At 45.5% G+C, this 68,259-nt stretch overlaps 1 protein-coding gene and 1 pseudogene across 1 annotated transcript; one reads left to right on the plus strand and one right to left on the minus strand.

The window, feature by feature from the left end:
• Positions 1 to 24,631: 24,631 nt before the first annotated feature.
• Positions 24,632 to 26,089, minus strand: LOC146209776 (uncharacterized; annotated as a pseudogene).
• Positions 26,090 to 33,400: 7,311 nt separating this feature from the next.
• On the plus strand, positions 33,401 to 42,684 carry LOC146209777 (uncharacterized). Its single transcript, XM_084581109.1, has 6 exons — positions 33,401 to 33,419; positions 34,016 to 34,066; positions 35,367 to 35,477; positions 38,727 to 38,971; positions 41,643 to 41,802; positions 42,434 to 42,684. The coding sequence occupies exons 1-6, from the start codon at positions 33,401 to 33,403 to the stop codon at positions 42,682 to 42,684; spliced, it is 837 nt and encodes a 278-aa protein (XP_084437235.1).
• Positions 42,685 to 68,259: the final 25,575 nt, after the last annotated feature.

Genomic DNA, 68,259 nt, shown 5'->3' on the forward strand with positions numbered 1-68,259 from the left:
GTTACTTCCTAATGCGAAATTTGAGCGCAGCAAATAAGCCCTTTCACCTTTTCGATAGATTGAGGCAAAGAAATCGAGCTACACATGTATGCGCTATCACAGAATTTTTTTCTCCAGCAGCAGCAGCAGCAGCAGCAGCAGCAGCAGCAGCAGCAGCAGCAGCAGCAGCAGCAGCAGCAGCAGCAGCAGCAGCAGCAGCAGCAGCAGCAGCAGCAGCAGCAGCAGCAGCAGCAGCAGCAGCAGCAGCAGCAGCAGCAGCAGCAGCAGCAGCAGCAGCAGCAGCAGCAGCAGCAGCAGCAGCAGCAGCAGCAGCAGCAGCAGCAGCAGCAGCAGCAGCAGCAGCAGCAGCAGCAGCAGCAGCAGCAGCAGCAGCAGCAGCAGCAGCAGCAGCAGCAGCAGCAGCAGCAGCAGCAGCAGCAGCAGCAGCAGCAGCAGCAGCAGCAGCAGCAGCAGCAGCAGCAGCAGCAGCAGCAGCAGCAGCAGCAGCAGCAGCAGCAGCAGCAGCAGCAGCAGCAGCAGCAGCAGCAGCAGCAGCAGCAGCAGCAGCAGCAGCAGCAGCAGCAGCAGCAGCAGCAGCAGCAGCAGCAGCAGCAGCAGCAGCAGCAGCAGCAGCAGCAGCAGCAGCAGCAGCAGCAGCAGCAGCAGCAGCAGCAGCAGCAGCAGCAGCAGCAGCAGCAGCAGCAGCAGCAGCAGCAGCAGCAGCAGCAGCAGCAGCAGCAGCAGCAGCAGCAGCAGCAGCAGCAGCAGCAGCAGCAGCAGCAGCAGCAGCAGCAGCAGCAGCAGCAGCAGCAGCAGCAGCAGCAGCAGCAGCAGCAGCAGCAGCAGCAGCAGCAGCAGCAGCAGCAGCAGCAGCAGCAGCAGCAGCAGCAGCAGCAGCAGCAGCAGCAGCAGCAGCAGCAGCAGCAGCAGCAGCAGCAGCAGCAGCAGCAGCAGCAGCAGCAGCAGCAGCAGCAGCAGCAGCAGCAGCAGCAGCAGCAGCAGCAGCAGCAGCAGCAGCAGCAGCAGCAGCAGCAGCAGCAGCAGCAGCAGCAGCAGCAGCAGCAGCAGCAGCAGCAGCAGCAGCAGCAGCAGCAGCAGCAGCAGCAGCAGCAGCAGCAGCAGCAGCAGCAGCAGCAGCAGCAGCAGCAGCAGCAGCAGCAGCAGCAGCAGCAGCAGCAGCAGCAGCAGCAGCAGCAGCAGCAGACGGGGGACTTCCATCTCGCTCATGGCTCAGAAAGAACTGGCAGATAATTTCGCAGTGGCGAAAGGCAGCGGCAATTTCGGCTCGGGCGGTGCACATATACAGATCCGCCGCCACCGATCTGGCTCTCTGATTGCCACCGCACAGGGGTTGCATTGGAGGAGGAGCAAAGAAAGGAACTAAGTTCGAGCCGGCGCTTTGACAACCGGAGACTCGCAGGAACAGGGGGGAGGGGGGCGGCTTGTACACCCAGTGGCAAACGATGGGGCTGAAGCGCGCGCAGCAAGCGGACAAAGCGATAAAGGGAGGAATGAAGAGATAGCAGCGACTGACTGATGCTGCTGACGCCGATAGTGAGTCAACCCCAGCTGCGGAGTTGGTTTCAGGGACAACGCCGCCGATGCCGACGCAAACAATATGATACCCTCGCTTCCGCAGCGCCAAGAACCAGGTCTAGCCGTGGGAAGGTGGTCACGTATTCGTCGACGTGCCGGGGCCTACGTGCAATAACCGGCGGGTGGGCAACTGAAGAGCACCCTATGCGCCACACAGGAACAGGGGGGGGGGACCCTCCCCTCCTCTTTCTGCATGGCGGCGACGGTGTTCTATGCAGTCACGTTATCTTGACTCTCTAGCGGCGTCAGCGGCATTCAGCGGTATCAGTCGGTCGCTGCTAGCGCTGGGGGGATGAAAGGGGGGCGGAGCTGGTTACGAGGCCGACGACGACGCCGACGCGAAACCCAGGAACGGACGCCAAAGAGCTGCGCTCTAAAAAACTCACTACCTACGCGACGCAAGTAACAGGAATATTTAGGAGGATTTCATTCAAAGGCAGAGGCCTCAAAGAAAGAAACCTCTTGAGACTGATGCAGGCGTACATAATAAGTCGAATATGCTATGCCACACCGTTCCTCAACATCAGGACCAATGAAAAAGATAAGATAGAGGCACTCATCAGGCGTTGCGTCAAGAGGGCGCTGGGTCTACCCATCTCCTTTTCTACGGAACGCCTGATAGAAATGGGAGTGCATAATAGCTGGACGGAACTTGCTGAAGCGGTGAGAATCACCCAACATGAAAGATTAAGTAGGTCGAGCATGGGTCGAACCATCTTAGAATAGGTGGGTCGAAAAATAGATAGGGGCACAGCCGAAAAGGTTGCCCTACCACCACTATGTCGCGAGAATATCATTGTCCGTCCTCTCCCCCGCAACATGCACCCAGAATACCACAAGGAGAGACGGGAGAAGAGAGCAGAAGCACTGGTTAAAAGTGCAAAAGAATTCAGAGTAAAAGAAGTTGCCTACGTAGACGCTGCAAGCGGCCTATCAGGGGCGGCAGTCGCCGCGGTAGTCGATGGTAGCGGCGCACCAGTCGTCACCGCCACCATCCGAAGTAGAAACATAGACACGGCTGAAGAGGTCGCAATAGCGCTCGCTTGCGTCGGAACGAAGGCTAGATTGATCTTTGGCGACAGTAAAACTGCTCTTTGGAATATCGGAAAAGGCAGGGTCTCACAAGAAGCCGCCCGAATTCTAAAAGCTGCAACTAAAATCGATCGCAAAATCACCCTAATTTGGGTCCCAGCACACACGTCCGTCGCCGGCAACGAGGCGGCCCATGATTTAGCCCGAGATCTCTACTTCCGGGCAAACGCGGAGCCGCCCGACTGCTAGGCGATGAACGAACGTTTGCAAACCTATAAAGAAATAATCGAAAATTATAGATTAGGAAGGCGTCTGATGCCGCCACCGGATCCTAGCTTAAATAATAAAGAGGCCATAGCCTGGCGGCGATTACAAGCCGGAAATTTCCCGAACCCTGCCTGGTTGTTTCACACCCAGATAGAGGAGAGAAAAAACGATAAATGTAAAGCCTGCGAAGCGAGGGGGACCCTCGACCATATAATTTGGGAATGCCCGAAGTCTCCGCGCGCTAGGGACAACATTAAAATTAGAGAAGCCTGGGTAACCCTGCTGCGAAGCGACGTCCCCGCTGACCAGCAGAAAGCCGTCCGCCTGGCGGCTGAGGCCGCGAATAACCAATGTATATTCGCCAGTCCTTAGTCGCGGAGGTTCCAGCCCCCGTTCCTCAGGCCTGCGTGCCAGGAGCGGGGAGTAGGGGGCCTCCTAAATCGGTGGAAATTAAAGCTTTAATCAATCAATCAATCTCGTCATTACACGTACTCCACACCCGGTGTTGACTAGCCTAGTGAAGCTTTTCGCTTCAAAAAAGTTTGTGCAATATGTTAAGGATTAGGGTTTATGCAAATGGTCCACAAAATGTGATGTGTAAGAGGGACGCTGAAGGAAACGGCCGTGAAGTGCACTGTGATAGTATTTATTTTGTGTAGCAGTCACACCAGGAGTATCTGACATCTCAGTGATGAAAAAGGGAGTTGTAGGGTGTTTTTTGTGTTGGTTGTGCTGGCGGTACAGCTGTAGTTACAGGAGACTGATTCTGAATAGTTTGGAGGGACGGCGTTTTAAAATCAAGGCTGTGATCCCGTACAGATCCTGCATATTCCAGTTTGGGATGAATAAATATGTTGTACCGTTGAAGTTTACGGGACGGACGAATATATAAACTATAACGTTTCAAATAGCCGATTGAGCTCTAAAAATGTTCAAAATATGCTCGTGCATTTATTCTCTTCAACTAGAACAGTACCAATAATCATGCAGGCAAGTGGCACACAAACGATATCACAGGGCATAAACATTTCTAGGGGGCACTTTGGACCACTAAACTGCGATGTGAAAGCCTCTATAGCGCGGTGGTCCAAAGACCTCCAATACAGCACCTCTTTCTCTTTTTTTCCACCCATATTCCTCTTTTTCTTAGGGAACGGTTAAGGTCTACATGAATAATTATTGGCAGATACTGCGCCTTTTCTTTCCTGTAAACCAATTTGAAACGCCGCTGATGCCTGCTGTACGGCGTCTGCTACTGTGTGTTGTGCGGTGCGGCGTTCGAGGAAGCGCCATATGAAAGGCGCCGCACGAACGCCTGAATCGGACGCACGGCGGGGTCAGTGTATATATGCGTGAATCGCCTAGTGTGGTGATGACCAATCGTGATGTCATGGTCGTATGAGACGCTATCGTGACGCTAGTTTCAGTTATTAGACATGGCCGCAGACAATTTCCAGTGGACGTGACGGTACACCGTTACCGTGGATATATCGTCGTCCAAGCTATTTCGACGCAATTTGATATTTTTACGATATTTATTTCACTAATTACTCCCTTATTCCTCCTCTATCAAGCGCAACATTTTTCTTCTTCTTTTATTAATTCCCACTTAACAAAAGCGTTACCGACGGGCGGAAGGACGGACGGACGGATGGACACGGCCGTGGCGGCGAGCAAGCGCCAATCAAGGCTGTCTCCTTGGAAATATCTTTGTGGAACGAAGACTGCTCTAGCATCATTAAGTTGCATATATATATATATATATATATATATATATATATTATCGTTTATTTACAAAGTGGTTCTGTCCCGTAGCCTGATGTGCTAACCAAGATATAGTGAGCTTCCTCTTCTTCCACTTCTATTCCGGAGAGCCTCTTTTTGCACTTCCCTGTTCTCTTCTCGCAGGCAGTTACGGGGTGCTATTGCCGAGCTTGAGCAGCTCTAGTTCATGCTGTTTTCGTCCACAAAAAAAATAATAATAATTCTGTGATTTGGTAACAGAGGTTGTTGCTGCTGCCGGACGGCGCCCTACAAGCCCAATTGCGGCTTTGGCGCGTCCGCGTCCTGTATTGTTTTTTTGAAGTGAATAAAGTATTATTATTATTATTATTATTAATTTGTTCGCATGCCTGACATTTCCCCCTTCGCAGACGAAGCCCCTGGGCTGTCAGTCAGAGTCCCGAGCGAGAGTGGCAGCGCTTCATTCTTGCGACATGAACTACCTGCGTTTTCTGAGAGGGGCGACCTTGGGAACATTGGCGAGACACGACGTAGTTCAACTCATTGATGCGTTTGAGCACAATAAATGGGCCTGTGTAGTGCGACAACAGCTTCTGGGACAAACCATGCTTGCGGAGAGGTGTCCAGAGCCACACTAAGTCGCCGGGAAGGTAGGAGACATCCTGATGCCGACGATTGTAGCGCTGCTTAGAACGGTCTTGCGAGGCCAGAGTGCGTAATCTAGCGACCCGACGAGCCTCTTCAGCGTGGCAGAGGGTGCTCGAAACAGACGGCTCGGTGTCCAGAGAGAACGGGAAAATGGTGTCAAGAGAACGTCGAGGCGGACGGGCGTAGAGGAGGAAATATGGACTATAGGAAGTTGTCTCATGCTTCGAGGTGTTATAGGCGTAAGTAATGAATGGAAGCACGTCATCCCAGTTCTTGTGCCGCGAGTCAACATACATCGCAAGCATGTTCGTCAGTGTCCGGTTTGTACGTTCGACGAGGCCATTTGTCTGGGGGTGGTACGGCGTAGAGTGACGCAACTGGCAAGTACAATAGCGCAGAAGCTGCTCCACAACATCTGCCGTAAACTGGCGGCCTCGGTCACTGATAATTACACGAGGAGGCCCATGACGGAGGACGACCGCGTGGAGAAGAAAGAACGGGACGTCGGCGGCGGTGGCGGAAGGGATGGCGGCAGTTTCACAGTAACGCGTGAGATGATCAACGCACACGATGACCCAGCGATTGCCTTTGGGCGAGCGGGGAAACGGGCCTATGAGATCAACACCCACTTGCTCATATGGTGTGGTCGGTGGTGTCACCGGATGTAAGGGGCCCGGCGGAGAAGTTGTGGGGAGCTTGAACCGCTGGCACTCCACGCAGGAGTTCACGTAACGCTGAGTCGTTCGAAGCATATTTGGCTAGTAGAAACGTTCCTTAATGCCCGTAAGAGTCCTGGCAAACCCCAAGTGCCCAGCTGTAACGTCATCGTGCATAGATTGTAGAACAGAGGAGTAGAAGCCAGCCGGAACGACTAGCAGAACGCGTGCACTGCCAGACGAGTAATTTTTTCGATAGAGCAAGCCATCGCGAATGCAGAAAGTGTTCGCAGATGCCGGATTACGAGCTTTTTCAAAAAGTGATACAAAGTCTTGATCTTTTCGTTGTTCTCGCTGGAAAGTGGCAAGATCCGGAAATTGTACGGAAACGGCGGCAAGATAGTCGTCAAAGTTGTCATCGCAGAGGGTAGTTGCGAGAGGCAGCCGCGAGAGGCAGTCAGCGTCAGCGTGTTGGCGGCCACTTTTGTACGACACTGTGAAGTTGAACTCCTGAAGGCGTAATGCCCAGCGGGCCAACCGACCGCAGGGGTCGCGTAGATTCACCAGCCAGCAAAGTGAATGATGATCGGTGATGACTGTAAAGGAACGTCCACCAAGGTACGAGCGAAACCGCTGTACGCCAAAAACGATGGCAAGGCACTCTTGCTCCGTCACGGTATAGTTGCGTTCAGACTTGCTAAGGGTGCGACTTGCATAAGCGACAACGTGTTGGTTTCGTCATGCCGTTGTATGAGCACAGCACCCACGCCGATGCCACTTGCGTCAGTGTGGAGTTCAGTGGGAGCTGTCGGGCTGAAATGACGCAGTATGGGCCGCGAGGTAAGAAGAAACTTGAGCTGGCGAAACGCAGAATCACATTCAGGAGTCCATTTGAAAGGAATATCTTTCTGCAAGAGGCATGTGAGGGGGTAGGCTACGTCAACAAACTTAGGGATGAAGTGTCGAAAGTCAGAGCAAAGTCCCAGGAAGCTCCTGAGTTCTTTCACAGACTGGGGCTCTTTTGACGCAGCTGACAGCTTCAACCTTCTGTCGGTAAGGCCTAACACCGTTTTGTCAACCAAATACCCAAGCACAACGATCTGGCGTCCACCGAAGCGGCACTTCTTAGAGTTCAGCACGAGACCCGCTTTCTCCATGCAGTTAAGGACCACAGCTAAGAGGCTGTTATGCTCGGCGAAGGTCCTCCCGAAAATCACTACGTCATCTAGGTAACACATGCAAATTTGCCACTTCAGTCTATGAAAAATAGTGTCCATAAATCTTTCAAAGGTAGCCGGAGCGTTGCATAGGCTGGAAGGCATCACGTTAAATTCATATAACCCATCGGGAGTCACGAATGCCGTCTTCTCCTTGTCTTTCGGATGCATCGGTATCTGCCAGTATCCGGACCGTAAATCAACCGATGAAAAGTTGGAAGCTGAATAGAGGCAGTCAATGGCATCATCAACACCCGGGAGCGGGTAAACGCCCTTCTTTGTGACAGTATTGAGGCGGCGATAGTCGACACAAAATCGCCAGGTGCCATCTTTCTTTTTCTCGAGAATCACAGGGGCGGCCCATGGGCCAGATGATTCCTGAATGATTCCTCTTTGCATCATATCACGCACCTGTTCGTCAATTATCTTATGTTCTGAAGGTGAAACACGGTATGGTGTCTGTCTAATCGGGTGTGCAGATCCAGTGTCGATCATGTGATGGGTGCGGGAGGGCGGAATCGGTGGTGGCTGATCTCGAGCAAAGTCGAACACGTCCGCATGTTTCACAAGAACCTCCATCAACATTCGGCAGTCGTTGGTGGGTAGCGATTCATTTATCATAGGCTGAAACTGGGAATCAGCATGATCAAGACGTCTAGTTGAACGAGCAACGCCGTCACTGAACGCGGTGATGTGCATAGAAAGGCGTTCTTCAAAGTCGGCGAATTTCAAACCACGCGGCAATACGGCAGGTTTATTTGTATGGTTGACAGTCCAAAGCGTGGCACCGGAAAGGGAAGCGGGTTCCACCAGAGCGTCGAAGGCATTGGGAACCGCACCCGAAGACAACTGGGACGAAGATTGCGGACATCGCCGGAACGACAGTATCCTCGAAGACAGAAAACACTTGGACCGCCCGCGGCGATTCTTCGATGAGGGCCGATTGAAGGCTGGGGCTTATTGATACCTCGCCACTGTTGAAGTCGAGAGTTGCGCCAGACTGCTGTAAAAAGTCAACTCCTAGAATTACGTCGTGCGTAGAGCGAGGGAGCACCGTAAATTCAGTTCTAAACTCGTGTCCAGCCATCGCTACATTTACATTACAAATACCAAGCGGAAGCAACGATTCTCCCCTACACCTCAAAATATGACAGTTCTATCCGAGCCAAACATAATTTTGCGGCCGAGACGGTTCTTAAAATCTAAGCTCATCACGGAAACTGTAGCACCCGTATCCACTGAGGCCATAACACAAACACCATCCACTAACACTTCCAAGCGGTTCTTCAGCATAACGACCGGTAGAGGAATTGGCAATATCGATGACCTGGCAACACCACCTCCATTGGTTGCACACGCTAGTTTCCCGGTGGCTAAGAAGAACGGCGGGGAGAAGGCGATTGTCGGGAGCGGCGGGCAGGAGGAGTCAGGCTGCTATCAGAAACTGGTGAGTCGTTGCGTGGTGGTACGTAGCGGCAGGAGCCCGAAGGAGGGGGATAGGTCGGGTCACGGACTTCTGGACTCACGGTAAAATAGCGATTCCACCATTGGCGCTGGCAGCGTGATGGCGGGTTCCGGCGGCGGCAGAATCTGGATATGTGGCCAAGCAACCACAGCGGTAACAGACGGGTGGTTCACGAGCACGGTCCAAATAATAGTCCTCGGTGACAGGATCGAAGCGATCAGCAAAGTCCAGCCGCTGGGGTTGTTGCGGAGGAGGTGGCGCCCTGTAGTGGGTACGAGCTGGGGGAGCAGGGCCATATGAGTCGTTTCGGTGGTCACGGACGGGAGGAGGAGCGGTAGAACGCCAAGAAGAGCGCTGGATGGGAGCTGCCTGCAGGGAGCAGCTATCGCAGGGGATTATACAGCGGTTCACATCTTGATGGCGGGAGAGCTCATCACGGACAATTTGGCGAATCATGTCGGCCAAATGCGGAGGCTCATGAGAATGCTCGTGAAAATCCACGCTTCCAACAGTGGTCACGTTAGGCAGACGGCCGAATTTCGGGGTTATGCGACGCAGCTTTAAAGTTTCGAACGTACGACAGTGCTTGACCACGGCGGTGGGAGAATCTAAGTTTTCTTTTGCAATTAAAAAGTTATATACGTCCACCGCGATGCCCTTTAAGAGGTGGCCAACTCTGTCTTCATCAGACATGCTCGGATTCACCGCTTTGCAGAGTTTTAGGACCTCTTCTATGTACATTGTGCATGTTTCACCGGGCCCTTGGGCTCGCTGGAATAAAGCCTGCTCAGCGCATTTCCGTTTTGCCGTGGTATCCCCGAAACATTTTCGAATCTCCTCTTCAAAACGCTCCCAGCTCGTTAAGGACGCTTCATGCTTCTCAAACCATGTCAGGGCTGTGGAGTCTGGTGGAGGGCTGGTAATTGGTGAGCCAGTCGTCCACGTCTTCGCCAGCCTTGCCAGAAAAGGTCCGCGGCTCACAGTAATGCTGCCATGCGGGTGCCGCTGGACCTGGCTGCCGTGCATCGCCGTCTTGAATCATTGTGGTTCTCAAAGGGGGGAGCCCAGCGAGTCGTCGGCTCGAACGAGGTAGAGAGGAATCTGTGGTGATCTTTCAGCACCTTCCACCACACTGCTAAGGTTTATTCACAAAGTGGTTCTGCCCCTTAGCCTGATGTGCTAACCAAGATATAGTGAGCTTCCTCTTCTTCCACTTCCATTCCGGAGAGCATCTTTTTGAACTTCCTTCTTCTCTTCTGTTCGCATGCCTGACAACCTATATATATATATATATATTGAGGGGAAACGTCCTTCGTTACCGCCAGCGTCACGTAGAACGTGATCAAGAGCGAGGGCGAAAGCTGTGCTAGAACCCTCTTACGCTACCTATGGCTTCAAGACTGCCAGAACCGAGACCCCCGTAAGCTACAAGGAGATCAATTAAGGGGAAATGAGGGTGCTCGTTATAATACTTGAAGGAAAGAAGCCAGCAGTCGGCGAGGCCAAGGAAAGTGTTGGGGATGGTACTTTGTCTTTTTTTTAATGTTTACTTGGATAATCACAGAAATTAGTAATGTAATCTGTTTGGAGGAAAGATAATTAAACACAGAGTAGAAAAAAAGCAACATGCCGATGGTGGGAACCGAACCCACGACCTCCGAATATCGCGTCCGGTGCTCTTCCAACTGAGCTACATCGGCCGCTGTCCCCCCTGCTACTTGCTTGGGTATTTATGTTGGCTGTATACGAACCTTGGGAGTGTTCAGACAGCATAAATACCCAAGCAACATACAGACAACATAAATACCCAAGCAAGTAGCAGCGGCGGACAGCGGCCGATGTAGCTCAGTTGGAAGAGCACCGGACGCGATATTCGGAGGTCGTGGGTTCGGTTCCCACCATCGGCACGTTGTTTTTTCATTCACTTTGTGTTTAATTATCTTTCCCCCAAACAGATTACATTACTAATTACTGTGATTATCCAAGTAAACATTAAAAAAAGACAAAGTACCATCCCCAACGCTTTCCTTGGCCTCGCCGACTGTTGGCTTCTTTCCTTCAAGTATTTAACGAGCACCCTCATATTCCCTTAATTGATCTCCTTGTAGCTTACGGGGGTCTCGTTTTCTGGCAGTCTTAAAGCCATAGGTAGCGTAAGAGGGTTCTAGCACAGCTTTTGCCCTCGCTCTTGAACACGTTCTACATGACGCTGGCGGTAACGAAGGACGTTCCACGTCCGCCGCTATGGCTTAGGGTGGCGCTGGTGAACACTCTCAAGGTTCGTATACAGACAACATAAATTCCCAAGCAAGTAGCAGCGGGGGACAGCGGCCGATGTAGCTCAGTTGGAATAGCACCGGACGCGATATTCGGAGGTCGTGGGTTCGGTTCCCACCATCGGCATGTTGTTTTTTCATCTACTTTGTGTTTATTATCTTTCCCCTAAAAAGATTACATTACTAATTACTGTGATTATCCAAGTAAACATTAAAAAAAGACAAAGTACCATCCCCAACACTTTCCTTGGCCTCGGCGACTGTTGGCTTCTTTCCTTCAAGTATTATAACGAGCACCCTCATATTCCCTTAATTGATCTCCTTGTAGCTTACGGGGGTCTCGGTTCTGGCAGTCTTGAAGCCATAGGTAGTGTAAAAGGGTTCTAGCACAGCTTTTGCCCTCGCTCTTGAACACGTTCTACGTGACGCTGGCGGTAACGAAGGACGTTCCACGTCCCCCGCTATGGCTGAGGGTGGCGCTGGTGAACACTCTCAAGGCTCGTATACAGACAACATAAATACCCCAGCAAGTAGCAGCGGGGGACAGCGGCCGATGTAGCTCAGTTGGAAGAACACCGGACGCGATATTCGGAGGTTGTGGGTTCGGTTCCCACCGTCGGCACGTTGTTCTTTCTTCTACTTTGTGTTTATTTATCTTTCCCCCAAACAGATTACATTACTAATTTCTGTGATACTCCAAGTAAACATTAAAAAAAAGACAAAGTCCCATCCACAACACTTTCCTTGGCCTCGCCGACTGTTGGCTTCTTTCCTTTATATATATATATATATATATATATATATATATATATATATATATATATATATATATATATATATATATATATATATATCCTCTGAGCCTCTGTTAAGCATACTTTAGATTCAACATGGCCTATTCGCTCCTGCTTTTCTGCTTCGTTGGAATGCGGAAAAGTCGCTAATTCTTCCAGAATACATCCGCTTTCATTACAGAAAATGTGAAGAACGCATTGGGCGAAACAAAGATGCAGCACTGTGCTCCAGGTTTGGTGCAACAAAGTACAACCTACCTTAGCGATGTTTGAACAGTCCAATTAAATGTGTCTTCATTACTACCCTCTGCTAAGTGTTCCTACAAGTAAAGTTTGTTTTCGACGAAGAAAACCGTTCTGGTTGTCTTTTAATGGCGTCATGATACGCGCAAATAAATGATAGCATATTTTCTCAAAAATACTCGTAGTCGCAGATCGTGGCTGCAGTCTGGAGAACATTATTTCCTTCGGCCTACGCGCATCATGTGCTGATACAGGAAAACAGAGAAACACGCGTATGAATCGGTTTTATCATAGCTCATACTCTGTGAATTATGGGTGGAAACGTTTATGGCTCCAATAAAAATGTGCATTTTGATCCGGCTTACATTTCTCCGCACGACTTTCATCGGTGCACCCGACAGCGTTGCATGGCCACCTGCTATCAATATCTGCTAGGAAGACACTTTTCACTGGATCAATCACCACCCTGCGGTTCTGCAGATTACTTCCCTACTTGTGGCTTGCAAATTCTTGGTGACTTGGCTGACAAATAAGATCCGACGACGCAGTAACGTGAAAATTATCGATAATAGAATACATTTACACCTGCAGTCAATTTACACTAAACTTATCAGGCATCCCAAGCAGCACATGACGGCCGTCCAATGTTGGACCTGAGCTGGCAAACGTCGGTCCTGTGAAGGCCCCGCGTTGCCTCTGTGCTCCCAGCCTCGGCTAATCCATCTTTAGATGTTGGCGTCATTGGACCAATGTCTCGGATGTTTTCCCAGCCTTGGCTCAGCCACTTTTAGAGGATGGCATTATTGGACCAGTTTCTCGAATGTGTTCCCAGCCTTGGTTTAGCCACTTTTAGAAGATGGTATTATTGGACCAATTTATCCGATGTATCCCCTATCTTAGCACTGCCATTTTTAGAAGATGGCATTAATGGACCAGTTTCTCGGACATTCTCCCTGCCTTAAATCTGCCATTCTTTGAAGTTAGCAATAACGGACAAGTTTTTAAAAATTTTTCCCTGCACTGACTGTGCCATTTTTTGGACGACGGCAGTACTAGACAATTAATTTTCTACAATCGCTTTCCGAAGTAGGCCGCGCCACGTTAAAACGTTTGCTACAGAGGAACATCGCTTGCTGCGTCGTTCGACTTTTTCTTACTCTGCGAGATCGACGCGATAATATTTTGCATGGCGTACATGAGCTCGCAGCTTGTGGTATATATACATGTATATCTCATGCGTTAACTGCAGTAATTATCCATAAAAAAAGGATACCTCGATCCGTATACCCATTCGATTCTCGGCAAAAGCAGGCGGACGTCAACACAAGGTAATGCAGCTGAAGTAACGTATGTCCATTTGTTACCTACCTAATCGCTTGCTATAGCGCGTACACCTTACGCCCAGTCTTCGAGACTCTCGTGGAGCTGGTGAAAAGAGTTGTGTACGGCGAGCATTGCTGTCACTTATACGCGCGCGCTGGCTGTAGGCGAAGCTACGTATGTGTACCAGCAGACACACGCATCACATTCGCGAGCCGTTCAAAATAAAGTGTCATCTCGATCTGCTGCACCGATCACCGAAGACTGAGCGCCGGCACAACACAAAAAGTTGTGATCTGTGTATGAAACTTCTTTGCTACTTCTTTACGTGCACGCCAAATCTCCTACAGGCGTTTGGCGATGACCAGCAGGTGGTGGTGGAAAACATTTATATCTGATACAAATACAAGAGCTGACTATGAGCAGGCCGTCGAGGAATGTCGAGGCGAAGACGCGCTGCATCGCAATGCATGCGATTGTATACAGCAGGTAGCTCGAATGATCGATCTGTTTTCATACGAAGCAGTTTTTCTGGCGAAATTTTCGCGTACAGGAAGCAGCTTAAACCCCAGTAGGTTCAACGTAGCGCGAGTCGATCGAGCGGCGCCCCTCAGCCGTCGTCACACTTCGGTAAATCCCCATATAAATAGCCAGAAATAAATACAGTTCAACGCTGCTGTCCAGCGACTTGTGTGAAGCAGTGTATACAAACGGAAGACACGCTGGTTTTCACGCACGCGCGCAGCACAAAGTGACAATTTATTGGTGGCACACTCGAAGTTCGAATCGGACACCAATCGCCGCATTTCGGGCAGTGTGTAGACACAAGAAAAACAGTCGCTAAAGTTACCCACCACGCGGCTCACATTTGAGCAGTTCTGTCAACTTGGTTTGTCCTATAGTTACTACCAATAGTAGATCGAAGCACATATGTGCAGCATCGTATCTGTCGTACCAAACCTATGCGAAAACCTCAGTTGGTATGTCAGATATGCCGAACCTAAAATACTGACGTACCCGGGGTAAATCTTTAGGCTGGTGCGACGCATTTTTAGTTACAGCACCTAAATACAGCCGTATCTGAAAAAAAAACGCACCAGGTCCTTGCGATGTACCTGTATCCATAGCCCCTTTAACAGTTTTTTTTTTTTAAGTGAAAACGTGCAAAGTTTCTTCGGAGGCATGCGAGTGCCCCCTTTTGATTGTCTCCTATTCGTCCTTTAAAGCAATGTGCAGTCATGCAATTATTGAAGTGACTGTGACATGAGACTGCTCAGCAGTAACAGAAGCATATTTAGCGTGCAGGTTTGGTAGAACTTCGCCTTACTGGCTATATTTCATTTTCAACAAATTCAGTCAGATATATGTCTGCAAATTAATTGCCTCCACAACTGACCTTTTGGTTCAAATTTAAATAACTAGGTACAGAAACAAGTTATAGAAGCAACTCGATTATACTGTTAGATTTTCTGTTTGGTCATGCACTTGGATATCACCAACGCTTTTGTCAGTACTTCTATGACATTAGAAAAATTGCACAAGAACACATATACATGGCAGAACTTCGGTGCCAAGACGACATAAGGCAGATCGAATTTAGGAAGCAGTAAACGATACAGCATTACGTAATGTGCACTAATTGCTCCTTTATACAACAGCTGAACATGTACTTATACAAGAAAAGAGACATTGGCTTATGACAAAAGGGCCATTTGTTCAACCTAAACCAGCTACACCAGTGTAGGAAATGTCAGATACCTATAATGTATTTTTGCTGCACTGGTGCAGCAGGTGTAGATTTAAAAAATGGCCCTAAAATGACACCAAATGAAGTGTCCATTCCGCCACACTTTAGTAGCACTTACAAGAGCTAATTTTTCTCTTCATTCTCCAGAATGTGCTACATCTTCCTTGCTATCATCTAATGCTTACATCTGCTCTTGAAGACGAGTAAGGATGGAAGTTCTATATTATTTAGAGTAGCTAACTTCCCACTGCATAATCAAAACGGAAAAGTGTCTATAGATGTGTCATTTATTGCTGACACGTTGCAATGCTCATAACACGATTGAGATTCGTGATGGCACAGTTACACAAAATGAAACATCCGCAAGTAATTAAGCATTTCCATTGTTTTCTGCTAGCATTAAAGTTACATAAATGCATGTACTTAAACAACATCATTTCAAAAATGGCAGGATGAACTTGAACACAAATTTGAATGCCAGGCGACTTCCACCAACATGTACAGCTGAGGAAAGAAAAATATAAACCTTGCTTTGGCATTCACATGCTTGTTCCTTTCATGTGCAAGGAGAAAAGCAAACCAGAACCTGTAATATGCACCTAACAAATAATGTTTTCAGAGTAATAGATCACAATATTTTAACCGCTGAAAAGTTCACGCCATCTGAAACTGATGAAAGCCATAGCTCTAGTGTTCTTGAACTTGTAGTGTATTCGTTGTACAGCAAGAAATTGTATTAGGTGCACAATCAATTTGCCTTCTTCGTACGGCACGGACAGATACATCAAGGCAGCCAATAAAGTGCATTATAAAATCATGGTGTATATGCTTCCAATAAAATGCTTGATCGCACGTTCTATGCCGAGATACGCGCAGATTACTTTGCTCGATATTCGTCAGCATTATGCACGTAGAACCCGTTGTTGCTATTAAAAAGGATGGATACTAATTTGAGATGTGTACGGTCACTGCACGCTATCTAGCAGTTTAATTGTATTCACTTCATCCATCAGATCTGATGGAACAGGGCATTACATAAAGCTCACAACACGCCTGTGCCAATGAATGTTTACCAAGCTGTATTCTAATAGAAGGCACGTTTTCATATATCTTATGTGACTCCAGTAGGTTAGGTATAGAATAACTTGGATAAACTGTATAAGGGCATACACTTGTCAGTTTTGTGATGAGTGTGAGTTGACACTTCAAATGATAAATGTCTCGCTGCAATTAGCTCATGAACACCTATCAAGTTTTTCGTTTTCATTGTTACACTGTCGTCTTGATAAGAAAATTTGCCCCACTGAAGAAACTGAATGTATTTTCTTTCATTGAAATAAGTTCATGAACTTTGAATGTCTCTGACTGAGAGAGTAATGAGACGTACTGCACACTTTTATGAAAATTCACTTTTCCCACAGTACAGATTTCAGATTGAATTGAGTACAGATCCAAATTAAAGGCAGCATTTATGGCTGCTTCTGAAGATATACCATCACAGACGAGAGAAGTGAATAAGTTTTGCACAATATAGTTAAGATTCCAGGTCCACACCGATATGAAGACAAAAAATATTTCCACGTTCTTTTATAAATTTGCCTTCATGTGCAACATTTTGTACTGTACACTGCATTTAGACTCATATGCACCAGGTTTGAGCCACCATGAAATTCTGACCTCTAAAGCTGCACACTTGTGAAGAACTAATAAATCATTACCTTTCATTTGACATGTAGCTTTCCACAGCATGCCATTGATACAAGCCTAGTAATAATATAAAATAACAGCAATCCAGTTTAACCTACAACAAAAATTATATAGTATGACAGTTCCATATGGCTGGTTGAAATAACTAGCCTGCCTTTTTCAGAATTAGTTGTTACCAGTACAATAACTGCTCAGGACTACATTTCTAACTGATGCCTCCACCTGCAGCACTGAAGCCCTCTTTAATTTAACATTCTCATAATTTCATCCACATGGTAGGAACAGCTCTTCTGCTAATTATGATAACCTGATCCAAATGTTAGTAGTGCAATATTATCAGCACCACTGGTTCATGACGAGTATTGCATTTGTGACCATTCAATTCTGCAAAAAAGGCAATATGGTGATTGCATGCATTAACAGCCTCACAAGGAAAATAAAAGGAAGTTATTCTTTGGATACATCTGTGCCAAGTGACACGCAGAGGCTTGCATGTTATCATTGAAACATCTGTTGCATTCAGCAGGTCCTCACTGACATTCACTGACCAATAGTGCTGGATTAAGGAAAACGGGGGCCCTAGGCTAAAGTGCATGTAACTCCCCCACCCCCCACCCCCGTGTCGTTCCTTCCTCAATCCCATACTACACTTCTGACGTATACTCCGTTTCATTCTAACTGCACAAACATAAAAAAAATCAAGATGTGATCCCTGTGATTAGTGCAAGAGTGGTGCGTTAGCAGCACACAGAATACAAGCGCAGTAATTAACATTCAGACATAGAAGTAACAAATACTATTCTATCCTATTCTTGGACTCATTCAGACTTTGCCTATTTTCCTCCCCTAAAGTGGCAGAAAAGAACTGAAGGAACTTCGTGAGAGATATGTAGGGTAATAGAAATGCTGGCAGTGGAAATTTTCCTTCTTATTTCATCTATTACTCGCACTGCATATTTTTTTATGTTATGCACCACCACAGGATAGAGGGACCAACAGGAAACACTCTCCAATCCTATAAGCCATTGGTGCAGATAACCTCATGTGAAAGGGACTAGCTCCGAGAGTGGTGGGGAATTCCTACTTTTGCAGCTCAACAAGGTCTCACCAACTGCTAAACAATTAAGTCCAATTAGGTGGAGGCCCTATCTCTTCATTCTGGGTTTTTCTCTCCAAAACCTGTTTCTCATAAGTTTCATTGCTTATGAGTCCATATATGGAGCAGGTAAGAATGGGCCCCCTCCCCCTACCCTTGGAGATGAGGCCTGGGCTGCAGCCTTCACTTTGATCGAGTGCAGCTGACCAACACAGTCGTGAAGCATCTTTTCTTGCAATTATGGCTGTTCTATTCGAATAACTTTATCACATGGCAAGGTAATGAGAAGAACAAGTGGGCAAGTTGGTCAGACGTAGTTTCAACTGAGGCTGCTTAACAGCACAAGGCCTAGAAGAGATTTTCAGTACTGTGTTCGTCCTCTAATATCCTCTAGGCCTTGTGATACTTCACTATGTCACTTGAAACTAGTCAGGTAATTAAATGAAATCTGGAATGATGCAAGCATACAGTAGCAATGGATATCACAAGACTAGGCCAGCTGCACAACACCAAGAGTCTATATGCCCTTGCAGTTTGCATAACCGTGCCAGGAATGGTGCCAATAATAAATTTCATTATATAAACTATACAGTTTTCCACTTAGATCATCATGTTCAAGCGCATGTCTTGAGCTTTATTTAATGTGTACTAATGTTCGCACCTCTGCACTCATACATACTATCATTTGCATAAGTCATGAATTGGTGGCATATATTCACCATATATTTATTTGCACTTGGTCTTATTTGCAGTTGCTCACTTCAGGGTATTGCACTAAAACGCAACCGTTATTTTAATATTTTTCACATTGAGTAAATATTCGCTGGAGCATCCTTCATGAAATCAATAACCTTTAAGGTGCTGTAACTGGTATTGTGGTTTCCTTACCGAAATGCTAAAAAGTTCCTAAAGAGCACTGAGCTGGAAAGCACGTTTTACATGCAAGACCAGTGCACTTTCTCGCGTAGGCTAGAAATTTCAGCAAGCTAAAGACTGGCAGGTCACCTTTTGGCTTGTATTATTCATCATTGATTGCCTTTGTGTAACTCCTCTTGATCGCATTCTTGTTTATGGCATAGTACAGCAGTTACAAGCTTATTTCACTCTAGTTATAGCAGGATGCTGGTTTACGGGGCACTGCTTTAGTTCCTTTAACCTAATATTTCCGCGAAACCTTCAAAACTGTATTTGTTGTTTTTGTAACAGCCGCCGGCATACAGGCTTATCACTCTGATTCTGGACCGCGTATCAGTTCCATAATCTTTGTTCGTTAATGCTCGATGTCGCGAGTCACACCTTTATCAGTTTTGTTGTAGCAGAAGATGCACCGAGATCTGTCTCGAAGGTTCCGGCCACTCGGGTGTCTTTCCACAATGTTCCAGCCCGTGCTGGTAGCTGTTTGCGACGTTATCTAGATTGTTCTGTGCAGCCTTTAAATTGAGCGTTGCCGAGTGTGACGAGCATTCTTTGTTCGACGATCGACGAGCACGTTTGTTTCTATCGCCGCCGCCGAGTTGCTTAGTTCTTTTGCGGGCGCAAGTCAGCCCAAATAAACAGTTTCTTTAGTGCAATCATCGACCCTTCAATTGTGTCGTCGACCTCGTCACCACTACGTGACAATATATTCTGTAAATTGTTTCCATGGAGCCTCAGGGTTCCTTGGAGTGTTTATAGGGCTCCCCAAGAACCTCTATTTATGTATTACTTGAATTACTATAAAACCCCGGCCCTCAGTCACCAGCGGCTAGAAATAATTGACCACGGCGGCGGTCAGACCTGTGACGCAGCAGGGGGTGCTAAGCATTTCTGGCTCCGCTGGACAGGCCGCCATTAGAAACTGACCCTGGAAACGTTTAACGTTAGAACCCCAGCTAGTGAAGCAAGTCTAGCAGTGCTGTTAGAGGAACTAGAGAGTATGCAGCAATAGGATGTCATAGGGCTTAGTGAGGTTAGGAGGCCGAATGAGTCATATACTGTACTGAAGGATGGGCATGTACTGTGTTATCAAGGTTTACCGGAGGGGCGAGAACTAGGAGTAGGTTTCCTTGTCAATAAGTGCATAGCGGGCAATATAGATGAATTCTATAGTATTAATGAGAGGGTGGCAGGCATAGTAGCTTAATAAGCGGTATAAACTGAAGGTTGTACAGGCCTATGCACCCACATGTAGTTATGATGACCAGGCAGTTGAAAGCTTTTGTGAAGATGTAGAATCGGCAATGCAAAAAGTAAAGACGCAGTATACTGTACTAATGGGCGACTTCAATGCCAAAGTAGGGAAAAAGCAGGCAGAAGACCAGGTAGTAGGTGACTATGGCATTGGCTCTAGGAATAGCAGGGGGGAGTTACTAGTTGAGTTTCCAGAGCACAATAACTTAAGAATCATGAATACCTTCTTCAGCAAACGGAAGAACCAGAAATGGACATGGAAAAGTCCAAATGGGGAGACTAAAAATGAAATTCACTTCATACTATGTTCAACCCCCACCATTATGCAAGATGTAGAGGCAATTGAGAAAGTGAGATGCAGTGACCACAGGATGGTGAGGCCCCGAATTAGCCTAAATGTGAATAAGGAACGCAGCAGATTAGTAAGAAAGAAACCCACCAACGAATTAGCGGTGAGGGCAGAAGAGTTCAGGATCTCGCTACAGAATAGATATTCGGCTCTAACCGAGGATGGCGATATTACCCTAGAAGCAATGAACAATGACTTCAGAGATATCATTACTGAGTGCGCTGTAGAAGTAGGCGGCAGGATAGTTAGAGAGGATACCGTTAAGCTGTCTAAGGAGACGAAAGATTTGATTAAGAAATGCCAGAATATGAAAGCTTCAAATCCAACAAACCAGATAGAATTGGCCGATATATCAAAGCTAATCAATAAGCGCAAGGTGGCCGATATAAGGAAGTATAACATAAAGAAAATTGTGCAAGCTGTGAAAAATGGGGGGAGCCTTAAAGCGGTAAAAAAGAAATCGGGCATAGGAAAAAGCCAGATGCATTCGATAAGGGACAAGGTGGGCAACGTCATCACGAATAGGACAAGATAGTCAAAGTAGCCGAGGAGTTCTATATAGATCTTTACAGTAGCCAAAGTAGTCAGGACCGTAATGAGTTTGGCGGTAGGGAAAAATAGTCAGACATTCCTCCAGTGATGAAGGACGAGGTCAAGAAAGCATTAGAAACTATGAAAAGGGGGTAATCAGCTGGAGAGGATCAGATAACTACAGATTTGTTAAAGGGCGTGGGGATATCGTGCTTGAAAAACTGGTCACCCTGTATAAGCAGTGCCTGGTGTCATCGACGGTACCGGAACCATGGAAGAATGCAAACATTATCCTCATTCATAAGAAAGGGGACTCTAAGGACCTTAAACATTACAGACCAATCAGCTTAGTGTCTGTTACGTATAAGGTATTTACTAAGATAACCGCTAATAGAATCAGACAACCTCAGACTGCAATCAAGCAAAGGATCAAGCAGGTTTTCGGAAACGGTACTCTACTATTCTTCATATCGATACCATCAACCAGGTGATAGAAAAATGCTCGGAATATAGCCAGACCTCATACATAGCATTCATTGATTATGAAAAAGCATTTGACTCAGTTGAAACCTCGGCGGTGATGCAGGCATTGCGAAATCAGGAAGTAGACGAGCCGTACGTGAAAGTGCTGGAAGATATATATATAGTGGCTGCACAGCAACCATAGTTCTGCACAAAGAAAGGTGTTAGGCAAGGAGACACGATCTCCACAGTACTATTGACAGCTTGCTTAGAGGAAGTGTTCAGAGATTTGTAATGGGAGCAGTTAGGGATAAGGGTAGATGGAGAATATCTCAGTATTTTGCGATTTGCTGATGACATTGCCTTGCTAAAGTAACTTGGGGGATGAACTGCAAATAAAGATTGATGACCTAGGCAAGTAGAAAGGTAAGCTTAAAAATCAATATGCAGAACACTAAGGTAATGTTCGACAGCCTCGGGAAGGAACAGCAGTTTACGTTAGGTAGCGAAGCACTGGAAGTGGTAGGCGATTATGTCTACTTAGGACAGGTAGTAACTGCAGATCCAGACCATGAAAAGGAAATAACAAGAAGAATAAGATTGGGATGGAGCGCATTTGGTAAGCACTCGCAGATTATGACTAGCAGCTTACCGGTATTGCTCAAGAGGAAAGTACACAACAGTTGCATCTTACCTGTACTCACCTATGGGGCTGAAATGTGGAGGCTAACCAAGAGGGTTCAACTTAAGTTGAGGACAACTCACAGGGCTATGGGACGAAAAATGGTAGGGGTAACATTAAGAGATAGGAAGCTGCAGAGTGGGTCCGAGAAATAACTCAAGTTACTGACATTCTAGTGGAAATTACGAAGAAGAAATGGGCATGGGCAGGACACGTAGTGCTATGTGAGGATAACCGGTGGTCGCTTAGGGTAACAAACTAGATTCCAAGGGAAGGAAAGCGTAGCAGAGGGTGGCAGAAAGTTAGGTGGGCGGATGAGGTTAAGAAGTTCGCAGGGGTCAAGTGGATGTAGCTAGCACAGAACCGGGTTAATTGGAGAAATATGGGACAGGCCTTCGCCCTGCAGTGGGTATAGTCAGGCTGATGACGATGAGGACGATGACGACGATGAATCTTTTTGTACTAAACTTTATTTTCTGCAAAGCGGCTTGTTGAGAGAGTTGGTTGGGCATTATATTAAACAGTGCTAGGAACATGGACATTTTTTATTTTCTGACTCATCACGTTATTTATTTGAGACTTTCATTATGCAGCTGGCCCACATAACTGAATGTGAGCATTTTTTAAGTACTGTGAATCTGCAGACTTTCTTTTTCAGGTAGATGGGCCTGACAGTAAGAAAGACAAATGGAGTTTCTCAGCCGTAATTGAAAGCTATTTGTTTTCTTCACAGTTGAAATGATTGACTCCTGATTAACCGATCATTAGGTTCTGAGGTTGTTATTCATAATTTTTAGCATTGCATCTGAGGCAATCAGACAGTACCCTTGAATGACCTAAATTTAAAAAAAAAAAAGCCGAAATAAATATTTGATTAAATGGTGAGTACTATTGCAAACTGAAGTGTTGCATGACCCACATGTGTGTCATCACAGCAGTTCAGATCTGCTTTCCTGGACACTGCAAACACATCTATTATACTGGGCACGGGGGTTTATGACCCTTTCAGGACCAAAAACTTACGACCAAAGAAACTTGCATGACTACGATAACTTCATAAACACGTCATTTCCTGCCACAGCAATGTGTATGGTACAAAAGGAAATATGAGCCCTCTCAACTTTTTAAAGCGTGCAAATGAGACTGACAAAAATACACACTTGAAAAGAGTTCCCTCACGAGTGTTTCCTGTAGCAAAAAAGCAGTGGAAAAAAAAGCCTTAAGTATCCTGGGATACTGTCCAGCCAGGAACTTCATTAACCATGGTTGATGATGGGGCTGTAGTCAAAAATGAATGCTGGTTTGGGAGTGTTACGACTATTCACAGCTTAGAAGAAGGAAGCTGACATTTCCACTTGACCATCATCAATGACCAGTTAACTTCACTTATCCTTTTGTTCACAATATGCTTTGTACGTGGAGCACGGAGCCAAACTGGTTGATGTCAGAGCACAGGACTTATTTGGCATGTGGTAATGTGATAAATGCCAAACCCCTCTATTTTTGAATCAATGTTATATTCTTATGATCAGTCGATTTTCCCTTTATTTGCAGAAGCCAGTGTTATTTTAATGTTATTCTTGCAGTTTTTAGGAATGAAATGCAATGTATCACCCTATACATCTGCACTGCACTTTAGCTGTGAGAGCACATGCTGCCAGAAATGCCTGTAAATATCTGTATGTAATCTTGCATATAAAAGCCCTATCTTCAGTCAAAGTAACCTGTCATGAAAATGAAGTAATATATCAAACAGGTGAACAAATTTGTGATTTGTGAAGTTTAACATTTCAAAGGGACACTAGAGCTATGAGGTCTATTAAGTTACATCCTCCTATTACATTAATTTTTTTGTAATAATGTCCATTGTGCACCACTTCATGCAGTTATGCCGCACATACCAATTTCTCTCACCCAAAACTTATCAATCCACATTAATATAGCCTTGTGTGCTCAATACTTCATTGTTTTATTCTGTATGTCTATTTTATTAAATAGAATGAGAGATTTTGGTGGAAATGGGGAGCAGTCGAAGGCCCAACTGCAGCCCTGCTAGCACGTTTGGGTGGCTCTGAAAAGAGCCGTTATCTTTGAAGTCCAAGCTCCAATGTGAGGCTGTAAGAAATGATGATCTACAAGTTGCTGTCCTTGGCACCAATAACTGTGGCCTGCATCTGAATATGAGGCTACAAGTCCGATTCTCACCAGCATTTCGATGAAGGCAAAAGACACGGAGGCATACCATGCTGTTCCCTCTTGATAGAGGTACATATTTTTTCATGCTGAAATAGCCATCTGACCCGTCGCAGTGACTTAATGGTTAGGGCGCTTGGCTGCTGAACCCAAAGAAGTGAGTTTTATCTTGCGGCCTTTTTTCAATGGACGCAAAAAGCAAGAAGCCCATGTAGTGTGTGATGTCAGTGCATATCAAAGAACCCCAAAGTGGAAGAGCTTCCCAGACAATTCCTGTATGGTACCCGCCGGGATGGCGCAGTGGTTACGGTGCTTGACTACTGTTCCCAAGGATGCAGGATCGAATCTCGGTATCGGCGGCCGCTTTTCGATGGAGCCGAAAAGCAAGGCGTCCGTGTGCTGTGCGATGTCAGTGCACGTTAAAGAACCCCGGGTGGTCGAAATTTCCGGAGTTCTCCACTGTGGCGTCTCTCATAGCCTGAGTCGCTTTGGGACGTTAAACCCACAAACCAAAACAAACTTCCTCTATTGTGGTTCTCATAGCCTAAGTTGCTTTTGGGCATGAAAGCAAACCAACAGCAATAAGAGATTTCACTGCAAGTGGAGAAGAGGAAAAATAATGTGCCCTCGCTTGTATTTAAGCTTCAAGCATTGAACTTGGTTCCTGATATACGAGAGAGGCCACATCTTAGCCTCTTGACTGAGAGCGCTGTAACGCCTTATGTGTAGCCGAGAGCTCTCAATTGGTGTTTTGAAGAAATCTCTGCCATTTGGCAAGATGCCAGCCTTGACATTATCTTCATGCACTTCAACAATGAGAACAGCACAGTTGTCTATTAAGAAGCAGTCGCCCACTTTCACATGTCGGTCAACTTTTGTACAAGTCTGTGTGCACTCCCTTGCTTCTGACATTCTGCGGCTGAGCTGTGCCAGTGGCTTGTTCGTAGCTCTCAGCTTCTTCTTAACCTTTCCTAAGTAACTTTCGAAAGGAAAAGCGCTGAAATCATCCACAGGCCCATGCTGAAGACACTGCTCTGCCAAGTGCACCAAACTGTGTACGTTGTACACCAGCTGCTTCACCCCATATAGTACACCGAACTGCTGAACAAAATACCTCAGCAAGTCCCGGGCAAAGCTGTTCAGAACTACATGGTATTCAGGTGCAGCGAGTATTTGCAAAGCCACATGTAACTGTAGGAAGTGTTCATACTTTTATTTGGGCAGGAGAGATTTCAGAACAACAGGTCCTAGGTAGAGCAGAAATGTTCTGAATTCAGTCGCTTTCCAACGATCCAACTCCTCTGTTCCTCTGGGTTTTCGCTGGAAGAAACTTGGAAAGGCTTTAGCTGTTTCTCGCAACCTGTTGTTGAGTTCACTTCGCTCATCTCTGCTCAGTCGGGCAGCATGCCCTTGCGAGACCCAATTTCTTAACAGCCGCCGCATTACACCCAGACAGACAAGGTGCATGTATTCCGTAGGAAAGCATGCCACCATATCAATATCCAACTTGGTGAAAGGGGAAACACCAGTGTGGTGCCGCTTATCTTCTTGTGCACGAAATGATACATCACTTCGCTGCGGTGCATGAAGGTCAGGAAATGTCAGCCTGTTTTCCACATAGCGACCCTTTTGGCTGCATCTTTCACAAGCATGGTAGCCTCCGTGTCCTATAATTGCCTTTACAAAGCTCCTTGCTGGGGCATCGCAGATCACAGCTGTCAGTGTCAGAGTGGCACTAGTCCCTTTCAGAAGTAAACCGCTGCTGCTCAGACTGTAGACTTCATCTAGGAATGGAGCGAGAAATTGCTCCAGACAAGGTGGCTTCCCTGCACCACAGTACACACTGACCATAAATGGTGCAGAGTTCTTGAAGTTCGTTATGCGGCAAAGTATAGGCCACAAACCAGTCTGGCTGCTTTTGTACAACGGCGGGCCATCTATGTTAGCATGCAGCCTGATGTTCTCGGGCACAGGTCCTTGTCCAATCGCTTGCTGGATGCTTTTGGCAAGGCCGAAATGAGCAAATGTGTCATTCTGCTCCAGCTGTGATCTCCTTTGCGTCCGCAGCACGGTCCTTGCATCTTTTGGGAGCTCCGGAATCCCGCGACGACGGCAAAAGTCGAGCATATCATTAAGCAAAGCATGTGTGATGTTGTGCTTGTTAGCTATGACAGCCAACTCCTCAGTCGCCGAGAGACTATGAAGAAAATTTTCATCAGGCTGACCCACATTCTCAGCCGCTGGACTGCTAGATGTCTCATCACTTGACTCTTCCGAGCTTGTGGCATGATCATTTCTTGAATGTTCTGCAGCATATGAGTCATCCATAGAAAGGTCTGAGCTTGAAGCATCATCACTTCGCCTGCTGGCTGTGCTCATGTGCTGCTCCCTGATGCATTTTCACACTCGCGCACAAATGGTGCTGGTGGATCTGCAGGTGGCCCGCTTCTACTGGTGCAAGCGTCGTCGGCGCAGACTCCGATTCTCCGACGCGTGGTTGCTTCGGACGGTGGCAGGGTGCGAACGTCGAGTAACGATGCTTCACTCTGCGATTGTTTTCTGTCCCCGCGTTCTAAGCGTGACGACGCAGAATCGACCGGCCGCCCCGGAATACCGAGCTCTTGCAAGATCTCCCGGTATTCTTTCTCGACGATGCGGTACTTACGCCTTTTTACGCTCATGACGAAACGCAACGCTCAGCGGTGAGAGACGAGGACCGAAACAGGTGCACAAAAAGACAACAGATGGATACGGGCCGCACCTCTACGCCACAAAAACACAGCGATAACAAGCGAGTGCGCGCTCGGAACCACGTTGGAAGAAAGAGGTGCTCCGAAGGCGCCGTGCGGAGCCGAAGCAGCCACTTAGTGTGGGCGCCAGTGCACTGAACTATGGTCACCATAACTGTACTGTTCCGCACGGAGCGGCCGCCAAGGGCAGTGCCGGTGCTGGGGGTCGGGCTACGAAACTGTCTCAGAATAAATGAACAACCGTGACCATACCACTTTGTTACAATAAAAAGAAAGGGGAAGCCTGGTGACCCGCCACACCACTGCATTTGAAAGACGCACGCTTGCTGCGAATGCGAACAACGAGCACATCCCAGGTATTGGCGCATCTAGTGTCCACCTACCATAGGACAGGTTACAAGGTCTGTCGGTACACGTGTACCCTGGATGTAAAAGCAAACCGTGTAACTTAATGTAAAAGCAAATGAGTGGCAATCACGTAAAAGGACCAGTCAAAAACCACGATCTCCGATTTGAGTTATGAATAATAGTCGAGGTATGCGTGCTCGCCCACCAAGACCGGCGTGTGTGTCATTGACAGAGTCGAATCTTGAGCTTCTGCACTGCTGCCACGTAGAGGCGGGACACAAGAAAACAGATGTGTAGTATGTCCTGTGCACACATGCACTGTAGTAGCTTGGGCACTGCTATCTTGTGGAGAATCGAAGAGTTGGGGGGCAAACTACGAAATGGCATAAGCGCCTCATTAGCTATCGCTATTCCGCGTTCATCAAGCAGCTGGTCCGCAGACTGTTTCGGGCAGGAGCATATGATCACGCTGCAAAGCTTAGAAGGCAGCTTGATAGTGTCCGATTTGAATAAACACATGTCCAAAAACGACTCTTGGAAAAAAACGACTGCCACTTTTGTAGAAGTTTGCATTCTTTTGGCTGAAATAAGGGGAGTCCACTTCACAAGAACTTTGGATACAACGAACAACATCCGTGCGATTGTTATAAGTGGGCTTGACTGTATAATCACATAGCCTTTAATGAAAATTTTTCATGAATGGTGCTCCACCAGAACTTGAGAAAGGGTGAAGGTGGGTCACACATTGTGTGCACTAGTGCATATTGAACATAAACCCACACATACCAACTGTGTTCATTCAACACTGAGAACACCATTTCTAGGAGCAGTGTAAGTACATGGCCTTAGCATGAGGCCGTAAGTGCTGGTGCTACCAGTGAGGTTACAGGTATACACACCGTTAGCCAGACCTGGCTGCTCAGTGCTGAATGCTTTTGTCTTGTATGGAATGCCACACAAGACACACCTATACGCTGCAGTAGCTATAGTAGTATCAAGACATCCAAAAACGAATTATCATTGAAAGCTAGCCTACTTGGGCTTCGATTAGCATTACTGTAAACAGTGCAGTCAATAACCAAGTGATGAAGTGGGCACTTGTGTGACACTGCAGCAAGTGTCGCAAGGATTATACTACCTAATTGCTTCTGAGAACAGCCCACATAGTATCGCAGTGTATGCAGCAGATCGAGCATCCAAATGCTGCTACACAGTGTATGCCATTAAAATTATTGTGGTACACATTACCGGAAAGCTAGCAAGAGTTCATGGTCACCAGTACTCTGCAAGCAAGTCTGTAATAACCTTTCTGTACATTGGATTCAGGTGGCATCACAGACACCATGACCAAGTCCAAGACATAGCTTCCACAGTGCATGTCGAAACAGGCACCAATAAGCAGATTAGGGAAACATTCAGATTTCCACCAAGCTTCTAGTTTCAAACGCAGTGCCTGATGCAATGTGCGTGCTGCCAATCTAAACAATAGATACAAAGAAGCCAACAGACACAAAGGGAGGCATAGGAGAATGGTAAAAAAAATCCCTTATGCTTTCCTTTGTTTCAATGGCTGTTGGCTCCTTTGTTGTCTGTCATAACGAAGCCCCTCCCTACATTACTTTGCAAATCTGAAACATGTTACACAATAGTACACATTTCATTGAAGGTTATCAAAGCCGGAAGAGTTGCTTGTGATTAGCATCTAAAATTTTCATAAAAATCCATTTTCAAAAAAACAACTTGTAACAATTTTTGATGTGAGAGTGCAGTTTAAGGTAGCAACACAACGAAAACAATAATGCTCTCATCATAACAAATTGCCATATGCAGAACAGCAACAGCAAAGCACTGAAGAAAAAAAAAGATTTTCTGGATTGTTTTAGATGTGCTACAATGACGTATTAACATAGAAGTATTCACAAAATCCCTTTGTCTGTGCTTTGCTCCGTTCTCGTCCTTGCCGCTCTGAGCGCAGTACTCCTTTTTGTACCAAGGTAAGCGGTGAAAATAAATTAAATATATCGACTATAGCATTAATATCAGTACTGCGCGTTCTACCTCCCGCGAAACTGCCGGCGAAAGTAACTTTCCTCTGAGCATGCTGAGCTTTTTTCTCGCAAAGCTGCACTGCGATGTAGCTCCTCGAACTATAACCATAACCAGTAAAGGCAAGAATAACTTAGTTTTGAAAACGAACATCGTACTCTACTGCTACTGCGGCGTAGCGCATTAGCTCGGCCGGAGCTCCTGCTTTTTTTTTTCTTGCCTGTTTATATATCTCCAGGCTTGCTTCGTAGTTTAAACGTAACTATTATAGTACCGCTTCACGGGCAGCAGTAACAATCAGAGGCTTTTAAGGTCACGTTTTATTATTATTTTTTTTTACTTGCGTACAAAAATACGGCCCATTTGGAATTACGGGGTCATACCACCTCACTTCGGTAGTTCACTCCGTTTTCATCAGTAGTGGCCATCACTGCCGGACATGCTTGCGTTACTGTTGGTCTTCCCCAGTGTCATAAATTAGTCCTCGCAAATCTGCCAGGTAGCAACAATCCAATCGGACATGTGTTTTTACGGGTCACAGATAAGTCAAATATACTTAGGCAGAACTACGGGCCAACAAAAGTGATCACCTCACTTGGTAGTTCACTCGATTTTGATCAGCGGCGGTCATCATTGCCGGGCTTACGTGCCTGAGAACCGCTGTGCCCGTTTGCGTTGCTGTTTTCCATTCATTTAAATGAGTCTTAGCAAAACCGCCGGACCTGAGCCCTAACACGTTACACAAGTCGTGAAGACCCACAACACGAGAGAGAAATAAGCTTTTACTCACAATTGCAGCGCGGTGCTAGGCCTTGTAGAAGAGTCGTTTTACATTTTTGCGTCTTGCCAGATTGTCATATCGCTCAAATTTACGTAGAAATGCTCTAAAATAATTCATACCAAACATGTTAAAAGCGCAAAATACTCGCGGCGCATCGCGCTCGTAAACACGCATTGGTACACAGGCACGAACATCTGTCGCCAAATTCGGCACTCCCTCAAGATATTACACTGCGTAGGCTTCAGGACAGCCACTTTTGGCTTGTGGAGGCTCAAGTGGCTCAAGCCTATGGCTCAAGCCGTAGGACGTGGTCATAGGTGCTAGAAACCTGCAATTGTCAAACTGTAATGCAAGAAATACGTGACATATTAAAAATTATTTACATTATTTAAAAAAATAACTTCTTGTACGTAATTGTATTCGCTGCACTTAGAGACTTAATGCCGATTTGTCATGAGACGCGTGCGTCGTCTGCTGCGCTAGCAGACAGCAGAAGTAAACAGTAACGTGCACTATGCTATAATAAAGGAAATGTTTCTTCTAAATGATAAAACTTCTTGTGTCCCTGACGCTTGGAATACCTCATAGCGATATTCCACTATATGGCTACTGCTCGAGAGAAAAAAAAAAGAACAGACATATGCTTAGCTTGTTTGGAAAATTGCCTGTTCTTCGATCGTCTACGGTTGTATTTCAGCCCACTATAATTCTTATAATGTAACCTAGACTTACCAGAACCATGTTTTAAATATTGATACATAGTTTCCGTTCTTTTTTTTTTTAGTGAAATGCATAAAAATGCGGTAAGTGTATGCAACAAGCTTTTGTATGGGACTGCATAAACTCAAATGCATGCTTTTGTACACCTTCAAGCCAACTGAAGATCGTCGGGTCGTCTGCTGGTTTCAGCAGACACCAGTACAAACCAGTAGCTCCCAGCCAGCACGAAACGAGCAGGAAATTTTCACCTGATTTTCATGGTTAGGGTACATGTGACATGAAATACTGGGTGAAAATCTCAAGCAATGTGTTTCCTGTCTCTCTTGCTCGTTTGGTCTTTTCTTGCATTTTGCTTTTTTTTCATCCCCGTGCTCCTGGTAAAGTGCACTCAGTGCAATATGCAAGTTCTATGCTATGATGCTGGCTGTGATATGTGCATTTCGTTCGCATGACGACAGGCAGAAAGATTGCTTAAATAAATCCCAGATTGCAAGCACTTGTGACACACGTAACTGTCAACTTGCTTTTGATGAAAGTTCAGGAGTGTGGTGCGGCACAGAACGAGGTGGATGTGAGAGTAGCGACGTCAGTTGTAAAGGGGCACTATAGTTTATGGCTAGCCTAACAGGAGTACTTAGAGAATATCACAATAATTCTCTTGGCTGTAGAGCTTAGACACTGGGCTGCAAAAAGTTTTTTACACTTCTCTATTAATATTTTGTCCTGTTTTCTCCACGCAGCATGTCGAAACCATTCGCATTGGTAAGTTCCCAGATGAGGACAGTTTGGCAGCTGTGCCGGTGGGCTGGCTTGATGGCGACAGCCATTGCTTCTGGCCTATGGCCAGCCCAACGGCAGTAATTCGCCTGGCAAAGAGTCAGGCTGATAGAAATGCCAGCGGGCACCAGTGGACACGGTGCCCAGTGACAGTGGTTGCCTCTTGTCGTAAGTATAGTCACATTGTAGACTATGTAAAGATGATGATGATCTGGCTAGCAATCGTAAAGAGCTCTTTACGAAATTCTTTGAGCCTTCAACTCTATGTGACTAAATTACGACTAAGAAGTTGTAATTTAGCAGCCACTTAGCCAGTTATCAAAAAACAAAGAGGAATGAACTGTTGTTATCTGTAAGCCGATCGAAGGCGACTTTTGAAACATACTAGTGCCTTATTCTTGAAGTCCTACAGTTTTCAGCGTAACTGCTGCAGTCAACATGCAAAATAATTACAGTTAAGACAGAAAAGTTTAATGCGGTTCAGTCTTTTTTTCTTCCAGTTTTAAGTAAGCGTGCTGCAGCAGCTAAGCGTCAGGCACTTTGCTGCTGGGACGAGTCCCTGTGTTACGTGCATGCAGTGAAATGGAGCAGTGCAGAATGTGCTTGTGCAATATAGTATCAGTGCTTGTTAAACTATCCCACTTGATGTAAATTAGTGTTCTTTCACAATGTTGTCCTTCTGTGCAAGCAATGACCTCGATGCCCCTTTTACACTACACGAGCTTGAAGCTGCACTTCTTGCTAACGCCACTCGGTCGGCTCCTGGTGAAGATGGAATCACTTACTCCGCTAACGCAAAAGATAACGCAAAAGAGTACCTTCTCAACCTCTATAACACCGCCTGGGAAGAAGGCTCTCTGCCATCTCCTCCGTAGCCATGTGCTGCATAGTTTTTAAACCCTAGGAATCGGAAACACGTTTAATTGTAAATATAAAAGAATGCCTCTGCCACATGAGTGTTTCAATGGCATTCAAAAATGGATGGAGTCTGTTGGCTGAACTGACTGGTGACTGCAGTTACAAGGGCAGCTGAACAGGCGTCAATTCGGCAATGTAGCCTAGAACTTTTACATACAGCAGTATCATGCACTTTCGGATGTGTACGTGTTATGGCCAAGCGTTGAGGAATGATATCAATGAAATTTATAAAGAAGGGCAGGTCGTTCAACCAATTGCATTTTTGTGCTTCTATGGAAGTCTATGATCCTACTTCCAAGTTTCGATGACCGGGGTTGTTGCATATTTTAAAAAATGCGATATGTAATTGTGATCAGGAAGCCCCTTCCATTAAGAGTGACCGCCATAATTAAATGCTCACAAGATGTCATGACAGACAGCAGAGCGTCAGCAATGAGGTAATATGTCAAAGAACAGATTTCTTTTATTTTTATACATGACTAGCCATATTAGCAGTGTGCATCTTAGGGGAGTGCTTGACGAACATTGCTACCAAGCAAACAATAAATGTAATATGTGTTTTTGCCGGCATAAAGGCATGATCAGTTGGGCTGGGCAATAGATGTCTTACATATAGCTTATTATGCGGCAATCTGCCGCGTCATACCAGCAGCTACAGCAGCACTATCAGCAGTCTAGTGCTTTCAGACCTGCAATGCCAATGAAGCTGATCAGCAGATGGTTGCTTGATCTGTCATAGGCTGATCGAAAACCACTTCGTTGAGGCAATGACCTAAGTAGTTGCACTTGTCTGTGCCTTAACCATTTAAGAAAATGAAATAAACAGCACTTCAATGTTCAAACTTTAACGTTTATGAGCAGTGAGCTATGCCAGAAATTTCAGTCAACATGGCCAGTTCTACAACAGGTAAACCTAGCAAAACATTGAGTTGGCCATGCTAGTTGGCACAGCTATACCAACTAGCTGTATACCAACCTATGGTCATGATACAACAGCGTAAGAAAAGAAAGAGGGATCAGAGAAAGGAAAACACGGGACAAGCGCTGACTTACAATTAAGGGTTTTCTTTACCAATGATTTGGTATATAAAGAAACACTCAAAGGTGTGAAAGTGTTGATACAGATAAACCATATAACACAACACTAAAGCCCACTCAGATATGTATGCAACCTCCAAGCATTCTCAAGAAAGGCAAACTCCCTGTCACGTAGAAAACTTTTTTTGCCTACTCAGTTATCTTCGTCCAATATAGAAATCCTCAATCAGTTCCTGTCTTGTCTAATCATCATGGGTGTAGTGCAGGTGTAGTACAAATTTTATTCATTTCATATTAATTCTTTGCAGGCTCTTACAAGAGCGCCGAAAAAAAGATGCGCAAATATGAATTCACATCTGCTGTGGAAACGTCAGCAGTTTCTGTTAATTATAATTCCTGGAGTTATAATTAACAAAAAATTATTTGCATACTGAAGATGATATTAATGTGCAATTCTTTCTTTAGGAAACGAGGGCCATGAAGATTGGCCCGTGGAAGTGGAGCTGCCATCACCTCGTAAGTTATGAATTGTCATCGACATTTAATCTATAAGCTAGATTTTAGTTCAGATTGTGAATATATGGCAGTAGGTGCTTGCAAGAGCTGCAAAAAAAAAAAACTGTAGCTCATTGCAGTCTCAGAGAAATAGAACACATTTACCGTATATTCTCATGTCAGTATACACATGTCAGTAACCATTTCTTGGCAAACTGCCAGTTGCCCGCAGTTCTATGGTAATTTTAGTTTACTCAAAAGGTAAAGATGCAGTGTTGAAATTTCTAGTAGACTGCTTGAAACTGGAATAATTAAATTTCTTGAGTTAGGCAAGCATGGCCAGATGTACACGTGCCACATGCTCATTAAGTATTGAGTGATTTTGGCTCCTTGAATAAGGAAAAAAATAGTAATATCTTGTTAATTTGGCCTTCAAGGGATCAAGAAAAATTTTCGAATTATTGAATGATACTATATACTGCCAAAAACCTCCTGCATCACAGTAGTTTTATGTGATGAATGCCAGAAATATGGTTGTCTGTACTTGAGAGGTAAAAACTTATTAACATTGATCATTTTCCATGACTACATCAAGTACTTTGCTTTGTGCACAATGTCAGGAGTGTTGAAGAATTGCTATAATATGATGCCTGCATAGCCCTTTTCACAGTGCAGTACAGTAGCAGTAATGCCTCTTCACAAATGGCACTGCTGTGTTTCAAAAATGCTTGCATGGACCATGGCTCTCGATGGCAGCGGCAGAATGTTGTGAATTTAACAAAAGTGAAACAGTGCTGCTGGGATATATTTGACAGACGGGGGACTTTTTATCCTAGTCACTCTTCTGCTATAGTGTGCATGATTGATGCGTGTGCACGGGCGCCACTGTTCCATGCGACTCAAGCTGGGAGGTCTATTTTGGGAATTGCTGTCTTTCTGGGTTGCATAAATTAACACAACTTGGGGTTTGAAACAGGTGCCTTTTACTGTTACCTGGCAAACAATGGTCAAACAAAAGCACCACCTCACTTTAATCTGGACAGTATGAAGAAGCACTGAACAGGGTAAATGGGGTACACCTCAGTTTGCAGGTCGAGCCAACGTTTCGACAAGTGAATTTGTCTCCGCCTAGACGAAGACAAGTCCACTTATCGAAACGTTGGATCGACCTGCGAACTGAGGCGTACTCCACTTACCCTTGTTCAGTGCTCGTTCATACCGTGTAAACCATCTTCTTCCTCTCGTTCTACCTTTAATCTGGACAGTTTATTTATTATTTTTTGTGCCTCCTGCATTACCACTAATGATGTTCGTGTTTCAGCACCTCTGAATGAAGGCGCTGAAGTGCCAGCAGTGACGCTTTCTGAAGCTGTCGGCAGTGAAAATGCAGCCCTGAGCTCCGAGGCTGCCAATGAAAGTGGGACTGTTGAAGGTGAAATTTTCACTTTGTTTTCTTTTTTTAATGTAAAATAACCTAGAGCAAAAAACAGGAATGCTAGCCAAACATGGGGACAATGTGAGAGGATGGGACTGTCTTACCAATTTTTTCCTGTCTGATTTTCACTCCTATTTCTCTGCTATCAAAAAATGCTCTCAGCTAGAGGTTAGACCTGTTTAGCCTTAAAAAAAAAGCAGCAAATTTTATTTTCCTCAGTATATCCTATGCTAGTGAACTGAAGTTGGCATTGCCAGAAATATCTAGAGAATAAATATTTAGGAAGGTGTTACACGGAGTTCACGATCAGACTGAAATTATGTTCTTTGAAAGTGATAACTTTGAAAATGTTTACTGGTATTCTTCAAAGACAGTCCCTACTGAACCAAAGTAATGCTAAAACATACAACCTAGTATTTCCATTCGCTTTCAGCTTTTGTCATTCATACTGCACTGGCTGCTGTAGTTAGTAACTTTTGTTGTCATCTTTTGGATCCTGGCATTGCTGCTGCCTCTCTCTGCCTACGATCACCAGACAGCCATCACCATTAATGTACTGCGTGCAGTGGTCCCATGTTCTGTGCTTTTTCTTCTTGCAGAATAATTTATTCACTTCCAGGGACATACAAGTCAAAGGGGCTCATATTTTAACTTTTGTTGTCTTTGATAGCATCTTAAAAGTTCATTAGCTGGAAGCGAATGCAGTGCCTCAGATGGAGTGTAAAATGTGGAAGAAAATTAATTTGGACATCATGCAGCCCCTGTGCACTCCCTTATAAGGTACCCAAAACCAACAGGGTGGCACGCTCTCATTTAGGAAAGATCTCAGCAGTCTAACCACCTTCTGCAGCATCCGCTGCCATTCATCTTTTCTTTCATACAGCAAGATTTATGTGTGATAAGCAATAATTACTACCTTTTTTATTTCTCAAACATTCGCCTGTGCCTAGCAAGAAATGTCAGTTGGTCGGCAAAAAACAGCCCGCTTTATAGAGATGGTGCCACATTTTCTGGCTTAAAATTCCATTTTTATTTGCATACTTCAACTTAAAGTGGCAATAAGCTGAACAGTGTTTACCACAAAATGCTTTTATTTAGTGCACACAAAAATGCTTGCACTATTTATTCTAATACTCTCAGAGCGTCTCACATAGGACTGTATGCCATGTATGACGTCATGTTTATCTTGCTGACAGATGCCAACAATGAGTCACTAGATGATCATGTTTGACATATATGCTGGCACAAGTTTGCTGTTTGAAAGAGGCAGTTGTTTCAAGCTGGTTTTCCAGCGAGTTAGCTTGTGGATTAATATTTGGGCATCGTTTGAGGCATATGTCTCCTTTATGCCATTGTGATTGAATAGTTCATTTAAATGTTGCCAGCATATTCGTGGAACAGGAGATTATTAAAGAGAGTCTTCGCAAATCCCAGTTGGCATGCAATATATTTGCCCCCCCCCCACCTCCTTCTCAAATCGCTATCATCTGGTGTTGCTTGATCATGAACCCACCCTGGTTTTTTTTGTTGTTTAGTTCACTTTTGTAAGCACTTGTTTGTATTCTTGCTTTTGGCAACTACCTTTTTATTCAATGCCTACCTCTCACTTATACTGGAAACTATAAGCAAAATCCAGATGGCAAAACTAGAAACAGCAAACTAATCACAAGACCAGCACTACATTCAATTCTCGTGTCCAACCCAGCTGGACTGTGCATAGAATCACGCAGCAGCTCACAGGTTATTGGCTGCCTCCTGCTTCGGCATCAGTGCTGCATAGGCATACTTTTGCTCTTTGGCAGTAGAAGCTCGTGGAACCCTTGAGCTCTGCAGAACCCAGTTTGAGAACCCCTGATTAGTGCATAAACAAAAAGAAAGCCTAGGAGTGGTACCTTGCAGCTTGCGCAGTTACTTTGTAAAAGGTATGCAAAACAAGATTACCTGCTTAGAGGTCTGATCAAAACTAAATTTTCTGTTTATAAATATTGCAAATGACTATAGTGTAGCTCCTAGCCTTTGAAACATGTTACTGTGCATCACCCTTTATGCACTGCATTTTGCATTGGAATGTGATGAATTACTGTGGCAAATTTTTCTTAGCTTTCCTTTTTCAGAATTCTGTGTTGTTCCTTTTTGTCATAAGCAATAGGCAACTGTGTGCAGTGTCTGCAGTTCGATAGTGCAGAGATGTATGAAGAAAGCCTATCTGAAATATTGAACATAATATAGGGGTGCCAGCGGAAACACAAAGATGCGTACACAAGAACGAAGAGGTAGCTACAGCACAAAAACACACATCTGACGCATGCGCATCTGCGGTGGTGCTGCAGATGCGCATGAGTCGGATGTGTATTTTTGTGCGGCAATGCTTCTTCAATAAACCACAGTTGATAGTCCAGCATCCGTCTGTAGCTACCTCTTCGTTCTTGTGTACGCACCTTTGTGTTTCCGCTGGCACCCCTGTAATTATGTTCAACATGCACCAACTGGCCCAAGAGCTAATGTTATTGTATCTTATATATTTCCTGTATTTATTTACTTCCACATGGTGGTGGGCTCATCTTGGATTTAATCTTTACTTTGTCCTCTGATGTGGAACTTGACACATGATTCACCTTTTTGTTGCATTTTGTTTATCAGCCAAAGACAACAGTGCAATAGGGATCTTTGCTGCAGCAAGTGTAATGCATTAGCTCCCAAAAGTACTTGTAGTTACACAGAACAGACTCCTACCTCCAGAATTTTTCTAATATCATATTGTCATGAAAAACACTTTTCCAATGATGCAAAGCTAAATTACAGGCGAAAGCCTGCTCTGCTTTCTGACTCCCTATTAGCATGTGCTTCTCATGAGAGTAGAAGAATACATTAATCCTTTCCGCAATGAAGTAGCAGTGGAAATGCTTCTGAAGTGCCATAACCATTGGCAGAAGCCCAGGCTGAGGAGGCATTTGCAGAACAATATCGCAGCTCTTCTGCTATCTGTCACACGTAGAGGAGCTCTGTTTGACCTAAGTGTTCATCAGTGTGATGACATTTATAACTTTTACATTAGGCTGGCAAGGAATAGATGCATGTGTTATGAGTGTCTCTGTGAAAGCTGTAGAAAGTTAGGAGCATAAGCAGCATGTTGCTTCTTGCTGTTTACACTCATACTGTTTTATTGGTGCCTAGGGCATAAGTGATGCTATCGGCCTTAGGAAGCTGTACTCTCACTGAATTTATTATTGATTGCTTCAATTACAGCTGCAGTGCTCAGGGTGCTGAGGGTTTTGCTTGAGGTCCGACAGCAGCAGCGTGAGCTGATCCAGCGCGTGCAGCGCATTGAAGATAGCCTGCTGCTGCGGTCGGACCGAGAGCCAGGCCCAGGCACTGCGCAGCCAGTCTCCCCACCAGCACTTCCTCCCGCCCTTGCTCTGCCCGCCTACACCACAGAGGAGCTGGAGGCAGCCGACGCTGCCTTGCAAGATGATGGTGTGGCAGCTGCACTGGTAATCTAATGCTTTTTAATAATTCTTAACTGAGAAAAATGAGTACCTAGTTAGGGTTTGCAATATAAAGTAATTCAGATGTTTGTGAAAAAGGTGCATGCCATGCTCTGTGGATAACATGCTCATCATATTCATAATTCTTACTGATTTGCTTGAGTATGTTGTCACTTCTGCATGTTTTATTAATGTAAATATCTTGTGCATGAAAGCTGCATATACAGATTACTGGGTGTTTCAGTGAACATTTTCAAAAATTCTGAATAAGGGGAGGCTAGAAAAAATAGATTGTAGGAACGCATTTCCTGATGCAACAGGCACAATGTACGGCTAAACTTTAGTAATTACATGGTTAACTAAACTCAGTTATTAAATCTTTAATTTAATTGCGATTTGGTGGTTAGTGGCAGTGGGGAGTTCAATTCCATCAATCATGACATACTTTTTTTCAATAAACAAGTTTCAAAAGCACTGCAGCATGAGGAAATCACACACTTTTTCACTTGAAAATGGAAATTATTGTAAGAGGCGTGGAAGCTCAGTGAGGATAGCAACGTTTGCTGAGGCTTGTTGCAGTGACCATGGCACTAAATTCGAACTGTGCTTTATTTCTCTTTATTGCTCTAAGAAAGTAACGTCTACACATTTGGCTATTACTGTCCTTTTCTTTTCATGTAAATCTTGCAGTTGTGCTTGCAGTTTGAACTGAGCACTGCAACATGTCCGCAGTGGGTGTCACATCTGCAACGACACTCCTGCATGTCTAATGCATAAAGTTTCAGTTTTGCTTCAGGAAGCATCACAATTGCTCGTGCTGCAGGGCTTTTGGCAATTACATTTTCATTTCAGGAATTGATACTACTACATGGTCTTGTATATGGCCTCAAACCGCTTTTAACACTATACCACCAAACTGTGCAACAACACTGATGTTTGGGCCCGTTGATGTGGATTCATCAACGTATAGTGCTCACAGCACGAAAAAAATGAGGACATAAAGAAACACACAACAGGACGAACTTCCCACTAAATTTTATATAAAATAAAAACAAGCTTAAGTATGGTGCTGTTATTGCCATGTGGTAGTCAACCGTGTTTGTCCAGAAAGGCCATTTCATTATCATACAGAAACAATGAAGGGGGCTGACACATTGATCTCCCGCTTTTCTGATATGATATACCTCAACAATATCTCTTTCAGTCTGATCTTTCTCGCACCCAAGAAACTTGGTTTTTCGAAAAATTAGCTTACACTTACAGTTTCTGCGTTCAGTGGCAAGATTACTCCCTTTACCGTCTTTGACTTAATCATATTGCTCCCTGGCTCTCTCATTAAAACAGTGTCCTGTTTGACCAATGTAAACTCTATTACAAGTGAGTGGAACACTGTAAACTACCTTTGTAGTGCGCCGGGTGAACCAGAGTTGGTGCTTGATACTACAATACGGCTTTTGCTCTTTCATCATCATTGGACAAATTTTTTAGAGCTTACTTGATGCGGAGAAGATCATGTTTATATTGTATCTTTTTGCAACCTTCTTAAGATTATGGGATACTTTGCGAATGCACGGAATGACTTGTGTTGTCAGCCTCTGATCTTGCTTATCTTGCTTTTTACTGATCTTTTTCTTTTTTAGCAGGCTGTCTGCAACTGCTAAGTATCTGGAGGATAGCCGGACATGTGCAAACGCTGTGCTTGTATTTTAACGCTCTGAGATATTTGATGACAACATGATTTTTCCAACGTGTAATTGAGGCAATTCATGGCAACTGCTCATTTTACTGCCTTCCAATGAGCACTACTATAGTGGAGGAGTGCCTTTTGTGATCTAGGATTATACATCCAATATATGTGCCCTTTCAAAATTGAAATTCTTAGGTCACGGAACTGTATGCTGTCTTCATGCGGAAGTTCATGCACAGCCCATGAGTTCACAGCCCTGTGTTTTGTTTATGTTGTGGTGTCAAGTCCTTGTTTTCGAGCTGTTTTTTATCCCCACTTTTTCCTCTCTTGCCCATATCATGCTTTCTTTCATTACTTGATCTGCTGCCAAAAACAGGAATGTTAAGACTGCTTAAAGAAAAGTGGTTGCTAGGCATGCAGCTGTACTCATGTGTTTGGGGTACATAATATTAGATCATGCTCAGTTTCGGGATAATGGGCCCCGCGGCAGCGGCTCAGTCACTCAACTGCTGAACCCAGAAAGAGTTCAAACCTGGCTGCAGCAACCACTCTTCCATGGAGGTGAAAAGCAAGGTGCACGTGTGCTGTGCGATGTCAATGCACGTTAAGGATTCCAGATAGTTAAAATTTGCAAACCCCTCTTCTACAGCATGCTCCTAGCCCGAATTCCTTTGGGACTGCAGCCCAAATACATCCAGCACACATATCTGCTAAAAGCCTCAAGTTATAACATGATAAGAGCGACCACTTTTGCTCAGCACCTAAATTTGTCTGCTCCTAGCAAATTAGAAAACAAAATGTCTTTGTTTGCAGTGGTAGAGAGCTGTTGCATCATACAAGAATGATGCATTAAATAGCAGGCACAATTGTATGAGCTGCTGACAATTGGTCACACAGTTATCTCAGTCATCCTATTCAGAAATAAACTAACAGTACTTGTTATTTTAGGTCTAATAGCATTTGCGCAACTATGATTTTCTTTCTTTTCAGCAACAGCAGCTGCTCCGCCTGGGGGGAAAAGGGTTAAAGGAGGTGGCGGCCAACGCCATGACGGCCATCATGGGGGTGTCCGTACAACGTCTGTACAGTCTGCACGGCCGGAAAGGGAAACTTTCCTTTATCGGCCTGAGATTGTGCAAGGTGGTCACAGGTATATTTTTTATTAATTACAGCAGCTTTTAATTTTAAAACATGAGCGAAAGCACATGTAACAGGCTTTGCTGCACTTTGTTTTCATCTGTAAAATCTGTTACCACTTTACCCAGCTTACAACTTCTTTTTTTATAACAGATGAATATTTTGTTACTGCAATTGTTTGTGGGGCTGGTTGCAGTTTTCCTCAGTGGGCATCTAAAGAATGAACAGCAGATGTATTTTGAAAAAGCCCTCAAACCAGTCAAGTCCATCTTTTCTCGCAGCATTGCAGTCATGTTGCACTGGCCAGCTATTTGTGTTCCCCCTCTAGTCCTTGAAAGGTGGACCATAGTGTCATAGTAGCTATATACAGTTGGTTAGAAGAGCTTTCTTGCGAGAGCTATTTCTAAAGTTGCATTTGGTTGCCTATAGTCCTTGAATTATGAGGCCCATTCCGTGTAACATTTACTTGTGTGTCCTCTTCTGTTTTTTTTTTTCAATAAAACTTGTTGCTGGGCTGGTTCCTCTGTCCTCGTCCTTTTGCGCTACCTTTTATTCTTCTGTTTTTCTTTCAGTGAAATAAGCTTGATTTCTGTGAGCCAACAAAGTGTTCCTGTTGGCCTAAAATGTCCACTTATCTTGTGCAGATGTCATCTGCCAAAAGACAGACGTGGATGTTGCTCAAACGCACGGCTTCATTAAGAAGTGGTTGCCAGGGTCAGTGGACCGTGGTGGCGGTAGAAAGCGGCGCTTTGCCGAAACACTGAATACAAGTTCTGCCGCCTGCCTGGCAACCACACCGAACCCCTGTGCTTCGGCGACGTCCAGTACGGCACCCTCACTGCCTCACCCGGCCCACACCTCCAGTGCTGCCTTGCAGGGCCCTGCTGGCACCTGAGCCTGCTCATGAGTTGCCTCTGTACCTGGTGTGCCAGCCAAGGAATATATGTTATTTTTAAATAAATGATAACACTGATTTTTGTGGCGCCTCATTTTATGCATGTGTATATAAAGGGTGCAGTTTGGCAGTAGTAAAGCATGTGGCTTGTATAGTGCAAATATTAGCTGGAATGCACTGAAAATGCATGGCCTGAATTCTGGGCCAGCTTTAACAGATAGGCTAAACAATGGTCTAATTGTGGCATGTCCACTTTTGGTAGACTGGCTGAATGCAGGTTCAATCGTGGCATGAATGTCGGGCCAATGTTATCACATCGGCATAACAGTGGTCTAATCATGGGTGAACGGCGGGCCAACATGAATATATGGGCAGTACAGTGGTTCAATCATGGGTGAACGGCGGGCCAACATGAATATATGGGCAGTACAGTGGTTCAATCATGGCATAATGTCGGACAAATGTAGGCTGGAGAGTGGTCCAATCGTGGCATGAACGTCGGCCCAAGGTTGGAAAAAGTCTCTTTTGGCCTAAATGCCAATGACGGTCTGACATTCGTGCCGTTTTTTACCAATGTAACGCCAGCGCTGGTCCATTGTTGGTGTGCTGCTTGGGATGTTTTCTTGCCAGAAATCCTATGACAACAGAGGGCGAATTCGAAGAGGCATCGTGTATCTAGAAGAGGGAGGGTAAAGCCGTGGCGTTGGGGTGCAGAGATTGCGCAGAGGTAGGGCATTCGCCTCACGTGCAAGAGAACCATGGTTTGAATCCCGGTGCCGCGCAAGTCTCACCGGAGTTTTAAAATACCGCGTGTCGACGGAATTGCATAAAATAGGTTTGGGGTGCGACCTGCTGCCGATAAACACCTCCAACAAAGCACTTCCCCGCCAGAACAGGAGTTAGCAACACTGGTGCAGTAATTGGCCATAACCTCCAATGATTAGTCCTACAAAACTACAGCCCTCAATCACCAGTTGCTGCGGAGCAACTGACCGCGGCGGCGGTCAGACCGGTGACGCAGCGAGGGAGGCTACGAATGTCTGACTCTGAAGAAAGGCCGTCATTGCAAAACTAACCTTGGCAGCAATTCATGCTAGAACCCTGGCTAGTGAGGCTAGTGAGTTTAGCAGTGCTGATAGCGGAACTAGAGAAAGTGCAATACAATATCATAGGGCTTAGTGAGGGAAGGAGGCCAAATGAGGCACATCTTGCACTGAAGGGCGGGAATGTACTGAGATATCTAGGTTTACTGGAGTTACGAGGATTAGCAGTAGGTTTCCGTATCAATATGTATATAGCTGGTAGTATAGATGAGTACTATAGCAGTAATGAGAAGGTAGGCGGCATCGTAATTAAACTAAATTGTCGGTATGACCTGAAGGTTGCACAAGCATACACGCCTACATGTAGTCATGATGACCAGACAGTAGAAATCGTCTCTGGAGATGTAGAATCGGCAATGGATAAGGTAAAAAAAAAACATTATACTGTACTGATCGCCGACCCTAATGCCAAGGTAGGTAGAAAGCAAGCTGCAGACCACGCAGTACGGAACTATGGCAGTGAAGGTTGCTGAATGGAATAAATTACGAATCATGAATGTCTTCTTCCGCAAACGGAATAACCCGAAGTGAACGAGGAAAAAGCCCTAGCTGGAAGGCTAAAAATTGAATTGATTTCATACTCTGTTCGAACACCGGCATGATGCATAATGTAGACTTAATCGGATAGGTGCGATGCAGTGACCACATGATGGTAAGGATTCGAATTATTCTGGATTTAAATATGGAGCGGAATATATTAGGTAGGAAGAAGTCCATCAAAGAATTAGAGGTAAGACGAAAAGTAAAAGAATTCAGGCTCTCTATGCAGCATAGACATTCACTGCTAACCGAGGAAGCTGACCTTAGCATAGAAGCAATGAACAATGATTTTAGAGATATCATTACTGACTGCGCACGCTGATGTGGGCGGTAGACGTCTTATCATAACTATAAAATATCCAAGGAGGCAAAATATTTGGTTAAAGAATGGCAAAATATGAAAGCCTCCAACCCAACCGACCGGATAAAACTACAAAGGTATCAAGTCAAAGCAATAGGGGCTAGGTGGCCGACGAAATTGAGCGTGCTCTAAAACATTCGTTCCTAAAAGCGATAAAGAGGGAATTAGGCGTATGCGAAAATCAGATGTATTCTCTTAGGGACAAGGCGGGGAATGTCACTACTTACATGCAGGGGATAATGAAGTTAGCCGAAAAGTTCTATGCGGACCCGTACAGTAGCTACAGTAGTCAGGACAAGAATGAAATTGGCTGTAATGAAGAGCAATCAGACGTCCCGCCACTAACGAAGGACGAGGTTAGGAAAGCCTTAAAAGCTATCAAGAGGAAAAAAGCAGCTGGGGAGAATAAGGTAACTACAGATTTGTTGAATAACGGAGGGAAGATCGTGCTTGAAAAGCTAGCCACCCTGTATTCCCATTTCCTGACGACCGCCAAACTACAGAAATCTTGGAAGGACACCAACATTATCTTCATTCATAATAAAGGGGACGCTATGAACCAGAAAAATCACAGAACAATCACCTTAATATCAGTCGCCTACGAGGCATTAACCAAGGTAATCTTTAATAGGATCAGAACAAAGGATCAAGCATAGGTTTGGAAAGGGTACTCTGCCATCGATCACATCCACGCTATAAACGATGTGATAGAAAAGTGCTATGAATATAACCAACCCCTATATATAACATTCATTGACTACAAAAAATCATTTTATTCTGTCGAAACCTTAGTGGTCATGGAGGCAAACCGAGATCAGGGTTTAGATGATCCATATATGAAAGTAGGGGACGATATCTATAGTTGCTGCACAGCTGCTATAGTCTCCATAATGAAAGTGGTAAAATTCCAATTATTATGGGTATTCAAGGAATCGCGATCTCAACAGTGCTATTTACAGCTTGCTTAGAACTTGTATTCGAAGGCATGAGATGGGAGCAGTTATGCACCAGGGTTGATGGACATTATCTCATTAATGTGTGATTCACCGATGGCACAGCCTTGTTGAGTAAGTAATTCAGGGGATCAAGTGCAACTTTTCATAAGTGATCTAGACAGGAGAAGCAGAATGGTAGGCCCATATACTAATATTCAGAAGACTAAGGTAATGTTCAACAGCCTGGGAAACAAAACTGCAGTTTAACATAGATAGCAAAGCGTTGGAAGTCGTAGGCGAATATATCTACATAGGACCGGTAGTGACCCGAGATCCAGACCACGAAAGAGAAATAACTAGGAGAACAAGATTGGTATGCAGCGCATTTCCAAGGTGCTCGAACGTTATGACTAGTAATTTACCCGTATTAATCAAGAGGAAAGTGTATAACAGTTGCATCCTACCGGCACTGACCTATGGGGCTGAAACAGTGGAAGACAACGCACAGGGCCATGAAACGAGAAGTGGCAGATGTGACGTTAACAGATAGGAAGCGTGAAGTGTGGATCAGAAAATTACCAGAAATTACTAATATTCTAATTGAAATTAAGAAGAAATGGGCATGGGCAGGACATGTAGTTCGAAGAGATAACCGATAGCCTCTTAGAATAACTAATTGGATTCCAAGATAAGGTAAGCGTAGCGGGGCCGGCAGAAAATTAGATGGGTTGATGAGATTACGAAATTCGCAGGGGTAAACTGGATGCAGCTATAGCGCAGGATCGGGTGAACTGGGAGAAAATTCTCTCCCAGTTCACCCGATTCACCCATGGAGCAAGCCTTCGCCCTACATTGGGTGTATTCATGCTGCTCATGATGATGATGTATGGACAGGAGTGTTAAGGCTCGTCCTAACCAGTATAATCAGCCACTTGAAGCGGTGTATGCAATCCCCTACAACGGATCACGCAAAACTGGAAACAGGCTGCAAGACCTTATCCGCGAGGTCATTCAGGAAGAGCTGAACCGGCTGCTGCCATTATTCTAAGAGAGCCCGGTTGCCAAAATCGCGGACGTTGTCCACAGAGAAGTTCTGCAAGCTTTTGGTGCAATTTTGACACCAATGGGCACTCTCTAACAACTAACGCCCGTGATCTATGCCGGCGTGCAACGTATCGCGCTTTCCCGGGGTGCGACGCCAAGCCACCATCTCTTTCATCCTGTTCTTGAACGCCGCCCATTTTACCCCGTTCACCAAATCTACAAGCAACGCCAAAGCCACAGAAAGGCCGACGCCTGGAGAGCTTCCAACAACCGGTCACTATACTTCGATTATGGTGAGGCTGGACACCATCACTGTCTGTACAAGCGTATCGGCCTGCGTGGTTGAGCCATCGATGCTCCATAACCCCGTCCTTGCGACGGACCACGAGAAATCGGCAATTTTCTGCGGAGGGGGAAGCGCGTGCCTCAAAGTCATCTGTCATACCCCCCATCACCGTTCAGATCCCAGCCTTTGGAGCTGAGGTTGCTTCACGGCGGGAACACAAAGATGCTCCGCCGCCACCGCTGTTGACGACGGCATTGCTTCTACGCCTACGCTGTTTATGAAAGATATCCAAAACGATCACGCGCCCAGACATAAGTTACATAGCCGCCCAGTGAAATCCCCACGGCGTGCCAAGACACAACTCCGGCTCACGGCGAAGCCGAGATCAAACATCGCAGCCTACGTAAAATATGAATACACAAGCAAGAGACCTCAATATTTGTGATGGCGGTCGCACGGTTACCGCCATAGTGGACACCGGAGCCGACTATCTGCCATCAGTTGAACATTCGCAGCTTTCAAGAAATTGACGAACAGTTGGGATGGCCCCCTCATCTGCACTGCTAGTGGTAATTTTGTGACGCCATCCGGATCATGGTGTAAAAATAGAAAGGCGTATCAACGGCGCCGCTTATCCTCCGATCTAAAAGTTGCACCCTAAGTCTCTCAGTTCCGCTGTCTGCCGACAGGCTGCGACGCATACATGTGGGCGCTCTCACCGTTTACGTCGTTGGCGTCTGTTTGCCGTGAATGCGCCGTTAAAGGTAAATTTTGTTAGCCACGTTAGGTCTGTATTGTTTTCGTTCTTTTTTCACGGAAACATGACCGCATTTTGATTGTTGGTGTGTATGGTGCTGTCACCGGTACTTCAGTGCTTTGACGATTGGACGTTTGAAGGTTTGAAGAAATGTCAGCCCATGTAGGAACGCTTGCTCCAACCTTCAGACTTTTTATGCGAGAAGCATTTAGAGCTTAGTCTCGTGTCAAAATTATGGGAAGCTATCTACAAGGACTATCTTCTTGTAAATGCTCCGCGACGACTGTGTAGTTTCCCGACTTCTCTGCAAACCTGTCGAAAGCACGCCAGGAAGGAAAAATGTCTACTGAGATGAACAGCATTCCAGTGCCAAATAAACACCATAGACTTCACAAGCCGCTCTTCTTTCCTCAAGAGGATGCATCGCAGCAAGACCTGTGTGTCTCCGTAGTTAAACAAACGAAGAAAATCATCCTCGGAAACTACATCGCATAGCTTCAGCCACATGTTTTAAGTATCGCCTAACATTTTGTGTTCGAGCTCTCCGCGGGGCGGAACTGCCATCGACTCATAAAGGAATAGGTGGGTTAAGAAGCGCTCCTAAAAACGTGGATTTGAGGCGTTTACGTGCTGTTTTTATGTAAGCCGTGCATAGGCTCGTTTGCTCTCCAGTGACATGGATTTTAGTTTCTTGCTTTTTACAATAAAGCCAGTCACTTGTGCTCAGTGAACTGCATGAGGTATTCACAAGCCCAATATATAGGCAGTTTTTGTATAGCATGCGAAACGATTCACAAAACAGACCTGCGTGCGCTTTTGGTCATGCTTGAGACATTTTCACTCTTTGCGTAGTGGTTGAAATTTATTTTATTATTGCGAAAGCAATACTACTTTCACTTTCAAGTCTTTGCGGTGCGACGGCGGTGCACATGAAATGACCTTTCGCATGATCTCTGTGTGACGTCACGCCTCAAAGCTGGGCGACCAACTCGCGCCGTCCGTGAGAGACGGCGGTGCGCATGAACGGTGGCCTAACTTCAGCTCTCTCCGCCAGGAGCGCCACAGGTGTTATGATGTCACGCCTTAAAGCTAGGCGACCAACTCGCGCCGTCCGTGAGAGACGGCGGTGCGCATGAACGGCGGCCTAACTCCAGCTCTCTCCGCCAGGAGCGCCACAGATGTGACGTTATACAGCTGTATAAAGCGGCGACCGACTCGCGCCGTCCGTGAGAGACGGCGGTGCGCATGACTACGATGCTGCCTACTGCTAAGGATGTTTTCGCAACCTACCGGGCTTAACCAAGCTAAGCCTCTGCTAACTTTCTTGTTGTCGTTAATTATGATTTTAGTGGCTATGAGATTCTGTTCAGCGCAGCACGCAGTACCTAAAGAATTACGTTTGCTGACCACAGTCCGCGCCTCTGCTTAGACAAGCTGCACGTCGGGTACGAAATTCCCAGAAGGTTTTTTTTTTCATTTCGACAGGTTGATAAATAGCGTATGACCGATCGATACAGGCATCAAATCTTTATCGGCCAAATGGCAAGTGATTTGTTAAAATTTGCAATGATTCTCGCGCGGTAAGAAACGTGAAGGTCACAAGAACTACTCGTAAGCAGCGAGAAGTTTAGGAACTATGCATCTTTTTTATTATTTGCACATTTTGGCTAACCTTTATACTCACGTTATTTAGTCCTATTTCGTATCAATACATATTTCCCCAATATTTAAGCATTTTCTTGATATCCTCTATTAGTGCCCAGTGTACTTGCGCAGTTTAAAGCTTCAAAAGCGCCCGCAGTCATGTGGCGCCATCTGTCGGAGTATCGAGAACTGCGAGAGCATCAGTGCAACATGCGGAGCGCTCGTTGAGACACCTTTCTATGCTTACACCGTTGGTCCGGACGCTGCACAGCGAGAGTGACACTGAATGGTCGTATCTATCCTAAGAGCTTCGTGGGATTACAGCACTGCTCGCGAGACGTTATCCTGAGAATGGATTGTCTCAGTGAACATCGGGTAATCATGAACAAGCGCTCAAAACTCAAAATCTCTTGACGGACAGCGCCATACCTGTTACAACCCCAGCGATGCACTACATCGCTCTAAACGTCCTCGACCGAGACTTAACCGTGCCGCCTCGATTGGGCGTCATCGCCTGCTTGGGAAATACAAACATAGAAACCGCCCAAGGCATTGCCGAAAGCAACAAGCAGTTGCTCTTGGAAGGAGGGGTTGGCATCACACGAGGTATATTCCATATCTGAGGAGAACAAGCTCAGGTGCTGGTGACGAACTTCAGCAAAGAATACCATCATCTTCACAAGGGCCCCAAGATCGCATTCCTTGATGAGCTCTCCGACCCCGAAGAAGTCTTCGCCCTCCCCTCCCAGCGCAGAGATGATTCACATGCTCTAGGAGATCAGCGCAAGTTTGATATCAGCCCAGCGCTTCCCTAAAAGAGACAAGATTCGTTCTCTTCTTGAAAGATACACCGATTACTTATTGTCAGCTTCGAAGATGCGAAAGACTCCATTGGCAAAGCTTCTCATTATTACCGACGAGTACGCCTGACACCTTTCTCAAAGCCCATAACGTGCATCGCCGCGAGAAGACCGCGTTCTTTTCACGAGATGGCCTCTTCGACTTCAGGGTAATGCCATTCGGCCTATCTTCTGCACAAGCGGCATTCTACGGGATAATGGATGCCATTCTGGCAGGCTCGAAGTGGCAAATTTGTCTGGCAGCTTTAAATATAATCTGGAAAGGCTTCGGATAGTGCTGGCTAACACTGAAACCAGGGATATACCACTTTGCCTTTGAGTATTTGCTGTTCTTGGACCATATTGTGAGTAAAACAAGAGTACGCCCAGACCCACCGAAAACAATTTCAATTACCCAGTTTCAACAGCCTGCCGACAAAAAAAGACTGCAAGCAGATTCATTGGCTATGTGCTTACTACCAGCGATTTGTCAGGAAATTTTCACGTATTGCCGAACCGTTGACTCAACATACAATTGCTGACGTTCCTTTTAAATGAGAAGCGATGCAAGCGGAAGCCTTCAACGGATATGAGCGGCGTCTACAGTCACTTCTGTCTTAGGCCACTTTATTGGAAACGCCGAAAATAAAATTACGACTGACGCAGGTAGTGTGGGCCTATGCGCAGTTCTCTTTCAGAGAACTGAAGAGCAGTAAAGAGCTCTAGCGCATCAGTGCCATTCGCTGTCGAACGTCGAAGCGAAGTATTCGACGACCGAGAAAGAGTGCGTCGAGATAATCTGGGCAACTTAAAATTCCCGACCGTACAAATATGGCCGACCATTCAAGGTTGTAGGCGACCACCACGCGCTCTTCTGGCTTTTCAATTTGTAAGACGTCTCCAGCCGCCTTGCTAGGTGGAGCCTGCGTCTTTAGGAATTTCATGTCATTGTGGTTTACAAGTCTGGCTGCAAGCTTCCCGACGCAGACTGCTTATCGCGAGCCACCGCCTACACTCACTCGGAAGACGACGTCACCTTATTGGGACCGGTGCGCTCCAGCAGGTTCGCACAACAGCAGCGCTCAGACCCCGAGTTTAAAGACCATGCCCATTACTTTGAAGGTAAGGCCACTTACTCTCCTGCTTCATTACGGCATGATTTGTTGTCGTTCGTTTTAAGCAATGATATCCTCGCATGGTGCCTAAAAATCTCCGGCATGAAATTCTGCTGTCGTTGCACGGTTAGCCGACAGCAGGATATCTCAGGTTTGCGCATGCGTTGCAGCAAATCCGTGACAATTACTGCTAGCCGAAAATTCCTGCCGACTTCGCCTATTACGTGAAAACATGAGCAAACGGGCTCGCTTTTCGTTGTCAATTTTAACGTTCGCACATTAAAAGCGGCGTTGAAACATCTAGATAAAACCGCGGACCATGACTATCAAAGCCGAGAACACTGTAGAAATACAAGCGCGTGGCTGGAATCTTTTGAGCTACATCTTGCATCATGTGCCACAACAAAGGAAATGATAAAGATGCGTGTCACGACAACGAGCAGGAATAAAGAATACAGAACTAATTCTCTTGCTAGATTCACGTTGATAAGACCGCTTGCCTCGGGCGGGCGGCCGAAAAATAACAAATAAACATTTGAATGGTTCGCGGCATTATTCCCTCTTTAACAAACATTGCCTCGATGTTCCAAAATAAGCAAAGGAACAGAATAAACATTAAAAGTGTAATAACTACGGATTCTTTACTGCGCGTAATATGGCTTCAGATTAGCAACATGTACGATTTCTAGGCTTGCGCGTCGCCGTTGTGATTCTGTGGTACCGTCGGGAATTACTCATTAGTCGAGCTGTCCGACACGGCGAAGGAGTTTCTACTGCTTAAAGTATCGACGCAACAACTTTTCACTAAACTTGCGACGGCGAATTGGCGTCCATACCCAGACTTGTTTTACGGATTTGTGCTCTACGTGGCGGCGTCGCAAGTTTTATCGTGGGGAGTCGGTGCGTTGTTGGTCTTTAATGCGCAGCCGTGCAAGTCGTCGAGCTTGTTCTGCACGCTGAAGCTAGGCAGCGACGTCCACGGTCTCCCCACCTGCTACGTGCGGCAACATTGCGTTGAGCGTGGTTGTTGGATCCCTGCCATACACAAGCTCGAACGGGATCGCCCTAGTCGTCACCTGGATGGCCGTGCCGTGCGCGAAGATCACGTACGGCAAAATGGCGTCCCAGGTCTTGTGTTCGGTGTCGACGTACAGGACAAGCATGTCCGCTACCAATATATTCAGATGATTTGTGAGTCCGTTCGTCTACGGGTGGTAGGTGATCGTCCTCCGGTGGCTTGTCCGGCTTTATTTCAAGATATCTTCAGTGAGTTCCCACATGAAGGTTATTCCTCTGTCCGTGATGAGGACCTCGGGGCGCCGTGTCGCAGGATAATGAGCTTGAAAAAAACCTTGACTACATATCCTGCGGTACCATTAGACAGTGCTTTTGCTTCAGCGCAGAGGGTAAGGTAATCGGTGGTCAAGATGACCCATTTTTTACCCGCAGATGAAGTTGGAAAGGGGGCCAGCTGATCCAGCTCAATTTGTTTAAATGGTTTGGTCGGTGCGGTATGGGATTTAGTAGACCAGCTGGCCTGATCGGGGGCGTCCTAAATTGCTGGCACTCACAGCACGTTTTTATGTAATGGGCAACTTCTGCAGGTAACCCCGGCCAGTAATACCTTCCTTGGATCCGATGCAACAAGTGCCCCATCCCGAGGTGTCTTGCTGTCGGCTCATTGCAGAAAACCTGCGAAATTTTTTTCGTACTTCGACACGACAAGAAGGTATGCGGTCTCTTTTAGTGCAAAGTTTTTCACTAGGACATCGTTGTGCAGCGCGAACGACGACAACAGACGCTTAAACACAGTTGGAGGGGAAGGGATCTTTCCTTTAAAGTAGTAAGCTAGATCTGTCAACTCAGGGTGCAAGCGCTGCTGTTGAGAAAGACTGCTAGTGCTTAGAGGCCCCAAAAAGGGATCGTCATTGTCTTTTGAGGGCGCGTCCGCAGGCACCCGGGACAAGCAATCCACGTCGGAATGTTTGCGACCGGACTTGTAGACCACTGTGATGACAAATTCTTCGAGGCGCGAGCTCCATCTTGCAAGACGGCCGGAAGAATCTTTCAAATTAGCGAGATAGCAGAGCGCATGACGATCGCTTACTACCTTGAACGGCCCATCGTTAAGTACAGACGGAACTTTGACGTAGCACAGATGATCGCGAAGCATTCCTTCTCAGTCATTGAGTAATTGGTTTTGGCTTTGGAGAGAGATCTCCTAGCGTAAGCGATATCGTTTTCTAATGCGGCATTCTCCGTGTTTTCATCAATAATAAAAAGACATGTATAAATATCTCCTTTCCGGAATACATTTCAGTTGCAAGTCTAGCGTGTGTCCTGCCGCCTACCTGCAGTATGTGTCCTTCTTGTGCGCTAGCACTATGTCTGAATTAGTTTATCAACTAGCCCAATTTATAGCATTGATAGATGGGGACAGTAAGCGGCGCTTAAGTTGCTCGAATGCTTCTGCTTACGGTACTTTCCAATCAATTACCACGTCTGCGTTTGTAAGCAGCGTCAAAGGTTCACGCGAAACGTTTTCGACGAGTCGTTGGTAATACGCACAGAGTCCGAAGAATCGGCGTACAGCTTTCTTATCACCTAGCTGAGGAAACTACGTGATTGCAAGTGTCTTGTTTGGATCTGGACGAACAGCGTCCTCCTCGTAAGCGAAACAACAGCTCCTCATAAGCGAAGTGGCACTTTCCTGCTTTCAGTGTTAGCGCTGATGATTTGATTGCGTCGATCACTGTACGAAGCCTTTTCAGATGCTTTTCAAAGGTCGAATAGAATACAACGGCGTCGTTTAAGTAAACAAGACAAATATGCCACTTCAAATCAGCAAATACGGTATCCATCACTCACTGGAACGTCACAGGTGCGGAACAGAGTCCCAATGGCATTATCTTGAACTCGAGAGGTCGTCTGGTGTGAGGAAATTGATCTCCTGGCGGTCTTTTTCGTCGACATCGATTCGCCAGTAGCCGCTGTTTTAAGTCAATCGAAGAAAAATACCTTGCGTTGCAGAATCGGTCCAGTGTGTCTTCGATGCCAGGTAAAGGGTAAACATCTTTTTTTGTAATGCTGTTCAAGCGGCGATAATCGATGCCCAGAAACGTAGTGTCCCGTCTTTTTTCTTTACAAGAATGACTGGTGCTGTCGGAGGCTCTTCGATGGCTGGATGACGACCTGAAGCATATCATCACATTGCTCGTGGATGGCTTGGCATGGTCGCGGTGATACGCGATACGGACTTTGGCGCAGAGGTCGGGCATGTTTGTCCGTGATATTGCGGTGCTTTGCCAACAAAGTTTGCCGTACTTTCGACGCTGACGAAAAGCACTCGCAGTAGCTTTCAAGAAGAGCGCGAATGTGGCCTTGTTCTCTCTGGGGCTGTGCTAGGTTTCCATCGAAAGTGTGGCAGATCTCGGGTGTATGAGTCGTCCGCGGGTTGGGCGTGGAGGGCGGAAACTTCTCGGCTGTCCATTAGTTCGTCCAGAAAAGTGATCGTCGTGCCCTTTTTCAGGCGCGGTAATCTTCGGCGAAGCTCGTCACCAGCACTTGAGCTTGCCCATGATGGGAATGGCGACATCTCTTGCAATTCCCAGTCCACGCTACAAGGGCAACGCCTTCGGTTGTTTCAATGTCTGCGTTGCCCACGCAGGCGATGACGCTTGATCGGAGCGGCATGGTGAAATCTCCGTCGAGAACGTTTAGAGAAACGCGATGCGTCGAAGTCGTCAGCAGGTATGGCCGCCGACCGCCGAAACCTGCATAAGCTTGGATAGTCGTTTATGGTCATGCAGAAAGTTTGTACCAAAAATCGTGTCACTCGAGCATTGCTGTAAGACGACGATGGTAGGATAAGTACGTCCATTAACTCAAATCCTCTCGGTGCATCGTGCCTACGGCGTAATAAGGTTACCACCAGCGGTATGGATTAGCGGGCCATCCTAAGGGGTCATCACGTTCTTGAGCTTGGCAGCGAACGCTCCACTGATGACAGAATAGTCGGCTCCGGTGTCGACTAAGGCGGCAACCGTGCGACCTTCGAGAGCAACTTCGAGGTCGCTTGCCGCGTCCTCGTACTGCATGCTGGCTTCGGTGTTCGATATCTGCTTCACCTTGTGCTGGGGTCGTGGCCGGTGCACACCGTCGCAACTTCGCTGGCCGATGAAGTCATTTGAAGTCTGGTCACGTTGTCGTAAGTGTTGACGTTGTGCGTAGCGGCGGTGTAACTTCCGAGTATGGGCGCGTCGAGGGCGTCTTTATAAGGAGCGTTGCCGAAATAGAGTCGTCATCATATTCGTCGGCGAAGGATCTTCGTTACATCGCTGTGAAGCAACCTCAGCTCCAAAAGGTGCTAACTTTGGTTTTCCCTACAAAGGCTTGGGGACCTTCCTCGTAGGTAGCTTTGTACCAGCGACGCAACACGGGACCTGAACGGCGATGGGGTGCGCGACAGACGACTTGGTGATTCGTGCTCTCCCTTTCGCAAAATTCGTCGATTAGCTGCGGGCCGTCACCAGGACGGGGTCGTGGGGCGCCGATGGCGAAGCCACGTAGGCCGATGCGCCTTTATTCGTATTGGCGTAAAATATCGCCTGCCACACCGCAATGGAAGCACAGCGAGCGGTTGTTGGACATACTCCAGAGTCACATTTCCTGTAGCTTGAGGTTCGTTCGTAGACTTGGCGGGCGGGCCAATCGACGGTGTTCGGGTGGCGACTGCGCTCATCGAGGGGGGCTTGGAGGATCTCGTCGCAGCGCAGCAGTTCATCTCAGTGGAATATAGTGTCGGAGCTGTCGACGAGAGGAACGCCGAGTGCCTGCTAAAGCTCTTCTCGGAGACGTCCGCAAGTGCCGCTACCTGAGACTTTTGGGATGATGGAAGCAGCCGGTGCGACTCTTTTCGAACGACCTCGCGGATAAGGTCTCGCAGGCTATCTCCTCTTGTAGGCGAGACATCGTAGTGGCCTGTGGGGAAGGCTTGGAATAATCGTTTGTACTATGGTTCCTTGTTTCCAAGCTCCTCTCTATATACTCGCTGCTTCCTGGCAGAATTCTGCTACAGATTTTGGCGGCTGGCGTACTAGACCGGCAAAAAGTATCTTTTGCACCCCGCATCAGGAAGATGACCTTATTCTCTTCGGTCATGCCGGAATGCGCAGCGGAACAGACGCTTCATCTCATCAACGTAAGCCAGGACGCACTCATTTGGAAGTTGAATCCTGGATTGCAGGACATACTGCACTCTTTCTTTTCTAACAATACTTGCAAAGTCCTTTCGAAGCTCCGTCTTAAACGTATCCCAGTCATGTAAAGAAGCTTCACGTTCCTCAAACCGAATCCGCGCAAATCCCTGAAGTGCGAAATACACTTGCCTTAACTTTGCTGGCTCGTTCCAAGCGTTGAAGGAGGCCGTACGATCGAAAATGTCAAGCCAGCCTTCTGCACGTTCATTCGGACGTCCTTGGAAGCTTTTTAAATCACGGGGCTGGATGAAAACGAGAGGAAATGGCGTGCCCGGCTGGTTCCGTCTTCAGGGGCATAGTTATGTTTATAGGGATTCAGCACCTCCACAAGATGCCACATTACAATGTCGTTGTCAACATATGAGCAGGCTTGATCTTCACTCGAATAAACTCATTATTGTGTGACTTACGCCCGGAAAAGAACTGAACAACCTGGCGGTAGTCATAGCAACAATAGTGCTCAGCAGTCGTCGATGTACGAATGCCCATTTCACTCGTGAGCGCTCAATTTAAAAGTGGTGTAGGAACATGTAGACAAAGTCGCGCACCGTGGCTAGCTTAACCGAGAACACCGAGAAATAAAAGCGAGTGGCTCGAATCCTTTAATCTACAACTTGAATCATCTGCCACAAAAAAGGAAATGATAAAGCTGCGTCTCGCGATGAGCATGAACAAAGAATACAGAACTGATGCGCTGCTAGATTCACAATGATATGAAAACATGCCTGCGGCTGTCGAAAAAGAACAAATAACATTTGAATGGCTCACGGCAATATCAACAAGATGAAATCTATTTTAGAGTGAACAGATATATTCAACTAATCACATTTGTTCCTGCCTATTAATGAGTCGAACTCACTTCTTTTTATTATCGTGGTTATTCCTGAAGCATCATCTTTTCAAGCAGGTTTTTTTATTACGCTTGAATTCGCGAACCATTTTATATTTTTAGTTCTTCAATTTGCCCTGTATGGGCTTTCGCCACCAATACCTGCTCTGAAACGTTCCCCTGTTCTATGGTTCACAACTTGTTATTGCGGTGTTTTAATCTTATTGAAGTACTGCATTTCCTGCTTTGTTAGATGTGTATTTTTCTCAATCTCCAAAAACTTGCTTTTGTCGCCTGTATCAATCATCCATGGTTTTGTGTACCTATTCTGCTTATATTTTTTTATTTGCTTGTATTGTAAATTAATTGCATTTATTTGGTCAATCCACCCAATGTAAATACTGCAAGGGCCCTAAGGGCATTTGAAATGAATAAATAAGATGTAAAATCTCTTACCTTTAGGCGGCATAAAAGTCATTGCCTTCAGTAGCGATAATAGCCGAGTCACATACTTGTAAAATAAGGTAATGATCTACAAAAAGAACATTTTGCAAATTTTCTACCTTTGAGACAATTTTTGAGTGTCCAGTCAAGCAGTGCTAGTGAAGTGTGCAAACTGTCCCCGCATTCGTAACTTGGGTTCGCCGGCTCTTCGCTGCATCCGAAGACCCAGCAGGTGGCTGCTGTGTTGGTGCCGGCATCGTCTGGCGCTCCATGAGGGCTAAAAATAAACGTACTTTTGCCGCAGAATTATGTAGCCGAGCAATGAAGCGATACAAGATCCAATGCAAATTGCACCATTTTGAATAAAGCGCCTTTTTTGAATTCGGCGCAGGTGGACGTGTGGATAACTTAGTAGTAGGTCAGAAAAGTTGTCTACAGAATTTTCACGGCCATTCCGAAAAGCAGCCGCTCTGTAGACGTCAGTTCATCTAGTCTCACTGCCTTTTTAAATTTTTTTTCTGTCATCTTGTGGCACTGAAATCAACCCAGGAAGTGCCGAGTAACAAACACGTTACGTTTGTTGACCTCAATTCATATTTCCCTGCTATCAATGTATGATGGTCCTTTGAACCAGCAGTAAAAAACAATTCCTTTGGTACTGCTAAACCAGCTGGAAACTTGAGAAACGGGGTATAGTGGCGTAATGCTTCAGCAAAGCCATGGCAAATCATGTAATTCGAGAGTTCCGCACAGGATTCCGGTCACGTCGATGGGCCAGCAGATGAAGAAAACCCACTTTTTATACTTGATGGGAAAGAACGTTGAAAAGGATGAAGGTTGGCGATGTTGCATCGAAGGCCGCAGCGAAACCTCACGTCATATTTTCTGTCAGCTACTTCAAAAAAGAGAAGGAAAAAATCTGCAGCTGATGGAGTGTTTTCGCTCCCTCTGAGAATTTGTCTAGTGCACGCGTTTAAACTAAGGGGATAAACGGAAAAATGGTATTAAGACCAAAAGTGAGCAGAAAAAATGTGTTGCAAAAATGCCTAGTATATGGTGTGTTCTCGTGGTGGTTCATATACAAGCAAAAGCTGCAAGTTCTTTCAATGGCTGGCTTAGGGAACATTGGAACAATGTTTATCTGGCTACTTGTAACATAGGAATTCACTGCTGCGATTGTGATTAGTTTGATGTGTTGTAATACAGCTCAGATATCCCAAATCACAAAGATCAACTTTATAAAAAAAATGATCCAGGCACCAGATATTGTGAAGGTAAGTGCGAAGTGTTTTAACGCACCGTACGTTGCCATCCCGATGATAAAGCACAATTATATGCGTTCCAATAATCGCTGAACTGAAGAAACAACTGCACGCCGAGAGCGATTTGGCTTGCCCTTGAAGTAGCCTGTTTGGATTTTATTTCTTTTCTCCAAATCTGAACTATTTATGGTAATATCAACCTCAAAAAAAAAAAAAAACAGTGCAGCTGAATCCACATTGGAGTAATGCGAAAGCACGGAAGCTGTTGTTGGTTGCTTCTGGTTGCTTCTAGTGTCTTAATTCACTTCTTGTTTACCCATATTAGTCTTTGGTACTTTCAAATTGGGCATCAATCTCTTCATATGCCCTTTTCACTTTCAGTTGTATTACGTCCCATTCTTGAGATCATATCCACTACGGCACCCGTTTCTCCCTTTCCGCTTTCACACTAACCTTCGTCCCTTCCCTTACGGCGCGGTTCAGGTGTCCACAGAACAAATGTGACAGGTACTGCGCCTTTCCTTTTCTGTGAACCAGTTATTCTAAATAATTACCTAAATAATTTATTCGCCTAATTTTTCTTCAGCAACATTTCATCAGCCTCTATCGATTGACACCACACAATAACCTCTATCTTTCTGAATTACACGCAACTGCTGCGGACATGATTTTTCAAACGCAGTCTGCGGACACGTCCTGTAGACACTGTCTGCGGACATGGGTCTCCGGACAGAAATCTGTCACATATCGGTAACAACTTTTATTGTCACAAAATGAAAGGAATTATTTCGGGCTGGGGCGATCGTCTAGGGTGGCCTCCAGTCGGGGGCGACCTCTCGAGCTCACGTGACGAGGGCCAGTTGAGTAGTTTTTCTTGGGCTGGCCAGCAGCTTGTCCCATTCCTCCCCTGAGGGAGCTGGCAAGAATGTCTTTGGATTGGTATTGCGTCTGAGTGTCGTGGCTTGCTCCCGGCCCAGATCGGGGTGAGGGGCCGGGTACGTGCTCGCGATAACTGTTTATCTCCGTATATGTGCGCGGCGCCTTGACAGATGCGTCTGTTCCCGATAGATCTCCTGTCTCCTGGTTGGTTAAGCCTCGGGCTAGACGGTCGACCTCTTCGTTTTCGGAGTTACCCGCGTGTGCCGGAACCCACACGAGATTGATGTTGTGATTGAGAGATCGGTTGCGCAGAATTCGTGCCGCGAGTGCGCTTACAGAATTTTTGGCGACATTTTGAGCGGCGCTCTTTCAGTCGCTTAGAATAGTTTTGGTGCGGGGATCCGCGATGGCCATTGTGATAGCTACTTCCTCTGCCTCGCACATCTAGCTAGCATGAAATGTTATGGCGGTAATGAAGGTTGACTTTGGAGTGGCCATACATATGCCACGAATGCTTCGTTTTTGATGTGTTGAGCTGCATCCACGGACACTGTTTGTGGATCGTCCTCGTGCTGTTTCTCAAGCGTTTGTGCCCTTGTCTTCCTGCGGGCATCACGTTTGCCTGGTAGCATGTTTTTGGCTATTGTTTTAACAACTAGTCTACTTGTAATGTCAGCCGATAAACGGGATGTTGCGCACACCTCCTCAGTGGGGTGTATGTGGAGCTTGTCGAGAATTACGCGTCCCATAAGGCTGCGTGACAAGCGGGTCAATTGTGCTGTCTTATTAGTTCAGGTAGCGTGTTAAAAATTCCCAACTGCAGTAGTCGATCTGAGTTAGCGTATACTGGCAAGCCAAGGGCCGCTTTGCATGCTGTTTTAATTTTGCTATTAAGTGCATCTTCGTTCCTACGAAGCAGATGATATTACGGGCAAGCGTACATGATTCTGCTTATCATGAAGGCTTGAATGATCCTACACAGGTCGGCTTCTCTCATACCCCTGCGACGTGTGGCAATGCGCCTCACCAGCCCACCTATCTGGTGCGCCTTGACGCGTAGCCGGCGTATAGCTTCTGTGTTCTGTGTATTATTCTGAATCAACATTCCGAGAACTCTGATCGTGGCTACCGGGGATGACGGATGGTTGGCAATGTGTAACTGTATAGGCTCTCGAGAATCTGGTTCTGCCTGTGAAGCTTGTTTGTTCCTTATAACTAAGAGTTCTGTTTTAGCCTGTGAACACGTAAGGCCGTTTTCCTGCACATAAGACTGTACCGTGTCGATAGCTCGTTGTAATGACTCTGTAATCTCTCCATCGGAACCAGAACTGGTTCATATGGTGATGTCGTTGGCGTGTATGGAATGATGTATGTGTGGATATCATTTAACAGACGCTGGAGGCCACTCATAGCGATGTTGAAGAGAAAAGGTGAAAGTACGGCGCCTTGCGGTGTTCCTCTCGTCCCTGGTGTAATTTTGTCGCTAGTTTTGTCAACAAAATGCGGCGGTGGCGACGTCGTGTCACATACCGAAGCAACGCTTTCGCGTTAATAACCTTATGTTGCCAGTTCAGCGCTGTGTTTGTCGATCGTGGCCTCTAGGCCTCATGTCATTGCGCTGTTTCCCTATACCACGTCCTAATCCGGCGGCTCGCTTTCATTTTAGTGCACTCAGCTGGTGCACTCAATCAACGTCGTTTTGCGAAAGTTTTTTTTTTTTTTGGGGGGGGGGACTTGATGAACTTTCCAGGACGCTCTCAGTAAACACCATCGTCAACGGAAATTATTACTTTTGGTGCTTTGCAGTCCACAGCACATCAACCTGCGGCGACTCTTATATTGCCTTCCTCTAATGTTTCTCATTTATGGCTCGTTTCCCGGCACAAGCCCTGTACAGCTGTAGCGGAATCAAATTTACAATGCTTCCCGACCAATAGCGAATGGCTCTTTTGAACATTGAAGTCACGCGTAAACGGAGCATTGCCCTATGTAAATAGAAGGTTACAAACCAATCATTCTACGAGATATACAAGCTTTGATTATGCTTCCTACTCATTTCAATTAATAGTGGAGTAACACTCAATAGGTGTTGTGAAGACCCCTATGCCACATTTTTTGGTTCTGTATAGCATAAATGTGTATTATGAATTAAGATAATATTTGCGTTCTTCAATGGATTAAGTATTGGAGATTTAAACACGCATCGCGTATACAGGGTGGCCAATTTTCTAGCATAATATCCCTCCCGTTCTTCATGAAATTGCTAGTTACCGATCGTCCCCGGTTGCGTTCCCCTTTTTCATAGCTCCTAAAGCTTTCCTAACCTCGTCCTTTGTAACTGGCGGGAAGTATGACTGCTTTTCACTGTTGTCTATCTCCTTATTTTCCTGACTACGTTGGCTACTATATATGTCAGTATAGAACTCCTAAGTTATTTTGACTACACTGTCTATACTTTATGAGAAGCACAGGCCTAATCGAAAGACTATGAGTTTGCTATGACATGACTGTGACGTGATGTGATGGGGCTTGTCTGTTATGTGACTGTACTAACTTCAACTACCCCTCTCTCACAACTTTTATATCTACTCATCCCCTTTCCCCAGTGCAGTGTAGCAAACTGGTTGCTTTTACTAGTTAACCTCCCCGCCTTTCCTCCTCATCTTTCTCCTCCCTGTCGATATTTGTGATGACATTGCCACCTTTTCCCTTTGCGCATACATCTGAATTTTTTGCCAAAACCCAACTTCCTCTTCACCGCTATAAGGCTGCCCCCGTTCTTTCGAGCACGCTCAAGTTTATCCATATTATACTTCCTTATGTCGGACGCTTTGCATATTGATATGTTTTGATTTCTCTGCCAGTTCTACCCTCTCTGTTTTTGGAAGCTTTTATACTTTGGCATTGCTTATTCATATCTTTCGTCTTCTAGATAACTTGATGCTATTCTATCTGATTATCCGACGTCCTACTTTTATCGCGCACTCATAAATGATATCTATGAATGTATCATTTATCGCTCCTACACTAAGGTTGTCATTCTCGGTTGAAGCTGAATATCGATTTTGTAGAGAAATCCTGAATTCTCCTGCCGTTCCCCTAACCGCTAATTCATTGCTGAAAGTTTCCTTACTAATCTGTTTCGTTTTCTCTACAAGTCTGACCTAATTAAGACCTTACTATACCCTGGTGACTCATTGTACATTTCCGATTACCTCTACATTCTGCATGATATCGAGGTAAGAACAGAGTATAATATCAATGTAATTTTTAGTCTCCCTTTAGGGCTTTCTGATGTCCACTCTGTTTGCTCAAGAATGTATTCAAGGTTGTTAAGGTTTTGAGCTCTGTCAACTCAAAGAGCTACAGCACCCTGCTTAGAACCTCCTAGAATCAATGCCATAGTCACCCACCGTCTGGTCTTGAACCTGCTTTTGTCCTACATTTGCAGTGAAGTCGCCCAGTGTACTGCGTCTTCATTTTCTCCATTGCAATTCTACACTTTCGTAGAAGCTTTCGACAGCTTGGTCATCATGACTACGTAATGGCATGTAGGCCTGTACAACCTTCCGCTCATACCTCTTAATTACGATGCCTCCCCCCTCTCATTAATGCTAGGGAATTCATGTATGTTACCAGATATATCCTTGTTGACAAGGAACCCTGCTCCTAGTTCTCGTCTCTCCAGTAGAACTAGATAACACAATACATGCCCGCCCTTCACTACAGTATATGCCTCATTTGGCCTCATAACTTTTTCAGCCCTAGAAGTTTCCATTTCATGCCCTCTAGCTCCTAAAACAGCGCTGAAAAACTAGGTTCATTACCTAAGCTTCTAGCGTTAAACGTTCGCAATGTAAGCATGTACGGAGCTAGAGATTCCTAGCTACCTGCGCTGCGTCAGAGGCCTGAGCGCAGTCGTGGGCAGTTCCGGCATCACTGGCGAGTAAGGGCCGGCGCTTTATTAGAGTATTCATTGAAGATTGTGGCCAATTATTACACCATTACACCAGGGTGGCCAAATCCTGCCCTGATGAGGGAGCATTTTCGGAGGTATTCGCTGGCATCAGGTCACGCTCCGAGCCTGTTTATGAAATTTCATTGAGAAGTGGAATATTCTTTATCGGATGGCATTGGGATTTCATTTCGTTTCATTTCATTTATTTTCCTTAAAGGCACGGTGAGGGGCATTACATAAGGGGTGGGTACAATATTCGTGAGCGGCAAGTGTTAACCCGATGAAAAATGAGCATGAAGATTGTCAGCGAAGGTCGCGGAGCACATGATGGCTGCAATGTCTCTGGGAAGGCCGTTCCAGTCAACAATGGTACGGGGAAAAAATGAGGCTGCGAAAGTAACCGTGAGGACACGTGGACGAGAAACCTGGGAAGAATGACAAGTGCGATGAGATATGCGGGTTGGGGGGACGATGTAGGGCGCGCAGGAAAGTGAACTGTGATAAAATTTGTAGCATAAGCAAAGGCTGGTGATGCGACGACGAACTGAGAGGAGTGATAACCCTGATTTATCTTTCAACCCTGACACACTGATGTCGCAGGAATATGAAGAATGAAAGAACCTGGCTGCTCTGTTTTGTACTGCTTTAAGTGTGTTGATAAGGTAAGCATGATGCGGGCTCCAAATAGGTGATGCATATTCTAATTTTAATCTGACAAGTGTTTTGAATGCTAGCAGTTTTACATGATCGGGGCATGGCGGAGATGACGTCGTAAGAAACCTAGTGTTTTATTAGCAGTTGAGATAATGTTAGTGATATACGTGTGCACTCCAGGACAAGTTACACAAGGTGACACTAAAATACAGATATGATAGACACGACTGTACAGGGACGTTACTAATTACGTATGGGAAATCAAGCGGATTATGGCGGCGGTGAAAAGACATGCGTTTACATTTATGTGGGCTAAGTTCTATAATATTTATTCTTATTTGATGTACGGCTGTAGTCAATGTTTCACCGCTATGACAAGCCGTGGAATATCTATAAGGTGCAACTGTGAACAACAAGGTAAGCCACAACTACGCCAATGAACCACAAGCTAAGCTATGGCATCGCCGAAGCTTTTCGCGTCTGATGTCCAGGTTTTACCAAGCTAAGCCACCACCAATGTTTTTTTTTTTTTTCAGTCACTGCAAAATGACCGTAGGAAGAAGGGAAAGTTGGTAATGCATGAGCTTAGAACTGCTTAGTGCGCATGAGCAGTGTTCTCGACGAGGGTTCCATGTCTTGAATCAATAAACATTCGGAAGTCCGCGCGCATTTGTTTTGCCTTTTGCGCGGTCGTCTTCTAAGGTTCGCTGTAAAAGGTTTCTAACAAAGTAAGCACGGTACTTAAATGATGTATTAGTAACTGAAAAGAGAAACCACGACTTTTTCGCTAAAGATCAAACTGTTTCACAATAAAGCACAAGGAAAAGAGCTCCGAACACGACCTATGCAACTGCAAGTCCATCCAAAAACGAGAACTAAAGGACGAGCACCATAACAACATTCAGATGATTGTTTAAACGTAAGCCCTAAATCACTTCAATTCACGTATTTTCGGCATTTCTAAAAACCACAGCTCTAACCTGAGGTATGTATTAAAGGGTTCCAATTGGAGCCCAGATCTCTCATTCTACAAACTGTTCATGACACGATGGCGTGCTGAACATAGAACTGCACCTAGAACTGAAGCAAGTTTGCTTCAATTCCTTGGTGCTTTGCATTTATCTCCGCCATTGTTTTGGACAGCCTTTACTGGCTGCGCATTGGAATCTACGAAACCGAGCTAGCGGGTTGCAAAAGTGCCCTGTTCTTACGCGACACGCACGAATTATGCACAGCGAATAACGCAAAATGAGGCTCGATTACGCCGGCAGAAAAATTGCCTCGACACTGAAAAAGCGGTTAAGGATGGCAGGAAATTTGACTTCTCAAATAAGACAACGTATGACGGTGTAGAACACGACCTATTCTTAGCCGACTTGTGCAAACATTGTTCTACATTAGCCGTTGTAGGGCTAGTCTTCGTATGAGCTGTTACGGCGCGATGTGATTGGTTTCTTAATGTACCGTCTTAAAAGCAGTATGGTATTAACAGTAAGTCCTACAAGCCTATGGGAGGAAAATGAGCGGTACCGACAGAAGGTTTGCTACATTGGAAGAACTGCATTATTAATTCACTACTATGCACATCGATGCTTCTAACTATATATGTGGAAATAAAATCTCGAACTCTACGTATGTGATCAGTATTCGCATGCAGAAATGAATCATCATCATCATCATCATCATCATCAGTCCGACTATGCCCACTGCAGGGCGAGGCCTCTCCCATATTTCTCCAATTAGCCCTGTTCTGTGCTGTCTGGATCCACTTGACCCTTGCGAACGTCTTAACCTCATCCGCCCACCTAACTTTCTGCCTCCCCCTGCTACGCTTTCCTTCCCTTGGAATTTAGTTTGTTACCCTAAGCGACCATAAGCATCGGCAAAGAATCAACACATACACAAACCAATACCAACATAATAACCACCACGCTAATTCGAAAAAGCAGATGTAATAGCACTTCAATGCGAAATTGTAATGGGCTCTTTATCACTTACAAAAAAGATGTCATTTCGCACTTGTAGTGCAAATAAATTGCGCTATAGCCGTTTCCAGTCATTACGACCTTGTTATCCACAGGGGATATTCGGTGGTGCGTGGTTCAATTATCCTGCTCGTATTGCATGTTTTGCTGATCGACGTACGGAGAGCCACAATGTGAGCAATTTATGAGCCAGTGGCCACTCGTGATTGCTCGTGAGTGGAAGCCAGGACGCGCAGATTTATGCGAAATTTCATCCCGCATTTCTTCATATGCGTATTCAATTGCTGCAATCATTGCAGCGTCGGTCACAAACAATTACACCAAGTGACAGACAACATAGTGCTAATATAGCTCCATCTAGGGAAGACTGCTGTAAAACAGCCACATTAATCGCAAGGAGTATGGCGCCCTTCAGCCCTTATTCCAACTTTCACACACCATCTACCCCAATGTTTTGTACTATACATCAATACGACAGCAGACACGTGTCTGCAAACTTTAATTAACGCTGCTGCATTAATGCCACGCGCAGTAATCGCAACGAGTGCGGCTGGAAACGGACAGGAGGTCTTGTGGGCGCGGATGTCCTTTCTACCGGGTTTAAAATAGCAAGACAGGCTGCTATAATTGTTACACTATAATTACTGCAATTGTATGCGTGCTCTCTTTAAGAAAGAAAATGCTTTCTCGAAGTTTTTTAAAGTGTGACTATGTTCTTTTGTTTTTCATTTTGTTCTATATTTTGAATATACGTCTAATATATTTGATTTAGGTAGTTGATATCACTAGCAATAGGCGTTGACGCAAATCAGGGGCCGACTAAAGCGACCATGTGTAGATAGTCCTTGGAACTTTGACAAAGACACATTGCAGCTTGCTCCGCTACGGTCGCCGTCGACCTGTTGTGTTTTTGGTTTGTGCGTTTTTGTGGGTGCAGCTGTATCGACATGTGTTTCATGCTTCGTGAAATTATATTTGGCCACTTAACACATGGACTAGAGCAGAACGTGCTTCGCGGAAAACAGACGAATCAAAAAGAATTATCCGGCTGCTGCTCAATTATATTTTCTGTATTTCGTGATTCTCAGTTTTTTCCTGCTCGAGGATGTGCCTGTATAAATGTACATCAGCAGAGCTGAAACTCATACTTCACCTCGGTCAGTAGAACGCACTAGCGCACCGTCACCAGAGGTAAGCGGTGGGTCATGCATATACGCAGTTAATGGAAACACAGAGAAGCACTTTGATTAAGCAGAGAAAATACCGATGTCTTATTTTATCTCATTTTATATAATTCTGCATTAACACTTACAATAATTTTCCCGCAAGTTTTGCATTTAGTCAATATACATGGTTGTAGCTTTAACATTATATATTTTTTACTTGAAAACCTCACTGAGAACCGTGAGTAAGCTCAATGCAGGGTGATTATCTTCTCAGATATTAATTTTTTTGTTAGACACATCAACAAACTTTATAACGTCAATTGAAGGCTATAATGCGAAGTAATAGCCCTGCCCTTAACCTCCTTTCAAATGGCCGTAATTGAAGAAACCTAGCAGTCGGCGAGGCTAAGGAAAGCTAGGTGAGTTTTTATTAACTTTTTGCAATTTGTTATTGACCTCTATTTATGTTATATTTATTTAGAGGGACAGATAATTAAATACAAATTAGAAGGAAAA

This window comes from Amblyomma maculatum, chromosome 1 (assembly GCF_055883805.1).
Source record: "Amblyomma maculatum isolate TAMU_Amacu chromosome 1, ASM5588380v1, whole genome shotgun sequence".
Taxonomy (NCBI): Eukaryota; Metazoa; Arthropoda; class Arachnida; order Ixodida; family Ixodidae; genus Amblyomma; species Amblyomma maculatum.

What these genes read in the sequence shown, in the direction of transcription:
- LOC146209777 (XM_084581109.1), top strand. An exon ending in TGAAAGTGGGACTGTTGAAG is followed by an intron (nt 35,478 to 38,726) that starts GTGAAATTTTCA and finishes CTTCAATTACAG; the next exon opens with CTGCAGTGCTCAGGGTGCTG. An exon ending in ATTGTGCAAGGTGGTCACAG is followed by an intron (nt 41,803 to 42,433) that starts GTATATTTTTTA and finishes TATCTTGTGCAG; the next exon opens with ATGTCATCTGCCAAAAGACA.